This window comes from Garra rufa, chromosome 4, assembly GCF_049309525.1.
Source record: "Garra rufa chromosome 4, GarRuf1.0, whole genome shotgun sequence".
In the NCBI taxonomy this organism is placed as follows: domain Eukaryota; kingdom Metazoa; phylum Chordata; class Actinopteri; order Cypriniformes; family Cyprinidae; genus Garra; species Garra rufa.
The window spans coordinates 734,651-806,739 of NC_133364.1; the positions used below are offsets into that span (position 1 = coordinate 734,651).

Here is a 72,089-nt window from a genome sequence, read left to right on the forward strand (position 1 = left end):
TCCTCCCCATTGGGGGAGTCTATGGTTATAGACAAAAGGGCGGCGTTGGGGGCGTGATTCTGTGGGCAACCCTATTGAGTGTAATAGGGATTTATATGTTGTGGGGGAGGTGGAGGGGGAGGTGGTGGCAGAGCGGGGAAAGAATGATTTCCCTGATGCTGCGGCTGCTGTGGCTGCTGTGGCGGCTGCTGTGGCTGCTATTTACCATTTCTCTCGTCAGCTTGTCTCTTTTTGCAGGCCACTGCCCAGTGTCCCTTCCTCCCACAATAATGGCAACTACCCTTCCTAAATTGGCCATGCTGCACTACATTTCCTGCTCCACCCCCTGCATAATGCAGGAAGGCAGGGTTCGCTGTTTTAGGCAGATCAAATAACCCATCACCAGCCATTGTTCTAATCTTTTTTCCCACATCCTCCACAGTCAATCGTGATCGGTCGGTTAACTGCAATTTCAGCAAAGGCTGCACTTCGGGTGCACAATTATTAAGGAAAGTGGAGACAAAGAGGCAATCTGGCACATGGTCATCTAATTCAAACCCGCCTAAGTGAATCCAAGCATCTTTAAATCTTTTAAAGAAAACAGGCACTGGTTCTTTCTTTTCCTGTTTACAGTTAGTTACATGTGAAAGGTCCCTATTGGCATGTCTTTCACCTATCAGAAATTTAGTAAGCTGCTTCTGAAGAGTAGATATAGCGTTAGGGTTGTCTCGCCAGTAAAAATAACTTTCCCCATCTTTTTTATAAGATGCGGGTTTTGCTCTACCCTCCCACTCATCCTCGTCCTCCCCCTGGGGAGAAAAGAGGGGATTTGCCTGGAGCTCATCATTCGCTGCAGCTAAGCAGGTAACTGTATCGAGTAAACGCGTCTCGTCGTATTTATTACCCATTTTGGACATGATTATGAATTTATAATCGGCGCCGGTAAAATGGCTGTGTCGCGATAATTTTATTAACATGTCCACGAAGTGTTAAGGTTTGTCCACTTCAGGCAACATGCTCAAAATATCTTTCAAAGTTGAGACAGACGGCGGAGTTACCTCTACGTGACCCTTTCGTTTTGATATCCACAAGTGAGCTTCATTTGTTTTTTTTACGGGCGCTGGTGGGGGCGCGCAAGGCTCTGCGGAAGTAAGCGCGGGCGCGCTGCGCGCAGTTATGTTAGGCGCGGGCACATTAGGCGCGGGCGCCGGATAGTGTGGCGGCGCGCACGGCGGGAGTGAAGAAGTAGACGGTACTTCTGGATCGAGTTTAGCTGCTTTCTCTAATTTGGTTTTCTGTAATTTCGACTCAGCCTCAGCTAATAATTTTTTCTCTTTTTTTCCTGTCGGCTTTTTCGGTACCACATTCCTGACAGATTTTGGCAGTGAAATACCCTGTTTATCATTCCATACAGTTTGCATTTTTAACCAAACATCATACCCGTCTTTCATATATTTTTGGTCCCATTCAGGGTCACCTTCGCCTTTATATGTCAATCGAAAAGCTTGTGCCATATGATTTGGGTCAAAAGAACCCGTTCGTGGATATGTAGGATACATCCCATTGGCTTCGGTCCAACCCGCTAAATTATTCACCCATAAATTTGTGTAAAAACCCCAACTACATCTATTCATCCAATCATTAGGTGTTTCGCCAGGATTTGGTTTAGGATAGGTGGCTCCCATGATAGATATACAGATATTCACCTCACCACGGGACAGACCGAAACTCGTGACCCACACTTTTGCTTTTAATTTATTTCAGCGCGCTCTCTCAGTTTAGCTGAGAATATTGCGGCGGCCTTCAGATAGGCAAACTATACTTCGCCTTACCTGGTCCTCGCAATGTATTTGCGGCAGCCTTCAGATAGACAAACTATACTTCATCTTACCTGGTCTGCGCAATATCTAGATAGACAAACTATACTTCATCGTATCTACTCACAACACGAACAATAATGTAACTAATCAGGTAGACAAACTATACTTCATCTTACCTGATCAGAGACATCACGTCGCGGTCACCAAATTGTTAGAACCTCGTTTCTGGGTCACTGCAGTTTCTCAGGCCTTTCTCAGATCTGTCGAGTGGATCAGCAACAAGCGCGCTTGGGATAGACAACAACACACCAAAGTCTAATACAAGTTGGTTTATTGTTATCTACTAAAGAAGATGGGGCAGTCACATCTTTTATACAGCACCCTTACAAGCCTTCATGTAGGCGGGGGTTCACATATCATTTAAGCAAATACTTCTACATATGGGAAGGAAAATTACAGATGATCCAGGGCAACTATAAGGATGAGAGGAAGATAGTGCAGCCGCACTCAACTGGTTTCCTGACGACAGATAACCCTGAAACAGACAGACAAAACATTCCCAGAACGAACTGTTTCTCTTAACTGAAGTAAACTGCAAAGAACAAAACTACAAAATATTAACTCAAGGAAACTGCACTGAAAAACACATTAATGAAAAACACATTAATGAAAACACATTAATTCTTATAATATATATATATAGTAATTTTATAAAAATTTATGACACCGAGTCAAGGACATCCAGGGGGTCACTGTTTCCCTTCCTCCCGCACCCCACTCCACTAATTGTGCGCACATGTCACACTCGTTTCACCCACAGCTGTTCCACATTATCACCACTATTTAAGTCTTCCCTCTCCCTGCATTCTGTCTGTTGGTATTGTAGTCTGATGTCTGTTTTTCTTGTATCCAGTTATCTGTGTTCTAGCCTTTGCCGTGTCTGGTTGTGCCTTTTGTTTTGTTTGTTTGTTTATTGTTTAAATATTAAAAGCACCTCACCTGCATTTGGACCCTGACCTCATTTCTCCAAGGACATCTGTTCTGAGAAATTAATTTCAAAATTAAAAGGTGTTGTCTTTTTAAAGTTTAAACTCAAGCTTATATATTTATTATTTAATTACTATAAATGTATTAAAATTTAGGATATCAACTCTTACTCATCTACCTGTAACATTAAAAGTTCAAATGAAAAAAAAAAGTTGAATACAGATTTAATGTCCTGCACATTAAAGAAAATAAAAATAAAAAAATCAACTGATGACAAGCCAAGGTTGAGAACTCAAGTGAAGTTTATTTTAAAAACAAAACAGTAAAAACAAGTAAACAACTTGGTGAGATTTGGAGAGTCTTGGAGAGATTTGCATATTCAACATACTGATAAATCCAAAATAAGTATTAAAATAAATGATTTTAATGATTTTTTTTTATGATGAACTACGAGTAGTGACATGCTTTGTGTAAGTAGTGAATTCTGGAGAGCAGCTGGATGAGGGTCAGATTATTGATTAAAAATCCATCCAGTCTAATTCCAGTCCTTTCCCAGCAAAGGATTTTTTCTTACCGCCATAATCATAAAGTAACTCCTCATCTGCCGAAATGTCTCTTACTGCTATAAAGAGCACAACATCCCCTTGATTGTAGACATACAACCTAGGACGTATGTTTGCTCTTTTACTGGAGCGCTGAATCAATTGTCCATAGTTAACAGAGAGAGGGTGGCACTGGCAATTTTTTTCGTGTGCATCAATGCACATGGCCTTGTTCTGTTTGTTCTTATAAAAGAACAAATGTCCCGGCTTTATATCAGGGGAGGAGGCATGAATCGCCAGCCCCTCTTCTCAGCTGACCAGCTGGCCGTGGTAATAAAAAATTACCTCCCCTTTCTGAAAGTCCCTTTTAGCCAAAACAGCAGCACACCCCCTCTCAGGGACGTCCCTGACAGTCAGTCCTTTCCAGCCTTGTCCTCTGATCATTCTCCCAACAAAGTCACTGTCAGGGGCAGAGTCAAGGGAGCCGAAGGGTGTCCACTTCTGGAGGATAACAGAAGCCTGTGGGACATTAGCTGACCAGCCTTGTTTTTCTACCCAGGCCTCCATTTTTGACTGCGAGGGCCGTCGTCGTCCGAAATGTTCTATAAAAACAAGCCGTTGAAAGCATTAGACATTGTGGGTACAAATACTTTGAGATTTCACTGACCTTTCACATGTGTGGACACTCACCAAAAACATGCTGTTCACTCAGCTTGAGCTGCTCGCTACGCCAGCGGTCATAGCAGTGCCTCTAGTGTTGTCCGCAAATTTGCTGCCGGCATGTCCTTTTTGGAGGAGGCCCGTCCAGAGTCACTGGCCAGGACTGCATTAAAATGGCAACAGCCGTTTGCTCATCCAGCACAGACTCTCGGCTGGTTGATCCAGTAAGCCCTTGCCTGTAAGATCAATGAATGAATGAATAAATTAAAGAAAGAAAGGGCAAATTAGAGACTGCTGACTGAAAAAAATGATTCATTGAATTTACTAAAAATGTTTAAGGTTAGTGGTTGCAATCAATTTATTTGATCTAAATTTAAACAAGCACATTTATTTGGATTTAATACATTTTATTTAGTTAACTTTTTATTAAAAAAATGAGTAATTTCAGCCCAATTTAATTATGCTACTTCCTCTAAATTTCTTTCTTTCTTTCTGAAGAAAAAATATTAATTGAATTTACTAAAAATGTTTAAGGTAAGTGGTTGCAATCAATTTATTTTAGCTACATTTAAATAATTACATTTTGTTGACTAAATTTCAAAATTGTTTTAATCACTTACCTTATTTATTTTTTTCTGAATGAAAGGTTCTTAAATGGCTTTGCAAATAACACAACAAGTTTAATGTTTTGAATTTAGTTTTAATGTCATCAAATGTATATTCAATAACAGTTTCTTTGTATGTACAACAAGTGTTTGGAAGACAAGTGCTTACTTAAAGGGATAGTTCACCCAAAAATGAAAATTTGATCTGCTTACCCCCAATGCATCCAAGATGTAGGTGACTTTGTTTCCTCAGAAAAAATACAAACGAAGATTTTTAATGAAAACCGGTGCAGTCTGCCAGCCTTATCATAGACGTGGATGGGCACCAAACCTTTAAAAGTAAACAAAAACATGCACAGACAAATCCAAATTACACCCAGCGGCGATCGTTTTTTGTGAGAAACTAAACAGTATTTATATCATATTTTACCGTTGATACACAGCCACGTCCATCTGTCATGAGCACGAGTTTGGCATCAGTCACGTCACATGTGCACGCGCTCTAGCGTAGAATACGCAAACGCCGGAAGCCATCTGTCGCATGTATACGACACTCATTGTTTACACAGTTCACAGAGATTGTGGGTATAGTGGCTATACAAAATGGTAATTACTTGCGCGTATCCTGGTTGTTTAAACCGATTTAAAGCTAAAAGATTACGTTTGCTTGCGCAAACTCATCCGGGACTTTTCGCTGATTTCCCCTTACGGCGTTTGCGTATTCTACGCCAGAAGCGCGTGCACATGTGACGTGACTGATGCCAAACTCGTGCTCATGACAGATGGACGTGGCTGTGTATCAAAGGTAAAAAATGATATAAATACTGTTCAGTTTCTCACAAAAACCGATCGTTTCGTGTCTTAAGACATCAATGTATCATCACGAGCCGCAGGGTGTAATTTGGATTTGTCTGTGCATGTTTTTGTTTACTTTTAAAGGTTTGGTGCCCATCCACGTCCATGATAAGGCTGGCAGACTGCACCGGTTTTCATTAAAAATCTTCGTTTGTGTTTTTCTGAGGAAAACAAGTCACCTACATCTTGGATGCATTGGGGGTAAGCAGATAAACATAAAATTTTCATTTTTGGGTGAACTATCCCTTTAACATTGCACATTCACAAAATAAACATTAACAAAAATTCACAAGTGAAAGAGGCCACATTGTTGAGTGCTGACTTTAAATTGCAAAATTAATTAAAAATATGTGGAAACAGGCGACAGTATTTAGTGATTTAACAGTATATAGTATTTATTCAATAGTGAATAAAACAATAGTGCTAAAACTGTTCATATGTCAAGCAACAAACTGCAATTTGTAATGTATTATACAGGTTTGCCCATGGCGATGTTTTCTGGGTCTTTCAAGGAGTCATCTCTTTGACTGTCCTATATTTAAATAAAAAGAAACTGTTATTAGTAGGGTTGGTTATCAACTGATATTTACCAGCCAATATGCACAAAAACACATCAGTGTGTCATCATAAACAGCAGGTTTTTTTTAGGTTAAAGTAAAAGGAAGCAGATGAGAAAGAAAACTGACAAATCTATACAATCAGGGGTAATTATAGTCCTAAACTATGACATCCCCTTCCCCCATCTCTACAACATTATTGCAGTGCTTATTATGTTTTTAACATTATACTTTTTAAAACAAATGATGCCAAACATATAACATGCTAAAAAAAGTTGGTAACACTTTCTATGAAGCCCCTATTTATAACACATTATAAGGGTATTTCTAAGGCATTATAATAAATGCATAATGCATTATAAGAAACCTTATAATATGTTATACCATCTCATGAATAATCATAACAACAATTGTAATACATTATAATACTTGAGTATTTGAGGTTATAACTTTTAAGATTATGATAATTTATAACACACAATGAACGGCATATTAAATCTTTTAAATTTATAATGGACTATATCATATTACATTTATTTTTTACATTATACGTTTTATTTTGATGGTCCCCTAAGTCTACTGACTATAAGCTTAAACTTTCTAACTACATGCCAACTAACACTCCTTATAGTAGGCTTAGGCTATGGTTGGGCTAGATAGAATGTTCATGTACTTGCAGAGTTACCTAATATAACATAATAGTTTGTCTTTTGGGGAAACATCGAAATTTAGTGTTAGCATATATTCAGCATAATAATAATTACTGCTAGTTGACTTATCAAAAATAAGAGTTACTTATCAAAAGCTGTCTGAAGGGTACCATCAAAATCATCAAACTGTTCATATTACACATTTCTAAACTGATACCTGATCTTAGGGTTCTTTGGGAAATATTATTATAATTACTTATAAGTGGTCTTTGTATGCTTTAAGTAAAGTGACGTGAGAAACATGGCAAGATATGAGACTTATAATATGTTATAACTATGAGGAGGTAATCATTCTCTTAAAAGCTATAACCACAAAAAAGTACAAACTATAATACATTAAAACTGTTCTTATGAATACTCATGAGATGATATAACATATTATAATATTTTTTATAATGCATTATGCATTCATTATAATGCCTTAAGAATACCCTTATAATGTATTATAAATACGGGCTTCATAGAAAGTGTTACCAAAAAGTTTGCCCAAAAATAAATTATGTGATTAGTTAGTTAATTAATTAGATTAATTAATTCACCCTCATGTTGTTCCTAACCTGCAAATAGAACACAAATTCAGATATTTTTAATGAGATCTCTGAGCTTTATAACCCTGCATAGACTGCAACGCTACTCAACTGAAATGTTCTTAGGCCAAGAAACACATTAAAGATATTGGCAAAATAGACATGCAAGAACCATGTTTATAAGCAGAGGAAAACACACACATATGTCATTGTAGTCTTGACAATGGAGGCAGGGAGAAGAATTGTTGAATAAAGTTATTTTTGTTTTCTTTGCACATAAAACATTATTCTTGTAGCTCTGTAAAGATACAGTTGAACCACTGATGTCACATAAATGGTTTCACTTATGTCCTTAGTACGTTTTTGGGCCACTTATATTGTTGCCGATGCAAGTCCAGAAACCTCTCAGATTTCATTTGAAAAAATCTTAATTTTTTTGGTTCTGAAGATAAACTAAGGTCTTCTGGTTTTGGAAAGACATATTTTTAATTTTTAGGGCAACTATAAACCTTTTAGTATTTGAAATTTAAGTAGAATTTAAAAAAAATCCTTTAAGATTTTAAATTCAAGCAGAGACATTTTTGTCTAGACACTGTATTTGACATCACTGTGTTAAATAATAATACATATGGGAAAGGAAAAGACAATTGATAAATGAATACATATACCTCCTGTAAAATGCCGAAATATTTGACCACTTTCCTCCCAGGAAGACCTCCTTTCTGGAAAACAGCAGTGAGCTGTGGAACATAACATAATATTATATGATACATTTCATTAAAGTCAACTGTTTATTGTAAAATACTTTAATATTAAAAATACTTACTGTGCATATTGCTGGAATAATACAACTTCAGGAAAGTGGCGAACCTGGAATATTCCTTCGGCATCAAGGAAATCGTATGTGTTCACACGCACGTACAGAGAGTCCCTCAAAAGAAACAAAGCACACAATAATTAATATTGTTAGATTAAGACACATTTTACATGCTGCACCATTAAAGCTAGCAAAACGGGGGATGTATTAGTAGTAAAGACATTTACCAGTTTACATTAAAGGAGAAGTTCACTTCCAGAACAAAAATGTACAGATAATTTACTCACCCCCTTGCCATCCAAGATGTTTGTGTATTTCTTTCCTCGGTCGTTAAGAAATCATGTTTCTTGAGAAAGAAAGACACAAACATCTTGGATGACAGGTGTAAGTAAATTTTTGTTCTGGAAGTGAACTTCTCCTTTAAAGTCATCGGTAACACTTTATGCACAAATATGCATTAATTTACACTTAATTAATGCACAGATAATCACAAGTAAATGTATAATTCATGAGGAACTAAACCATTTATTAATTATTACTACATCAGCAACTAATTAATATTCTATGATTTATAGAATATATAATCAATACATTGTTATTAGTTAAATGTTTTCATAAAGTTTGTATTTACTAATAACTTAAAATTTTATTAACTCATAATATAAAATCATGTGTTAATTACCACAGTGGTCAAAGCTATACGCTTTAACTTCCAGTTGTCTGCTTTAATTACTCATAAGCTAATGGTTTGTAAATTTATCATTATGTTATGACTTTACTTGTTGGGGTACATGATGTATTAATTCTAAATCCACAATTACAAATTACTCAAAAATTATAGTTCCCCTTCAGTCGAATCACTTCGATGTTACATTGGGATCTTGCTTAAGAGACCAATCATCTCTGAGCCTTATTCCAGAAAAAAAAAAAACCTTCTACAGAGTTCTTCGGAGTTCATGCTCCCTCCCGCTGACGTGCTGCCAAAACTAAAAGTGTTTCAAAAGAGCATTGTTTGGCAGCCGCCAGCGTGGTCCTGCGGGCTGCCGTTTTCACGGCATCAAGAAGCCTTTTTGCATTCCGCGGCTCCTCCCTAGGCAAACCGGGATCACAAAAGAGCAATTTCTCATGGCTGTTAAGACGTTCTTTTCAGAATGGCTTTTCGGCCGTGCGTTTCTGGGTGTGGTACTTTCCTCTCCTCATCGGACGGACATGAATGCTGCCTCACGTGTTTGGGCTTCGAGCACGCTGAAGCGGCGTTCACGGATGGTTCATGCCCACACTGTGAGAGCATGACCATGGCCATGCTGAAGTCCCGCGGCTCGTTTGCGAGCCGGCTCCCCCCGCCTTCCTCCCGCGGTCGGTCGTTAAGCCGTCAATGCTTTTCGGCCACCGCGGCGAGGTCCGGGGGGGACATCCAAGTCACGGTAGAGAACGTACCGCCGGCCCATAAAGCCCTGCGGACTTCTCTATCTCAGCATGGCACCTCTCTAACAGACATTTGCAGAGCTGCGGGTTGGACTACACCCAACACCTTCGCTACGTTCTACAATCTCCGCGTAGAGGCCGTATCCTCCTGTGTCTTAACATAGACATCAGGTAAATGGGAGATCGGCTGGTGCCGGCTTGCTGCGCCATTCCTACGGGATCCGTACGCCATTTCCCAGCTGTTCCCTCCGGCGAACCTGGGTCCTCCATGCCCCGCAGTCAGCCTAGAGCGGAGTAGTTTCTGACTGTGCTCCTGCCGGGTCTCCTTCGCCCTGCAAGGTTGTGGCAACATGTCTCAGTATTTTTTCCCTCGTTCAGCCAGAAGGCCTTGGTTTCCCTCGTGTATCCCTAGACTTCTATTGATATATTGAATTACTCTGATTCCACATGTAAAATGATCTCATGTGCTCCGCCCCCCAACCCCTGCTTCAGTACAACTGGCATCCCTGTGGGGTACCCTACTTGGCCCCCAGGGCGTTGGGAAGGTTACGTTCATATCCGCCTGCAGACACGTCCGCCTGTCTGCACGTGGTGTTGTGCGTTACGCGGCGTCAGGGTCGTGGCCTGTTCCATGGGTCTAAGTTCCCAATGTAACGTCGAAGTGATTCGACTGAAGGGGAACGTCTAGGTTACGTAGGTAACCCTCGTTCCCTGAAGGAGGGAACGGAGACGTTACATTCCCCTGCCACGCCCCTGGCGTCGCGCTGACGCCGGCTCGATCGGCTCCTCAGCAAAAACCTGAATGAGTGGTGCGCGCCGCCATCTTATATACCCGTATGTACGGGGGTGTGGCTGGCACGCACACACCACTCGCCAATTTTATTGGCCTTTTGAATAAGGCTCAGAGATGATTGGTCTCTCAAGCAAGATCCCAATGTTACGTCTCCGTTCCCTCCTTCAGGGAACGAGGGTTACCTACGTAACATAGACGTTCTGTGCCTCATAACTATCATAATCTTTGCAGATAATTAGCTAATGATTAATTAAAGCAGACAATTGGAAGTTGAAATGCTATGGCTTCAACCCATTGTGGTAATTAACACATGAATTTACACTATTAGTTAATAAAATAAGTTATTAGGGAGTAAATACACTATGACACATTTAACTAAAAACAATTTATTGATTACTTAATCTATGAATCAGTTAAGTATTAACTCATGATTATCCCTGCATTAGTTAAGCATGAGTTAATGCATATTTGTGCACCTGTACTGTAAAGCATTACCAAGTCATCTGTATACTGTAATGAGTAGTGATTAGTAAAATAAAATTACTTACTGTGCAAATCATTAAAATAATAACATTTAAGGAAAACTACCTTAAGTCACACCATGGGAACCTGGAAACTTCCTTTGGCATCAAGAAAATGGTATGTGTCCTAGTCACAGGAACATGCAGAGAGTCCCTCAAATGAAAGTAAAAACACAATAATTATTATTGTTATTTTAAGACAGTTTACATGCTGCACCATTAAAGCTAGCAAAAAGGGGCATGTTCACATGATTACAATTGTGAACATGTGTCACCAAAACATTCAGAAATCCAATGTTATATTGTGAGATTTATCGATAGGAACTAACTGGAAATTCACCACATAACTTATATACCTTCGTCCATTTTTTAACTTTCCATTATGAGTCATATTTGGATTTCGATGTGATGGCGTCCAGTTTGAACGAAACACATCTATATACAGCATACATCTAACGTTACACCACAAATAAAGTTTGAGTCTGTGGAAACAATTCTACAGTACAAACACGCAGTTAAGGATACGATCTCCCCATCATTGCTTTAAATGCAATAGTCGCAAATTAAGTTATTTATTTTTTTCGGTATCACGCAAGCACTAAGTTACCTTACCTTCCGCCAAAACAAACTGCTCTTTAAAAAAACAAGTAAAGGACATTAAAGATTACCCGTCCAAAAGGATTTAACGTCATATCTCATGTTTAACCATATTAGAAGCCGGCAGATTCCCGAAGCACTGGCTGTGGTAAAGCTAACGTAACTTAGGCGGGAACAGCCGATAACGTTACCGGCCTGGAGCATCGCCGAAAGAGCTGAAGCATTTAAATAGAAGCTATCCTTACAAATAAACGGCACATTTTAGGCTTATAAAACTACTTTTCATCCAAAAATATCTTAAAAGTACATTCCGTCACATAAAAAAGTAATATTTGTTTTATTTGTGTAAGTTATATGCATGGGCGTAAATTTCATTTAACAGTAGGGGGGGGACAATAAATATAAAATTTCTCATGAGCAATTTTTTGAAGGGGACGCAAAATAATACAGTCAAATTGTACTTATAAAGATACACAACAATAAAAACAAGGAATTAAAAAAAGGTTTAAAATTTTATTTAAAGTGAGGTCAGCTCGGACGTAAAACAGTGCTCATTTAGTAAATGCACAGCTAAATGAAATTATTCACAGTCGTGACGAGCGGGCCTCGAACCCGGGTCTGTTTGGCTGGACCCACTAACAGTGGCCTCTGTTGATCAATATTCTATTTGTGGCCATTAATGTTGAGTTAACATTATGCCAAGTCGTCAAAAATAAAACAATGCATGGGAAACGGCTTTGGCGTGTTAGTTGCAGTGCATTATGCAACAAGCTATGGTAAACAAACTAACGTTAACTAGATAAGTAATATTTTAATCGCTAATATTGCAGATTCATGGAAAATTATATCGGTAATAAGCATTTTTGTCGCAACCAATTTATGAATGAGTCTGCATCAACTACATTAAAGAGAATCACTTTATTTAAAGTTAATAAAATACACTACTTACTAGTTTAACATTAATTGAGCCGCAGCCACACACCTGACTCGTGTGTAGAGCAGGCAGTGGGCCAAACCACTGTGAGGAAGGGGAGGGGAAACTCAACTGTTTCTAAATGCATTTTTTGCGGGGGTTTTTTTTTACTTACACGAGTATTTTAGGTATACATAAATATATTTTCACAAGAGAGAGTGCTTTTTTTTTTACAAATTTTTTTAGAGGGGGGGGGACAACCCTCGGATGGGGGGGGGGGGGGACATGTCCCCCCCGTCCCCCCCGGGATTTACGCCCATGGTTATATGTGACCGTTGGTCGCTGTGGAATTTATCCCAAAGACTCGTTCTGCAGATATTATTTATACAGCGAACAAACTTTTTACAATAATAAAACAGTGCTAAACTACATATATATTACTCACATAAATATTACTCACCTTGTAAATCGACTTAATGATGAAAACTCCGGCTCCGGAATAAAAAGTTCCCACCGTGAACCTGAGTCATGACCAACTCCTTATAGCGCCATGGAGAATGTGCATTTGTGAAAATTTACTTAATATTTAATATTTATACTTTTTTTGTGAAGTACCTTGTACTGTATAAGTTGCAAATTGGGATTTTTTGTCATGAAATAGATATTTTTGCAAATCTGTGTCCAGAAATCAGCATCAGGAGTGATAGATAGGTCTGATTCCCATTTCGTATTTGGTAGACTTATTGTGTTGTCTGATTTTATTATTATTTTATATATTTTGGAGAGAAGCTTTTTTGAGGATGAAATATTAATTAATTCTAAAATCGATGGTGAAAGGTCAAGATTGACAGTCCGAATATTGATTTTTGATTGGATAGATGATTTGAGTTGTAGATATTCCAGAAAACTATCACTCCTGATGCCATATCTCTGGACCAAGTGTGAAAAGGAAGCCAGATTATTACTTTGAAAGATGTGCTGAAGTTGTGTGATGCCCTTCTCAGCCCATGTGCGCATGTTAAGTGGCTTTTTATTAATTGTAAAATCTGGGTTATTCCAAATGGGGGTGAATTTAGATGATGCAAGTGGAGTGTTTGTTAACTGGTGAAATTTCCACCAGGCTGTCAGAGCTGTTGCTATAGTTGGTGATTTAAAACAGGAGTGTTTTTTGATTGTCTGAGTCATAAATGGTAAATCTGAAGTGCTAATGTCTTTACAAATTGTTTGCTCAATATCTAGCCATGTGCATTCTAATGTATTTGGGTGAATCCATTTATATATATATTGAAGCTGATTAGCCAGAAAGTAGTGGTAGAAGTGTGGTGCTTCCAATCCTCCTTGTGTTTTGGGTTTCTGTAGAGTAGTCAATTTAATTCTAGGGGTCTTATTTTTCCAGTAAAATTTGGTAATGATTGAGTCCAGAGATTTAAACCAGATGAGGGTGGGTTGTATTGGAATCATTGAAAATAAGTAGTTTATTTTAGGGAGTATAGTCATTTTTATTGCTGATATTCTGCCCATAATGGATAGTGGTAAATTCATCCAACGTTGAAGATCGTCATTTATTTTCTTGAGTAATGGGGTGAAATTAAGACTAACTAGGTCTAACAGCCTAGGGGAAATATTAATACCTAAATATGTGATGTGATTGGTGCAGAAAGGGATAGGTGATATTTGAGATGTCACATCCAAGCTTTTATGGTTTAAAGAGAGAATAGATGATTTACTCCAGTTGACCGAGTATTCGGAAATATGAGAGAATGAATCAATAAGCTTAATTGTTTCTTGTAATGATGATGGAGGATCTTGTAAATATAATAGTATGTCATCTGCGTAAAGGCTGATTTTGTGCTGTATGTTTAATGTTTGAATTCCTTTAATGTAACTGTTTTGACGGATGGCTGCTGCCAGTGGTTCAATAAAAATGGTAAATAATGAGGGGGAAAGTGGGCATCCTTGTCTAGTACCCCGGTGCAGTGTGAAGCTACGTGATGTTAGTCCATTGGTGATAACAGTGGCTGAAGGTGATGTATATAAAATTTTGATCCAATTAATGAATGACTCCCCGAAACCAAACCTCTCTAATGTGGAAAACAGGAATTTCCAGTTTACCCTATCAAATGCCTTCTCTGCGTCTAAAGTGACTATGATGGTTTTTTCTTTATGATTTGAAGAATAATGCATTAAGTCGAATAGTCTGCGTGTATTGGTGGATGCTAGTCTTCCTTTAATGAAACCGGTTTGATCTGGATGTATTATAGATGATATGACCTTTTCAATTCTGTAGGCTAATACTTTAGTGATGATTTTAATGTCAGCATTGATCAGAGAGATGGGACGGTAGCTTGATGGTAATTTGGGATCTTTATTTGGTTTGAGGAGAAGTGAAATTGTAGCTGTATTCATGCTTGTTGGTAGTTTTAATTTTTGTTGTGACTCAATTAACATTCTGAAAAAGAGTGGTGATAAAGTGGACCAAAAGTGTTTGTAGAATTCAGCAGGGAATCCATCAGGACCTGGTGCTTTATTATTAGGCATATGTTGCAATGCTGTATGAAGTTCATGTTGTGTTATGGGAGATTCAAGGCTATTTTTTTGGTGTTCATTCAGTTGTGGCAGAGTGATACTATTGAGAAAAGAGTTGATGTCATTCTGATTTGGGTCTTTTTCTGCTGAGTATAATTTGCTGTAGAAATTTTGAAAGATATGATTGATTTCATCTGGTGAGTTGGTAGATTTCCCTGCTGAGTCTGTAATAACTGAAATGGTTGCTTTTTCCTTGTTTTGTTTAAGTTGATTTGCCAAATATTTGCCAGATTTGTTACTATGATGAAATTCTTCTTGCCTAAGCCTATGAATCAAAAATTGAGTGTGTTTGTTAATTATTGAATTTAGTTTTAATTTGTATTCTCTTAATTTGTTTTGCGTTTCTTCTGTTGGATTGTTTATATTGATATTTTGAAGTTGTTTTATTTTTTGTTCCAATTCTGCTTCTTGTTCTTTTTCCTTTTTTTTTTGTAAACGGAATATGAAATTATTTTCCCTCTAAGTACTGCTTTTCCTGTTTCCCACAAAAGGGAGGGAGATGATTCAGAGAAGTCATTCATTTCTAGAAAGAAAGCCCACTCCCTTTTAAAATAACTGTCAAAATCTGGATCTTTCAGGAGAGATATGTTAAACCGCCATCTGGTAATAGGGTTATGAGATTCAGTTCTGTTCCATTTTAATGTTACTGGGGCATGGTCACTAATGACAATAGGATGGATTTTTGATTCTGAAATATTTGATAAGAGAGAATTACTAGTGAGAAAAAAATCAATACGGGAATATGTATGATGGACCGGTGAGAAAAACGAGTATTCTTTAACATTTGGATGTTGTAATCGCCAACTATCGCCAAGACCAAAATCACTCATGAACTGTTTTATGATTTCTGCTGACTGGCAAAGGCGTCTATTACTTGAATTATTTGATCGGTCTATTGCTGGGTTAAGAACTGTATTGAAATCCCCTGCTATTATGACTGGACAATTAGAAAGATTTGAAATGGTGGAAAAGAAGTTTTGAAAAAAAGATGGGTCGTCTGAGTTTGGGCCATATAGATTGCCAATTGTAACTGGTCTATTATTGATTGAGATGTTTATGATAATAAATCGTCCCTCTGGGTCTATAACAGTGGTATTATGAACAAATGGGATTTTTTTATTTATTAGAATGCATACTCCTCTTTGTTTTGTATTGTAGTGAGCTGAGAATAACTGATTGTATTCGGATGATTTGATTTTATCTTGATCTGAATCTGATAGATGTGTTTCCTGTAAAAGGCATATGTCAGCTTGTAGTTTATTTAAGTGATTCAAGACTTTGACCTTCTTTGATTGAGAGCCAATTCCACGGACATTCCAGGTTAGAAAATTGATAGACATGTTATGAAATTGAAATTACTGTAAAGATGTATGAGTGGTGTGTGTAGCTGAGTGTGCATATAATAGAGTGTATACATTTACCGTGTGTACATGTGTGTGCATGACATTTTGATGTTGTTGACAAGCTAATGTAACTGAAGAAACCCAAATGACAGTGTGTATGTAGCAAAATAACAATAACAACAACAACAACAACAACAACAACAGCAGCAAAACAAAGACCATAAAAAAAAAAAAAACAGTGTGAGTTAAGGTAAATAGGTTCGGGGGGGCGTGAGATCTAGGTGCAATATATATTACATTAAATGATATAAAATGAAAGGTGGAGACTGATGGAAGGAGAAGAGGGAGGAGGAGGAGGAGAAGGAAGAGAGAGGGATACTGGGGAGTGAGGTAAGGATAGATTATTTATAATCATCAGTTATTTGCTAGTTCTGAAATGGGGATGAAAAAAAAGAAAAGAAAGAGAAAAAAAAAAAAAAATAAATAAATCAGAAAAGCCAGGGAGTAATGCCTCTGTCACGATATAACTGTCCATTTATGTAAAGTTTGTCCACAGAGATGATTGCCTTTTTTCCTTCATTCATCATTTGTTTTCTGATTGGGAAGAGGTGTTTGCGACGTTCCAGTATGTCCCTTGGGTATTGATCATTGAGTCCGTAGTTTGTGCCTTTGAGTTGTTTGCCTTGCCTCTGAACCAGTTCTTTTTGTTTGTAATGTTCGAATTTTGCGATGATTGGACGTGGGCGATTGTTATTGTTTTGAGATCTGATCCGATGCACGCGGTGAAAAGTGATGTTCTGTACAGTATCGGCTGGTAACTTGAGTTGTTTAATCATGAAGTCCTTTACTGATTTTTCGGGATCATCTGGGGTTTGTTCCGGGATGCCTGTAAAAACTAAATTGTCCCTCATGCTACGTGATTGTAAGTCCAGAATGCTTTCTTTCATTGCTTTGTTTTGTGAAACCACGGAGGTGAGTTCGGCTGTAAGAGTGTGAACGGAGTCCTTTAAAAAGTTATTTTCCTTGGTGAGAGTGTCTATCTGTTCTTGACTGAATTCTAAACTGTGCCGTAGTTCTTGAAAATCCTTATGTATTACTTCTATTAGCGCGATCCTTGCATCGAGTCCGGAAAGTTTATTTTCAATGGAGAGTAAAATGTCGCTTACCTCAGTGCAGCACGGCGGTTTTGGTGATGTGGATGGTGTACCTGTGCTGGAAAGTGAGCTGGGACGGGGTCTCTTGTAGTTTGGAGTGAGGTTGCCTTTACTTTTTTTGTTGTCATCTGCGTTATCCTTGTTCATGGTGCTGTAAAGTTTGTTATAGTGCGTGTCGATGTATTCCTCAAGGTAATCCAGATTGCAAAAACGTTATGGTCCAGTTTAGAAACGGGATGTAAATACGGTATGGTCCGGTTTTCAAAACGGGAGAGAAAGGAAAAAAAAAAGAGAGATAGAGGGAGAAGAACGACCAAAAAAGAGAGAGGGGAAAAAGTTGTTTGCTGAATGTCTAGCAGCAGTGGGCCGCCATCTTAGATTATGCACCTGGTCTCGTAGATTCTCGCGTTACTCAGCCATCAACTAGCCCTCCTGTCACCCTAGAATGATTTCTGACACTGACGACCTTTTAATATTTATACTTTTAATATTTATACTTAATAAAACAATTTATACTAATTATTTAAAATCAAAAACTAAATTTTAATTATTTAAATTAGCAAAATTGAATTATGCTTAATTTAACTGGGCCATAATAATTTTTTTCAGTGTAGCAAATGTAAGAATAAGAATCATTCATTAGATGTCAGATTGCGTACCGTGGGGTTTTCTAGCAAGCTGGTCAACCCTCTTTGGGCCAGAAATGCGTCTGCCGGAGTTCTTATCCTGTTGTGTTTTTCGGCCGTTTCTGGTGTGTGGCCCAAGAGCCATGCAACTGCATTCCTCTCCACCTCCTTCAGATTTTTGGCCGCTGTCTCAACTGCTCTACGTGCATAGCCACAGGTCACACTGGGGACATTATATCTACAACACAGAGCCTCATAAGTATACAGACCAGAATAAAAAGAAAAGATATAGATATCTGTAATATCACTTACTTGTCATGCAGTCGTTTCAAGTCGTTGGAGGGGTTGTAGATTGGCCTGTCAGTGCTTGAAACAAAGAATGAGCTGACTGCTACTGTATCATCAGCAGAGCCGTTTTCTTTTAGCATTACTGGCCGCACCTCGTTGAAGCATATGTCCAACCACTGGTCACAGAAGAAAAAAAAACAAAACACAATGTCTCTGTCATCTGTTATGCCTTTCCCATAATATATTTAATTTGCTGTTATGGAGTAATTTCAACAATAAACTTTCCTGCTCGTCTGACAATGGCACTTCTGCAACTTGTGATGCTGCCCTTTTATGCTCTTTTACGGCAATTGAAACACCATTGTCCCCTCGTTTTCTCCCCAGCCATTCTTCAACCTGCAAATGGACAGTCGTGCACGTTTAATGAGGGGCATCACAAATATTCAAAAGGTAAATGACATAAAGCATACATTATTGAGGCATAGAAAAATGTTAATAAAATAAAAGGAGACTTCAGCATAATTTAAAATGTATTATTAAGAGGATAAGCCCCTTGAGATGAATCATCTCGTTTTCGAGGGGGTCCTCAATGTACACAAATATATACAAACATGGCAGATACAGCAGTGCAGTAATGAAACTGCATCAATGCAGTAAAACAACAATACAATAAAGTAAATACAAAAACAAGACAACACAACAATTCACACACACACACACACACACACACACACACACACACACTTACACAAACTCTCAAAAAGCTGTCTGACCACCCAACAATTTGCATCTTTCACATTTTTAATGTTACAGAAGTTATTTAACAATATTGCATTAATCTTATACTGAAATACAATATTTAACCATATACAAACAAAAATCAGAAACAAATACAAGTATTCTGTAAGTAATGTACAAGAGAATTTCTAAACAAATAAAAGGAAGTTAAGGATCGAATAGAAGCTGGCAAATTATTCCAATCACAAGGTGCTTTATATTTAAATGAAAATCTGCCACTTTCTTTATTAATTCTAGGAACAACAAAAAATATTTGATCATCATGGTGTAAATTATAAGAAGAGCTGACTGGAATTAAATATTGTTTCAAATAATCAGGATAACTAAAGTGAATGCACTTGTAAATAAACAATAACCAATGAAAATGACATCTAGAGGATGGAGTAAACCAGGACAATCGGTGATACATAAGACAGGGATGAGTTCTAAAAGGACAACGGAAAATAAACCTGCACAGACTGTTATAAACAGCATTAAGAGGCTGAACATTAGTAGCTGTGGTTTTTAGATTAATAATATCACTATAATCAAGAATTGGAAGTAATAATTGAGAAACATTTTTTTTTACGAACAGAAAAATTAAAACAACTAATTGATTGATAAAGTATTTTTAAACGATAAGTAATTTTTATTTATAATCGAATGTATATGAGTAGAGAATGAAAGATTAGAGTCAAGCCAAAGACCAAGATATTTAATTTGCCTAACAGGCTCAAGTGGTAACGAGTCCTTAAATTTAAGATTAAGATCATTAGGAACCCGAGATCTGCTCGTTTTGTGAAATAACATAGAATAAGATTTAGTCTTGTTGAGTACTAGTTTATTAGACAGCAACCAACACAGAACTTTGTCAAAATCAAACTGTAGTGAATTATGAATTGCAGTGATATTTGAGTTGGAATAATAAATCACAGTATCATCAGCATACAGCTGGATATTACAGTCAGTGCAGGTTAGAGGAAGATCATTAATGAAAATAGGAAACAAAAGAGGCCCAAGAGAAGAACCTTGAGGTACACCTCTCTCTAAAGTTCTAAAATCTGAGGAACTGCCTCTAAAAGAAATACATTGTTGACGATGATGAAGATAAACCAGAGAAGAGAAGTCTTGGGAGATAACCATGTTTCAGGAATTATGATAAGAATTATTATTATCAGGGCCCGAGCCCAGAATGTTTTTCTAAGAATTATTATTATTATTATTATTTTTCGTCAACGTTTTGGGGGGTTTCGGGGCCCTTAACATGCTAAAAAACTGCGGGACAGAGACTGGTACCTGGGCGTGGAATTTTGAGGGCCATATAGCACACATACTTGCACGTACACATATGAAACTCGGTACACCTATAGAACTCATCAAGCTGAACAATTTTTGCGCTGCATGTCATTAGCTCATCCCGAAAGGAAGTTGGTTATTCAGAGTTTTGTGCAAAACACATTTTTTTGAATTTGATATACTTGTTCCAGGTTTTTTACCCGATTACCACCAAACTCTGTCAACATGATCTAGAGACATTGGGAATGAAAAATTGTGAGGGGATTTTTGATATTTCGAACGGTTTGGCTGTGGCGAGGCTTTGAAATTATGGCGAGAAATTAGAAAAAGGAAGTGCCTAATAACTTTTGCATACTTTGTCTGATTGTGATCAAGCTTAAGAAGTTTCTTTGTTGTATGATGCCGATCACATAAATGTGACTATTAAGAGACAAAGTTATAGCGCCACCAACTGTCGGCAGGAAGCGTGTCTCGATTAAAAATGCTTTGAAATAACATGGTTGCTTTTACCCGATTTGCTTCAAACTTCATCAGAATAATGTCAAAACACAGCCGATGCGAATCTGTGAAGGGGTCAATGATATGTTACATACTGTTGCCATGGCAACGTGTCAAACTTTAACCTTACCTTCCCTTCCTTTGTTTTGGGGGTACTTAATTTGCTTAGAATTTCATGAAACTCAACACACACATCAGTATTAATGACAGTTAGACAGTGGCAAAAGCTCATAAATAGGCGTGGAGGAGGCACTCAATAGTGCCACCTTTTGACAAAAGTTGGGGGGTTAGTTTTATCTACAGTCACTAAACTCTGTACATATAATCTGGACAACTTTCTAATTTACACTCATTAGCTACGACCAACAGGAAGCCAGCTTATTTGAATGTGGATTGTTTGGAAAAATCAAGCTGTAAATAAAATCATACTAAACAAAACATAAACAAGTAGTTCACACCAAACTTTGTCAACATGATAAGAATATACTCAAAATGCTAAATTGAGAGAGGATTTGGGATATCTTGAACAGTGTTGATGTGGTGATTTTTTTAAAGTCACAGTAAAAAAAAGTTACATTAATTTTCATATATCTTTAAAGTGCATTATGCTAACTCTTCAAAACTTTGTATATATGAAGAACAAAACATTCTTGGGAAACACGCTTGGTATCAAAATTTTATCATGCTCAGAGGCCCAAAAACAATAAAGGAACACACAAATAATATAGTCAAATGAAGACTGTAATACGATGTTTGACCACCGGAGGTGTCTTGTATGATAAGGAATATTTTTACCTCCAATCCTGTTCTGCTCATTCTCAGTGTATAAGAATGAAAGTAATGCATTGAATCATTTGTTATGTACTGTACTGTCAGAATACTTTTACATAATGATTATATAAATGCTTAAAGAGCATTAAAATCATTTTTTAATTTTTAAAGAAAAATCAATAAATGTTTGATTTGTCTCTCACTGATAGGATAAGATTTTTTTGGAGTCCGACCATTTACTGCTCAGTACAATTAATTAGAATAAGAAACAAATACATAAAAATTGTTAATTTGTACTAATATAATTATCTTACAAATGCTTATAGATCATTAACATAATATTTAAAAATGGTTGTAAAATTGGTCATAAAAAGTGTCAGTAACAATTTAAAATATCTCTTTTGTTAACATTAGTTCATCCTTGAACTAACATGAACTAACAATAAACAATTTATTTTAACAGAATCATAGAATAGCATAGAATCAGTTGTTATGTTCTGTACTGTCAGAATACTTTTACATAGTTATATAAATGCTTAAAGAGCATTAAAATCATTTATTAATTTTTAAAGAAAAATCACGAAATGTTTTATTTGCCTCTCACTGATAGGATAAGATTTTTGTAGCTTATTTATTGAAGAAGCAGGACAACCACCTAGTAGTGAATTACAATAGTCCAGTCTAGACGTCATGAATGCATGAACTAACTTTTCTGCATCAGAAACAGGCAACATGTTCCGTAGCTTAGCAATGTTTCTAAGATGGAAGAATGCTGTTTTTGTAACATAGGAAATATGATTTTCAAAAGACAGGTTGCTGTCTAATATAACACCCAGATTTTTGACTGTAGAGGAAATAACAGTACATCCGTCTAGTTGCAAATTGCAGTTTAAGAGATTCTGTGTACTGTTTTTTGGTCCAATAAGTAATATCTCAGTCTTATCTGAATTTAATAGTAGAAAATTATTGGTCATCCAGTCTTTCACATTTTTAACACACTCTGTTAACTTTGCTAAGTTAGTTTGCTAAGTTTCATCTGGTCTTGTTAAAATATATAGTTGAGTATCATCAGCATAACAATGGAAACTAATCCCATATTTCCTAATAATATTACCGAGGGGTAACATGTAAATTGAAAATAGTAGAGGACCTAGGACAGATCCTTGTGGCACTCCATACTTTACTGGTGATAGTTGCGATGACTCCCCGTTTAAATAAACAAAGTGGTAGCGATCGGACAGGTATGATCTGAACCATCTTAAAGCCTGCCCTTGAATAGCTTTGTAATCGATCTACGAGTATGTCATGATCTATAGTGTCGAACGCAGCACTAATATCAAGTAAAACTGGCAATGAGACACAGCCTTGATCTGACGCAAGTAGCAAGTCGTTTGTGATTTTTACAAGTGCAGTTTCTGTGCTATGATGGGGACTGAAATTCTACAAAGATATTATTATTTGCAAGAAGGAGCACAATTGAGCAGACACAACTTTTTCTAGAATTTTAGACATAAACGGAAGATTAGAAATGGGTCTGTAATTTGCCAGTTCACCAGGGTCTAGCTGTGGTTTCTTAATAAGAGGTTTAATAACCGCTAGTTTGAATGGTTTTGGGACATGGCCTAAAGATAACGATGAGTTAACAATATTAAGAAGCGGTACTTCTGCTACAGGTAACAACTCTTTTAGTAATTTAGTGGGTACAGGATCTAATAGGCATGTTGTTGGTTTAGATGTGGTGATAAGTTTATTTAATTCTTCCTGTTCTAAAGTTGTAAAGCACTGCAGTTTTTCTTCGGGTGTAATGAATAATACTGAAGTATCAGTTGCTGTTGTATCTATATTAGTTATTGTATTTCTAATGTTGTCTATTTTATCAGTAAAGAAATTCATAAAGACATTACTATTAAACTGTGCAGGAATATTCAGGTCAGGAGGTGTTTGGTTATTTGTTAATCTAGCCACTGTGCTAAATAAAAACCTTGGATTGTTTTGGTTTTTTCTATGAGTTGGTGGATGTACTCGGCTCTAGCAACTTTTAAAGCCCGTCTATAGCTGGACATACTGTTTTTCCATGCAATTCTAAAAACTTCTAAGTTAGTTTTTCTCCAGTAACATCATCGCTTTGAGGTACGATATCAGTAAGATCAAGTCTGTGCGATATAATTAGATCTAGTGTATGATTAAAACGATGAGTGGGCCCAGTGACATTTTGTTTGACTCCAAAAGAGTTTATCAGGTCAGTAAATGCAAGTCCTAACGCATCATTTGTATTATCAACATGAATGTTAAAATCTCCAACAATTAATGCTTTATCAAAATTAACCAATAGGTCTGAAAGGAAATCGGCAAATTCATTTAGGAAATTTGTATACGGCCCTGGCGGTCTATACACAGTAGCCAGGGCGATGTACTGCGTACTGTCTCGATCAGGCTCCCGAAATCCCTCTTAAAGACCTCCGTCTGCCGCAGCCTGACATCCTTCACCCCCGCGTGCAGGATGATTTCACTGACGCTCACATCATCCTTCAAGATGGCAGGTATCTCTGAAGAGACATCGAGAACGCGAGCACCAGGGAAACAGTGAGTGTGCACTTTACCGTTAGCAAAGTTAGCACGAACGTACCGGACAATGGAGTCTCCGATGATCACAGCGTCGCGTTCCGTCTCGCGGAGGGGAGCGAAGCAGTTCCGGGTGGAGATCTCGAAGACCGGAGGCGGCGGAGGGGGAGAGGTCCTCGCCCGGGGTCTGGCTCGCGTCTTACGCTGCTGCTGCACCCAGGGTCCGTGGTGTCCCGGCGGAGTGAGTGACATCTGGGAGGATCGCGTCCTGGGTGCACCGGACATGTGCAGAAAATCATACGGAGTAGAGGTAATGGGAGTGTTTTTCTGTCCCGCAGCTCGATCTGCCTGGTCAGCAACCCCTGGATCTGCTTTTCCACGGCCTCCAGCTCCACTGAACGTGTCTTCACCTGCACTCAAAGGTAGACACAAATTCGCCATTAAAGCAATTCATACACATATAGACCTCATCGGGCTGAACAACTTTCGTGCTCAAAGTCTGTGCTTCGCCCAATAGGAAGTCAGCTATTCAGGGATGTCTAAAAAGTGCATGCAATGGAATTTGATATACTCCTCCTAGGCCTTTCCACCGATGGCCACCAAACTCGGGGTCAGCATGATCTCAAGACATTGGGGACGCTAAATTGCCAGGGGAATTTTGATATTTCGAATGGTTTGGCCGTGGAGGGGCGACAAAGTTATGGCGAGAATTGAGAAACTGGATGTGTCTAATAACTTTAACACACTTTGTCTGATTTTGACCAAACTTCAGCAGTTTGTTCATTGTATGATGCTGATCACAGAGATGTGACTATTATGAGTCAAAGTTATAGCACGTTTTCTAAATGCTTTTAAATCAGCCTCTTAATTTTACTCAATTTGCTTCAAACTTCATCCCAATAATGTCGAAACACGGCCGATGAGAATCTGTGAAGGGCTTTATCGATAACTTTTATCATGTTGCCATGGCAACATGTCAAATTTTAACTTTAACTTTTTGTGTTTTTGAGCCACTCTAAATACTTAGAATTTCATGAAACTCAACACACACATCTGTATTAATGATATTTAGACACTGATAACAGCCCATAAATAGGCGTGGAGGAGGCACTCTATAGCGCCACCTTTTGACAAAAGTTGGGGGTTTAGTTTTGTCTACAGTCACCAAACTCAGTACACATATTGTTCTCATCAATCCGGACAACTTTCTAATTAACACTCATTAGCTATAATAAACAGGAAGTTGGCTATTTTTATTTGAATGTGGATTTTTGGAAAAATCAGGCTGTAAATAAAATCATAATACTCGTAAAAGAATGACATTGTTCACACCAAACTTTGTCAACATGATAAGAATATACTCAAAATGCTAAATTGTGAGCGGATTTGGGATATCTTGAAGAGTGTTGATGTGGTGATCTATTAAGGTCACAGTAAAAAAAAGTTACATTATTTGACATATATCTTTAAAGTGCCTAATACCAACTCTTCAAAACTTTGTATATTTGAAGAACAAATCATTCTTAGGAAATACACTTGGTATCAAAATTTTATCATTGTCAGAGGACCCAAAAACATTAAAAGTATCCAGATGTGAGAGAGAGATAGATGAAGACTGTAATACGAGGGATGAACACCAGAGGTCCTCGTATGTTAAGGAATATTTTTACCTCTAATCCTATTCTGCTTATTCTCAATGTACAACAATAAAACGAATGCATGTAATCAGTTGAAGTTGTAAAAGTTGTATAAATACTAAAAAAAAACATTATATATATATATATATTTTTTTTTAAGAAGAATCATGAAATGTTTAGTTTGTCTCTCACTGATTTGGTAACACTTTATATGAAGCCCCTATTATAAGGGTATTTCTAAGGCATTATAATGAACGCATAATGCATTATAAAAAAAAATTAAAAAAAACGTATAATATATTATATCTAGGGATGGGACCGTTTGAGAGCAGCGTCAGCGTGTACCGGATTGAGTCCAAAGAGCAAATACCCGTGCATGTCACCCGCACCGCACCTGACAGATAAATATTATTCCACCCGTTACGTCAGTTTTAGCGGTTCACCCGTCGGGTAGGACTCTGTTTGGCACACACATACAATCTTGCATTGATAGCAGGTTTAAAGAATTTGACATCTTGACAATCTTATGTTAAATAAAAAAAAATAAAAAAAAATCAGTGACAGGCAGACCTATTCAGTTGTTAATTTTAATACAGGTTTTTATTAAACCTTAAAATGTGACCTTGTATGTAAAACTAAGAAAGCTATTGAATTTTTTTTTTTTTTATCTGTTGTTTGATTTTTAGTTTCATGTTTTAACTTTTGTTCAAAATATCGTGATACGTATCGTATCGTGAACCCAATATCGGGATACGTACCGTATCGTGACCTAGGCATATCGTTACACCCCTAATTATATCATCCAATGAATATTCATAACAACAATTATCATACATTATAATACTTAAATATTAGTGGTTATAACTTTTAATATTATGATTATTTATAACACACAATAGACACCATATTAAATCGACTTCATTTGTAATGGACTATATCATATTACATTTATTTTTTACATTATATTCATTTTAATTTGATGGTCCCCTTAGTCTATTGACTATAAGCAACTAACTCTCACCAACTAACACTCCTTACAGTGTAGACTTAGGTTAATGTTAGGCTAAGTAGAAGGTTCATGTACTTGCAAAGTTACTTATAATCAGTTTCTCTTTTTTTCATATATATATATATATATATATATATATATATATATATATATATATATATATATATATGTATAGCCTGCCACCATAGATCCCCCCACATAACAAATCCCAATTTAACCCCTGCCAGGTTGTAATATGCAAATGTCATATAAGAGGGAAAAATGAATACCTTGTCTGCACCAAAGACTTTTTTTTCATTTACAGTTGGTCAATTGTCCACACACAGCTTGCGGAGCTGACAACTGCAACTTATTTGACAGGGCCTACACAGGCTTTTTGTGGACATACATTTTATGAAGTAAATATGAATATTAATGAGATGTAATGTATATAAACTTGTCAGACGGTGTGTCCTGAGTGAAGTACTGCACTCAAAAAAAATTAAATATGTTTGTTGTTTGATTAAAATAAATAGAGTATATTGAAACAAATAAAATGAATCAATTTAAGGGACATACACAGTTATCTCAAACCTCCCAAAACCCAAAAGTCCGAAACTGTTACCGGCTATAACCAGGCTCTGGAAGGCTGGGCGGAACCAGCGGAGGCTCTGGAAGGCTGGGCGGAACCAGCGGAGGCTCTGGAAGACTGGCCGGAACCAGCGGAGGCTCTGGAAGGCTGGGCTGAACCAGCGGAGGCTCTGGAAGGCTGGGCTGAACCAGCGGAGGCTCTGGAAGGCTGGGCTGAACCAGCGGAGGCTCTGGAAGGCTGGGCTGAACCAGCGGAGGCTCTGGAAGGCTGGGCTGAACCAGCGGAGGCTCTGGAAGGCTGGGCTGAACCAGCGGAGGCTCTGGAAGGTTGGGCTGAACCAGCGGAGGCTCTGGAAGGCTGGGCTGAACCAGCGGAGGCTCTGGAAGGTTGGGCTGAACCAGCGGAGGCTCTGGAAGGTTGGGCTGAACCAGCGGAGGCTCTGGAAGGCTGGGCTGAACCAGCGGAGGCTCTGGAAGGCTGGGCTGAACCAGCGGAGGCTCTGGAAGGTTGGGCTGAACCAGCGGAGGCTCTGGAAGGCTGGGCGGAACCAGCGGAGGCTCTGGAAGGCCATCTTGTGAACAGACTCTAGAAGGGAGGCCATCCTGCGTGTAGACTCTTGAAAGGCGGCCATCTTGGCCGGGAACTCAGGAACAGAAGCCATCCTGGCAACAGGCTCAGGAAGGGCGGCCATCTTGTGAACAGGCTCAGGAGTGGCGGCCATCTTGTGAACAGGCTCTTGGTTGGCAGACATCTTATGCTGTGGCTCTGAGCTGGAACTGTGGTAAGATGGCCCTCCTCCACAATTCCCACAGTAAAAGGAGAGCCACACAACAAAAGAGCAAGATCCATATAATATTGTAAAGTCCAGCCCGGTTCAATCATGGGCATGAGGGAAGCCAATGGCTCTAAGAGTCCTCCACGGAAGAAAATCATCAGGCATTGATCATCCATAGAAGACAGATTTGCCAATTCAATGAAGTCCATCGCATAATCCTCAATAGTCCGCTCACCCTGCTTGAGACGCATGATCTGTACAGTGGGGTTCGTGCTGGAACCAGATGACACCATACTAGCTTCTGGATCCTTGTAGCGGCGAAGTCTTCTGTCACAAGGACAGACTGAGACGAGCGGATCCATTTGCAGCATTTATTTAGAACAGACAAACACAAAGGGGCAGGCAGAAATCGTAGTCAAAACACAGGCAGAAAGGTCGGGGCTGGCAGCGAGAATCAAACACGGGAGGGAGTCCAGGAATCAAAGACGAGAAAACAAACACGGGAAGAAACGCTCAGAAATGCAGCCGGGGCAATACAAGACTTCGCGAAGAAGCTAAGTGTGTGAGTGGCATATAAGCTGTCCGTGTGATGAGCTGCAGGTGTGTGTGTGTGTGTGTGTGTGTGTGTGTGTGTGTGTGAATGAGCTGCAGGTGTGTGTGTGTGTGTGTGTGTGAATGAGCTGCAGGTGAGAGCAGTGATCAGTGCAGTGAGAAACAGGGAGCAGGTGAATGCAGTGATTGGTGCAGTGGCTTGTGGGGAATGAAGTCCATGATGTGTAATGCAAGAGTTTATGATGACAGGACGACCAATACGTGACAATTATCTTATTTAAACATTTTATGTTTTTCAAATAACTTGTGTCGCTATCTGTGCTGCATTCAGGCAGAAAGTAAGATTTTGCATGCTCTGCGCGCATGCTGCTGAGTGAGCAAGAGATATGTTGAGGATCTGTCTTAATCTTCATTACAAATCTTGTTAGGTTTTATTTTGTATCATTGCATGTTAAAAATAATTCACTATGCTGGATTGCGAATAAGATTAGGCTATGGCATTTTACAACATATATTCAGCATATTTAACAACCTTTATTATTTAATGCATAAGCAATGTATTAAAACAAGTTTATGCTGCGACATCTGCGTAATCTCGATCAACAGCAACTAATGACCAACGAATTGGAGCGGCATCGGCCCGTTAGATCATTTTAAAACGTCAAATATTTTCTCCAATTTGCAGGTTATAACTGCGTTTGTCTCGGATGTAGACTTGTGATGATGTGCTATTATCGATATTCAAGTGTTTGTGATCCAAATAACTCGTCGCTATCGAGGCAGATATAAAACAACAGATTTTGTTTGGATGAATTTCGTATCATTGCATATGAAAATATTTTTTGTTATGCAGATGCAAAACGTGAATCTCATGTAAAGAACTAAGTTTCGCATCTAGCAGGACCACGGTACATAAATAAACATATATAAACAACAATAGAGGTAAGAGCTATTTTTAAACCTGTGTATAACTAACTTACCAAAGTGTTAATGCATAAGCAAGTCATTGAAACATTTTTTGAGCGGATCCGTTTAATCCTGATCAGCAATGCATCGGAGCGGCATTGTTCCGTTAGGTCATTTTAAAATGACAAAAAATAAAGCGGATGTCAAACCTTAAAACTCTTTTGTTTAGTTATATATTTTAATTTTTTATTTTTTTAGAAATACTAAAGAAAGACCAGATGCGCTTTCTGCCATCTCTGTCTGTCTCTGGCTGGAACTCAGCGTGTGTCTCACATAGGCTACAAGAGATATGTCTACAGAAAGCTTAAAATGTCTACTTTTAAACGAAACAATTAAAAAAGAAAATTAAATACTCCGCATTTATGTAAAATGAAGGCTTTATTTCTCTCTTAAGCCACATCCAGTACAGGTCTGTGGAGATGCGAGTCATCACTGTGAAATAAAACATTCGCCTAGTTTATTAATAAAAAAAAAGATAAAACATTAAAACATCTCCTTTTTGTATACATTAATTAGTTAAATAATGGCCTAAACGAATGTTTTTACTATTAGTTACAGTTAGACGTCTCTGTTCAAGGTTTTAAAGCGTTCTATACGCATTTCCAGAGTCGGATAATGGTCACGTCCGTAAGGCGGATTAATCAGCTGAGATATAAAAGGGAAAATGTAAACAAAATTTATATTTTAGGTTTTGTTAATAGCCAGCCCTTGTCAATTCGGCAGATATTGTTACTTCTGCTCTGTGCACTGTAAATCGCAGAAATTTTACAAAATATGTTGTGTCCCAAAAACTCCTGTCTTTCTTTGTCACGTCCGTAACGCATGTGTATTTCTCTCATTTAAAATATAAAACAGGGTTTTAGACTGAAACTTTTCTGATGTCTAGACTCTATTTTTAGGGGTTTCGAAAAATATAAAGAGATGGTTTAATATATTGGTAAAGAATAAAATTTATGAAAATTTATATTTCAGGTTTTGACCTTGAATGTCACCGTCTGTAATGCTGGAATCGCTCAATTTACAAAAAGCCTTTGATAACACCGAGCTAAAAACAGGTAATGATACTCACCTGTGTATTTTGGCCGTGTCATTCAGAAAGCAGAAGTCCGAAAGCTTGCCCTTCCCCTCCGACATGTAGGCGATGAAATTTTTAATCCGGTAAATTTGACCACCCACATTTTCCCTCAGCTTGCGGGTGGGATCCGGGCCCAACAGGTACCGACTGTATCCCTCCATTAATTCATCTGCACGCAAAAGGCAAAAGAGCAAAGGCACAGTTAGCCCAGTAATAAAAAAATAGTAATAACATAGTAGTTACATAGTAATGAGAAGAACAAGAGCAGCGTCAGACTCACTTAGAACCGTCACGTGGTCGGGATACTGAGGGGGGCTTTTTTCCCGCGCGGTGCTGGGCTTGCCAGCGCTGACGGAGGGCTCCTCGCATGGGGTTTCTCTGGGCTGCTCACTGGCGGAGGGCTCACAAGGACCGGAGGCCTGTTCGGGAGGCTGAGCGGCCTCTTCTTCATTATCAAAAGTAGAGAGGAGTTTCCGCACCACCTGACCGACACGGACAGCGCCCGACGGGGTCGACCTCCTCGACAGGGTGCGGAAGCGCCTGGTGACATTTCTTAAACTGTCAGTCAGAATGTCGACCAGTTTGTTCAGGTCTGCCACCTGGGATCTAAGAAACTCTTTTTGTTTCTTACACCCCATGTTTCCGCACTCCTCTTCCTCCTGATCTTCACGGTCAGGTGGCACGTCAGCCTCTTCTGTCTGCTGGCACTCCTCCAGGTCCAGGGTGGACACCATCGGAATCTCTGGGTTGGAGGCCCTCAAGGATTGCGTCCTCCTGCTCCACCACCGATATTTCGCTATGCGTTCGTATGTGGCGGTCAAGGCGGTTGGAAGACTTGCCGCATTCAGGAATCGGGCAGTTGCCCGCCCGGCCGTTGATGCGGCCTGACTCGATGGCTAGCAGAAGCTTCCTCTCCTCCTTATTGTGCACATTGTGCGTAGTTAGGAGGTGCTGGCTGAGACGGCCATACATTCTACAACAGATTGGACAAGTTTCAACGGGCATCTTGTCAATGCAAAAAACAGCACAGGAAAGTATATGTTTGTACTTCGGGGATTGGCGTTGAATGAATGGGCTCTCAGGCTTTAGAAAGCACTTTATTCCACATTTAAAGTTCAATCAGTTTCCTGGTTAAAGTAATTGACTCCACACTTAATCTGAAAATAGATTGAGTTTTAAGGCAATTAACTACACACAGAATTATTGCAAACTTAAATAATGGGCTAATAATGCATTGTCCACGGAAAACCTGCAGGTCAACCAAATTCCAACATCATAAAGTGACAGCTGTAATTTATTTGACGGGGCCTCTGCAGGCTTTCCGTGGACAGACCTTTTTCAAGGTAAATAGGATTCAAATATGCAATAAAATAACTGCTTGCATATATTTAAACATTTTATTTTTATCCATAATACACTACCAGCCAAATACATACAATATATGGCTACATTTTAGCTTTTAATCTATAGATTGGTTAGTTTGTTTTGTATGTAGAATATAATCTGTAATATTGAAAAAATAAGTGTGTGTGTGTGTGTGTGTGTGTGTGTATATATATATATATATATATATATATATATATACACACACACACACACAATTTATAATATTATTTATCATATATATCATAATTAAAGACTATTTAACTTATTCTTCATGCATGAAGCATTATATTCTTAACAGATGGATTAGTTTTTGTTTGTCTGCAGAAAATGGCTAATTATCAGCTCATCCTAACTATTGATATTGATGATTTTCAGTTCTGCAATTCGGTTAATGACTGTGATTTTTTAGTAATGGCTTCATTATTTTAATGGGAGAAACCATTTTCAGCACAAGCCAACTAAAGCACAACTATGTAAATATGTTTTTATATGTAAAGTAAATAAGCTTTTATATCAAATTAGAGCTGTGAGGCTTCCATAATTATTGTTTTTTGGTTAAATTACTGCCAACAAATAAATAATATATAAAGTTTATCTAAATCGATTCAAGAGATCATTTCTTAACCATATGCCAAAACCAATACATAGACATGTATTACTCTACACAGACAAAGAAGCATATTATTAAATACTTTTAAAAAAATATAATTGTATGTTTGAATCAGTGTTTAAAAGCACACATATAACTTCAAATTTTTTGGGTTAGTAAATAGACACACTGTAGGCACAGCACCATTCAAGCCTGTGTAGTGAAAGACTTCAACACCCAGAATTCATTGCAGCAAAACAAACATGGCGACCTACGGTTGCTTTCATTTTGAACAAACGGAATATCAGATTGAAACAGATAAAACGATCAAACATATCTTTTTCGGACTGAATTCAACAGCGTGTTCTAAACCTGCTGATGCTGCAAGAAGCGTGCAACACCGTTCAGCAAATAGCTTAGCGTGCTGCTGTGTTGACACACGTGCCCAGATGTGTAGAGGCAATAGGTGTGTTCGAGCTCATGCTGCGCTGCGCAGAGTCGGGGAGGAGCTGAAAACGGAGCCGTCAAGTCGGACAAGTTGGGGATCTCGTTGCTTCCTTAAACATGGCAGATCACGTGGCGTTTGCCTACTTTATTGCAGATGAATTGGAAGCTATATAAATACCTTTTTTGTTGGAAGAAATGCAGCACATGCAAGTGAAGCAGCAACTACAGATTTCAGCATCAATCAGTGTTGACCACATTACATTAAATGTCTGTGACATTTTAGTTATTCCATAAAAAATATTACTTAAATATGCAGCTGAATACTATAAGTGGTCTGTATGAAAAAAGTACAATAATAAACTTATGCACAAATCCAATATAAAGAATTTAAGGGAGTAAAATGTACTGCAGTCAAAAGATCGTAAACTATTTATGAAATGGCATGCAAATTGATTTGTTCTGCACGAAACACGCGTGATCATCGTCATGTGGTGAATGTGGCCAATCGTGAGAAGCTGTGACGTCATCACAGCCTGGCGCAGTCCCTTCTGAAATGCTGCGCTGGCTGAGCAAGCCGGCTGTTCTCGAAACGCTCTCGCGTTACTTTGATGCCACACGTGAACGTCACGTGGTGTCGACGCCGGTTCAAGTCGGACAAAATTTCTAACCTGCACTACTTCAAATCAGCCGCCGATCGGTCCGCGCAGCGCTGCATGAAGTCGAACGCACCTAATGTTTTGGTGCTGAGCGACCAATCACAATCGTGTTTCGGGGCTGGAGGCGGAGATGAGCCCGCCCCCTGACGTAAATACACTAAGCACTTGTGGAGATCTGTCACTAGGTGCGTTCGACTTCATGCGGCGCCGCCAGAAATCGGCTGCCGCCTTACAAAACAATGCATTCTGGTAAGATCATTTGTCCGACTTTGATCGGCGCTGCAGCCGCCTTTCGATCACGTGTGCCATCAAAGTACCGTGAGAGCAAAACGAGAGCAGCCGCAGAGGTCAGGCGCTGCAGCTGCTTAAAACCGGCTGCGAAAGCCTTGATGACGACACACTTTATTCTCATTGGTCAGATTATGTGACGACAAGCACGACGTGTGCTGTGTGTTTTTTCTTAAAAAAGTTCCTGTATGTAATCAATCTTTATATCGAATATCTGATATTCAAACAAAACATTAATGATGAAAATGAAGATTAGGCGATATGGTAAACATATATTCTTATTGTTTAAGAGTTCAAATTAAAGTATACTGCTAAGAAAAATGTTTCAGCACACTACGGAAACCTATAAGTGTCCGACCTGACGGCCGTCTCTTTACTCCTCCCCCGACTGCAAGGGGCTGCTCTCGCCAGCCGGCGGCAGGCTAGTGTAGTGCATCTCGAACGCACCTCATGTCTTTTGAATATCTCTTCAAGCGGACATATACATTCTCTTTTGCTGGAACGCGTTCTTCGATTGCTTAATTTGAAAATGGCTGAATCTCAGAAAAGGTAAGGCTTGTTTTTTTGTCCGTAGCTAATTGTGATTGTATTATGTTAAAACTGTTAAAGCTATACATTTGAATGCGCCCTGTGACATCAGTTAGTAAAATAACATAAAAACGAAACAAACTAACAAACACCTTTTCCAAAAAAAAAAAAAAAAGCTTTGTTAAAGTCTGGTAAAAGTATCAAAGTATTTTAAAAAAAATGTAACGTAGTGAAATCAGGGGTAAACCAAGATATTCCATAAAAAAAAGCTTACACCAAAATTATTAATTTATTTTTATGTAATACTTCTTGTAATTCTATTTGTTTTTTAGGTTTAACGCCCAGTATTTGTGTAAAGTTTAATTTGTGTAGCATTTCTTTTGTTTACAGTATTCTTTTTTTCAGAACAGTAGGCTATATAAGCTTGAGTGTTTTTCTTTTTGTTTTTTGTTAAAACCCTGCATGTGGGACATTTTATCCATAGTCCTCTATAATCCCCCCCCCCCCCCAAAAAAAAAAAGAAACAAAGATGTGGCCACATTTTCAGCAGGTGTGAATTGGGGGGTGGGGGTTTCACACTTACCTGTATGACAACACAGGCCTGAATCAGGTCATTTCTGAAGGGCTGAAACATTACACATAAAACACTTTTGCATATATGCAAGCTGTTATTTTATTGCTTATTTGAATCAATGTAATTTACTCCTGTGATCAAAGCTGAATCTGAATACTGAATTACATGTGCAGTAAATTGAAATTATACCCTCAAAAGCATGTCAAACAGGGCAATCCACTCTGTGTGTGTGAGTGTGTGTGTCTGTTTCTTTTCCAGGAAAGTATATATGCTTTACTAAATTTAAATGTTGTTTTGTCTGTTTCTTGAAGGTCTGCTGCTGATCGCCACCTGGTTTACTGTTTACGGTGCTTCAAGCCACAGGAAAACCTCTCTGTTCATCTGGCTAGGGTTTGTATGAAAACCAACACGCCAGATGAAAGAGCTGAGGAGCTGCATAAAGCCAAGGTATCCAATAGGGAATGGGTACGCACAAGCAGGACCTGGGATTACCAGGAGCTCTGTCAGATCCTGCCTGAAAGTACCTCGCGGCTCAACATGACCAAGGAGCTTCTCCGGCGAGGAGAATCCTCAACTGGTCTTAGACCCTGCGGTTACCACCACTTCAGTCTCTCACAGCATGCAAGACTGTCAGAAGATCCTGACCGCTGCAAAAGCAGACTTCCTCAGGATACGAGGAAACCTGCTGAAGGGCGGCGAGGTGTCCGGGGCGGAGAAGACCCTTTACCGGTATTACTGCGAGGCAGTCTTGGTTTTTCCGTCACCTTCAGGGCCCTGGAGCTGTGGAAGTCTTGACTGTGAGTTCATCTATTGTAGCAAGTTGTCCCTCATGATATGCTGTAATTTTTTGACATGAGTACGATTTGGCAATTAAAATATTTCCATGTTTTCTAGGATGCAGACTGGGTGGAGAGGTTGCAGCATGGTGGCAGGGTTGTGTTTGGCATCAGCAGCCGCGCAACAGCTAGAAAGCAGGCTCCCACGTTCGCCCTGTCCTCCACAGAGGAAGCTGTAAGGCCTTACATATCTTATTAGACTGATTCTCTGACTACAGTATGAAGCAATGCATGTGCTGTTTTATTGTAATGCACAAAGATTTTTTGGTTTCAGTACTAGTTTATAACAGTCTGTTCTATTTTCACAGTGGTTTCAGCTGTACTTCAGAGAGATACGGCCAGAAAACATTCGGCCTGATAAAACCTGCAATCGTTTTTTCATGTCACCGGCCGGCGAAGGAGTGTGCAACGTCACAAAGGATCTCAACCGCCTCCATGAAATGTATGTGGCCCCGCAGATCCGCATAGATTTCCAATATCTTACCGGTCACAGTGAATATTCATAAATAATCTTTTATTTCTTAATGCAGGTATAAGCTGCCCGCCATCAGGAGCAATGACATGCGGAAGGCAGTGGAGGCGGCTGCTGCTCAAACACTGCCAGCAGACCAACAGCAGGCAGTGAAAGAGTACCTAACCCTCAGGGTGCCGGCGGCAAAGAATGCAACAGCCACAGTTTGTGTGCTGCTGGACTCCTTGGCGGGGTAGGTCATTTCATCCAGTGGTTCAACATGATTGTGTTTTCCCAATGTTATATAATTTTTTTATTTTTTTAAACTTGTTTTTCCTTCCTTTTGCAGCTTTACATCAGACGATGGCACTCCCGGAAACAGCACCGAGAACAGAGACTTCTCTGCATTTGTCTCGCAATTTCCTGTGTAACTGGACGGCCAGTTTCTTTTCGTGGTCACATTCTTTAGATTGCAGATGGACGAATAGGCTTTTCGTGGTCACATTCTTTAGATTACAGGTGGACGAATAGGCTTTTCGTGGTCACGTACTTTAGATTACAGATGGACGAATAGGCTTTTCGTGGTCACATTCTTTAGATTACAGATGGACGAATAGGCTTTTCATGGTCACATTCTTTAGATTACAGATGGACGAATAGGCTTTTCGTGGTCACGTACTTTAGATTACAGATGGACGAATAGGCTTTTCGTGGTCACATTCTTTAGATTACAGATGGACGAATAGGCTTTTCGTGGTCACGTACTTTAGATTACAGATGGACGAATAGGCTTTTCGTGGTCACATTCTTTAGATTACAGATGGACGAATAGGCTTTTCGTGGTCACATTCTTTAGATTACAGATGGACGAATAGGCTTTTCGTGGTCACATTCTTTAGATTGCAGATGGACGAATAGGCTTTTCGTGGTCACTTTCTTTAGATTGCAGATGGACGAATAGGCTTTTCGTGGTCACATTCTTTAGATTGCAGATGGACGAATAGGCTTTTCGTGGTCACATTCTTTAGATTGCAGATGGACGAATAGGCTTTTCGTGGTCACGTACTTTAGATTACAGATGGACGAATAGGCTTTTCGTGGTCACATTCTTTAGATTACAGGTGGACGAATAGGCTTTTCGTGGTCACGTACTTTAGATTACAGATGGACGAATAGGCTTTTCGTGGTCACATTCTTTAGATTACAGATGGACGAATAGGCTTTTCGTGGTCACATTCTTTAGATTACAGATGGACGAATAGGCTTTTCGTGGTCACATTCTTTAGATTACAGATGGACGAATAGGCTTTTCGTGGTCACGTACTTTAGATTACAGATGGACGAATAGGCTTTTCGTGGTCACATTCTTTAGATTACAGATGGACGAATAGGCTTTTCGTGGTCACATTCTTTAGATTACAGATGGACGAATAGGCTTTTCGTGGTCACATTCTTTAGATTACAGATGGACGAATAGGCTTTTCGTGGTCACATTCTTTAGATTACAGATGGACGAATAGGCTTTTCGTGGTCACATTCTTTAGATTACAGATGGACGAATAGGCTTTTCGTGGTCACGTACTTTAGATTACAGATGGACGAATAGGCTTTTCATGGTCACATTCTTTAGATTACAGATGGACGAATAGGCTTTTCGTGGTCACGTACTTTAGATTACAGATGGACGAATAGGCTTTTCGTGGTCACGTACTTTAGATTGCAGATGGACGAATAGGCTTTTCGTGGTCACATTCTTTAGATTACAGATGGACGAATAGGCTTTTCGTGGTCACGTACTTTAGATTGCAGATGGACGAATAGGCTTTTCGTGGTCACGTACTTTAGATTGCAGATGGACGAATAGGCTTTTCGTGGTCACATTCTTTAGATTACAGATGGACGAATAGGCTTTTCGTGGTCACATTCTTTAGATTACAGATGGACGAATAGGCTTTTCGTGGTCACATTCTTTAGATTACAGATGGACGAATAGGCTTTTCGTGGTCACGTACTTTAGATTACAGATGGACGAATAGGCTTTTCGTGGTCACATTCTTTAGATTACAGATGGACGAATAGGCTTTTCGTGGTCACATTCTTTAGATTACAGATGGACGAATAGGCTTTTCGTGGTCACGTACTTTAGATTGCAGATGGACGAATAGGCTTTTCGTGGTCACATTCTTTAGATTACAGATGGACGAATAGGCTTTTCGTGGTCACATTCTTTAGATTACAGATGGACGAATAGGCTTTTCGTGGTCACATTCTTTAGATTACAGATGGACGAATAGGCTTTTCGTGGTCACGTACTTTAGATTGCAGGTGGACGAATAGGCTTTTCGTGGTCACGTACTTTAGATTACAGATGGACGAATAGGCTTTTCGTGGTCACGTACTTTAGATTGCAGATGGACGAATAGGCTTTTCGTGGTCACGTACTTTAGATTGCAGATGGACGAATAGGCTTTTCGTGGTCACGTACTTTAGATTGCAGATGGACGAATAGGCTTTTCGTGGTCACGTACTTTAGATTGCAGATGGACGAATAGGCTTTTCGTGGTCACGTACTTTAGATTGCAGATGGACGAATAGGCTTTTCGTGGTCACGTACTTTAGATTGCAGATGGACGAATAGGCTTTTCGTGGTCACATTCTTTAGATTGCAGATGGACGAATAGGCTTTTCGTGGTCACGTACTTTAGATTGCAGATGGACGAATAGGCTTTTCGTGGTCACATTCTTTAGATTACAGATGGACGAATAGGCTTTTCGTGGTCACGTACTTTAGATTGCAGATGGACGAATAGGCTTTTCGTGGTCACATTCTTTAGATTGCAGATGGACGAATAGGCTTTTCGTGGTCACATTCTTTAGATTGCAGATGGACGAATAGGCTTTTCGTGGTCACATTCTTTAGATTACAGATGGACGAATAGGCTTTTCGTGGTCACATACTTTAGATTGCAGATGGACGAATAGGCTTTTCGTGGTCACGTACTTTAGATTGCAGATGGACGAATAGGCTTTTCGTGGTCACATTCTTTAGATTACAGATGGACGAATAGGCTTTTCGTGGTCACATTCTTTAGATTGCAGATGGACGAATAGGCTTTTCGTGGTCACATTCTTTAGATTGCAGATGGACGAATAGGCTTTTCGTGGTCACGTACTTTAGATTGCAGATGGACGAATAGGCTTTTCGTGGTCACATTCTTTAGATTGCAGATGGACGAATAGGCTTTTCGTGGTCACTTTCTTTAGATTGCAGATGGACGAATAGGCTTTTCGTGGTCACATTCTTTAGATTGCAGATGGACGAATAGGCTTTTCGTGGTCACATTCTTTAGATTGCAGATGGACGAATAGGCTTTTCGTGGTCACATTCTTTAGATTGCAGATGGACGAATAGGCTTTTCGTGGTCACATTCTTTAGATTGCAGATGGACGAATAGGCTTTTCGTGGTCACTTTCTTTAGATTGCAGCTGGACGAATAGGCTTTTCGTGGTCACATTCTTTAGATTGCAGATGGACGAATAGGCTTTTCGTGGTCACATTCTTTAGATTGCAGATGGACGAATAGGCTTTTCGTGGTCACGTACTTTAGATTACAGATGGACGAATAGGCTTTTCGTGGTCACGTACTTTAGATTACAGATGGACGAATAGGCTTTTCGTGGTCACATTCTTTAGATTGCAGATGGACGAATAGGCTTTTCGTGGTCACTTTCTTTAGATTGCAGATGGACGAATAGGCTTTTCGTGGTCACATTCTTTAGATTGCAGATGGACGAATAGGCTTTTCGTGGTCACATTCTTTAGATTGCAGATGGACGAATAGGCTTTTCGTGGTCACATTCTTTAGATTGCAGATGGACGAATAGGCTTTTCGTGGTCACATTCTTTAGATTGCAGATGGACGAATAGGCTTTTCGTGGTCACTTTCTTTAGATTGCAGCTGGACGAATAGGCTTTTCGTGGTCACCTTCTTTAGATTGCAGATGGACGAATAGGCTTTTCGTGGTCACATACTTTAGATTGCAGATGGACGAATAGGCTTTTCGTGGTCACTTTCTTTAGATTACAGATGGACGAATAGGCTTTTCATGGTCACTTTCTTTAGATTGCAGATGGACGAATGGGCTTTTCATGGTCACTTTCTTTAGATTACAGATGGACGAATAGGCTTTTCATGGTCACTTTCTTTAGATTACAGATGGACGAATAGGCTTTTCGTGGTCACATTCTTTACATTGCAGGTGGACGAATAGGCTTTTCGTGGTCACGTACTTTAGATTACAGATGGACGAATAGGCTTTTCATGGTCACTTTCTTTAGATTACAGATGGACGAATAGGCTTTTCATGGTCACTTTCTTTAGATTGCAGATGGACGAATAGGCTTTTCATGGTCACTTTCTTTAGATTACAGATGGACGAATGGGCTTTTCATGGTCACTTTCTTTAGATTACAGATGGACGAATAGGCTTTTCATGGTCACTTTCTTTAGATTACAGATGGACGAATAGGCTTTTCATGGTCACTTTCTTTAGATTACAGATGGACGAATAGGCTTTTCATGGTCACTTTCTTTAGATTACAGATGGACGAATAGGCTTTTCATGGTCACTTTCTTTAGATTACAGATGGACGAATAGGCTTTTCGTGGTCACATTCTTTAGATTACAGATGGACGAATAGGCTTTTCGTGGTCACATTCTTTAGATTGCAGATGGACGAATAGGCTTTTCGTGGTCACGTACTTTAGATTACAGATGGACGAATAGGCTTTTCGTGGTCACGTACTTTAGATTGCAGATGGACGAATAGGCTTTTCGTGGTCACATTCTTTAGATTGCAGATGGACGAATAGGCTTTTCGTGGTCACATTCTTTAGATTGCAGATGGACGAATAGGCTTTTCGTGGTCACGTACTTTAGTTAGCAGATGGACGAATAGGCTTTTCGTGGTCACGTACTTTAGATTGCAGATGGACGAATAGGCTTTTCGTGGTCACATTCTTTAGATTACAGATGGACGAATAGGCTTTTCGTGGTCACATTCTTTAGATTACAGATGGACTAATAGGCTTTTCGTGGTCACATTCATTAGATTACAGATGGACGAATAGGCTTTTCGTGGTCACATTCTTTAGATTGCAGATGGACGAATAGGCTTTTCGTGGTCACATTCTTTAGATTGCAGATGGACTAATAGGCTTTTCGTGGTCACATTCATTAGATTACAGATGGACGAATAGGCTTTTCGTGGTCACATTCTTTAGATTGCAGATGGACGAATAGGCTTTTCGTGGTCACATTCTTTAGATTGCAGATGGACGAATAGGCTTTTCGTGGTCACGTACTTTAGATTACAGATGGACGAATAGGCTTTTCGTGGTCACATTCTTTAGATTGCAGATGGACGAATAGGCTTTTCGTGGTCACATTCTTTAGATTGCAGATGGACGAATAGGCTTTTCGTGGTCACATTCTTTAGATTGCAGATGGACGAATAGGCTTTTCGTGGTCACATTCTTTAGATTGCAGATGGACGAATAGGCTTTTCATGGTCACATTCTTTAGATTGCAGATGGACGAATAGGCTTTTCGTGGTCACATTCTTTAGATTGCAGATGGACGAATAGGCTTTTCGTGGTCACATTCTTTAGATTACAGATGGACGAATAGGCTTTTCATGGTCACATTCTTTAGATTGCAGATGGACGAATAGGCTTTTCGTGGTCACTTTCTTTAGATTACAGATGGACGAATAGGCTTTTCGTGGTCACATTCTTTAGATTGCAGATGGACTAATAGGCTTTTCATGGTCACATTCTTTAGATTGCAGATGGACGAATAGGCTTTTCGTGGTCACATTCATTAGATTACAGATGGACGAATAGGCTTTTCATGGTCACATTCTTTAGATTGCAGATGGACGAATAGGCTTTTCGTGGTCACATTCTTTAGATTACAGATGGACGAATAGGCTTTTCGTGGTCACGTACTTTAGATTACAGATGGACGAATAGGCTTTTCATGGTCACATTCTTTAGATTGCAGATGGACGAATAGGCTTTTCGTGGTCACGTACTTTAGATTACAGATGGACGAATAGGCTTTTCGTGGTCACGTACTTTAGATTGCAGATGGACGAATAGGCTTTTCGTGGTCACATTCTTTAGATTGCAGATGGACGAATAGGCTTTTCGTGGTCACATTCTTTAGATTGCAGATGGACGAATAGGCTTTTCGTGGTCACATTCTTTAGATTGCAGATGGACGAATAGGCTTTTCGTGGTCACATTCTTTAGATTACAGATGGACGAATAGGCTTTTCGTGGTCACGTACTTTAGATTACAGATGGACGAATAGGCTTTTCGTGGTCACATTCTTTAGATTACAGATGGACGAATAGGCTTTTCGTGGTCACGTACTTTAGATTACAGATGGACGAATAGGCTTTTCGTGGTCACATTCTTTAGATTACAGATGGACGAATAGGCTTTTCGTGGTCACGTACTTTAGATTACAGATGGACGAATAGGCTTTTCGTGGTCACGTACTTTAGATTACAGATGGACGAATAGGCTTTTCGTGGTCACGTACTTTAGATTACAGATGGACGAATAGGCTTTTCGTGGTCACATTCTTTAGATTACAGATGGACGAATAGGCTTTTCGTGGTCACGTACTTTAGATTACAGATGGACGAATAGGCTTTTCGTGGTCACGTACTTTAGATTACAGATGGACGAATAGGCTTTTCGTGGTCACGTACTTTAGATTACAGATGGACGAATAGGCTTTTCGTGGTCACGTACTTTAGATTACAGATGGACGAATAGGCTTTTCGTGGTCACGTACTTTAGATTACAGATGGACGAATAGGCTTTTCGTGGTCACGTACTTTAGATTACAGATGGACGAATAGGCTTTTCGTGGTCACGTACTTTAGATTACAGATGGACGAATAGGCTTTTCGTGGTCACATTCTTTAGATTACAGATGGACGAATAGGCTTTTCGTGGTCACGTACTTTAGATTACAGATGGACGAATAGGCTTTTCGTGGTCACGTACTTTAGATTACAGATGGACGAATAGGCTTTTCGTGGTCACATTCTTTAGATTGCAGATGGACTAATAGGCTTTTCGTGGTCACATTCTTTAGATTGCAGGTGGACGAATAGGCTTTTCGTGGTCACATTCTTTAGATTGCAGATGGACGAATAGGCTTTTCGTGGTCACATTCTTTAGATTGCAGATGGACGAATAGGCTTTTCGTGGTCACATTCTTTAGATTGCAGATGGACGAATAGGCTTTACGTGGTCACATTTTTTAGATTACAGATGGACGAATAGGCTTTTCGTGGTCACATTCTTTAGATTACAGATGGACGAATAGGCTTTTCGTGGTCACATTCTTTAGATTACAGATGGACGAATAGGCTTTTCGTGGTCACGTACTTTAGATTACAGATGGACGAATAGGCTTTTCGTGGTCACATTCTTTAGATTACAGATGGACGAATAGGCTTTTCGTGGTCACGTACTTTAGATTACAGATGGACGAATAGGCTTTTCGTGGTCACATTCTTTAGATTACAGATGGACGAATAGGCTTTTCGTGGTCACGTACTTTAGATTACAGATGGACGAATAGGCTTTTCGTGGTCACATTCTTTAGATTGCAGGTGGACGAATAGGCTTTTCGTGGTCACGTACTTTAGATTACAGATGGACGAATAGGCTTTTCGTGGTCACGTACTTTAGATTACAGATGGACGAATAGGCTTTTCGTGGTCACGTACTTTAGATTACAGATGGACGAATAGGCTTTTCGTGGTCACATTCTTTAGATTACAGATGGACGAATAGGCTTTTCGTGGTCACATTCTTTAGATTACAGATGGACGAATAGGCTTTTCGTGGTCACATTCTTTAGATTACAGATGGACGAATAGGCTTTTCGTGGTCACGTACTTTAGATTACAGATGGACGAATAGGCTTTTCGTGGTCACATTCTTTAGATTGCAGATGGACTAATAGGCTTTTCGTGGTCACATTCTTTAGATTGCAGGTGGACGAATAGGCTTTTCGTGGTCACATTCTTTAGATTGCAGATGGACGAATAGGCTTTTCGTGGTCACATACTTTAGATTACAGATGGACGAATAGGCTTTTCGTGGTCACATTCTTTAGATTGCAGATGGACGAATAGGCTTTACGTGGTCACATTCTTTAGATTACAGATGGACGAATAGGCTTTTCGTGGTCACATACTTTAGATTGCAGATGGACGAATAGGCTTTTCGTGGTCACATTCTTTAGATTGCAGATGGACGAATAGGCTTTTCGTGGTCACATTCTTTAGATTGCAGATGGACGAATAGGCTTTTCGTGGTCACATTCTTTAGATTGCAGATGGACGAATAGACTTTTCGTGGTCACATTCTTTAGATTGCAGATGGACGAATAGGCTTTTCGTGGTCACATTCTTTAGATTGCAGATGGACGAATAGACTTTTCGTGGTCACATTCTTTAGATTGCAGATGGACGAATAGGCTTTTCGTGGTCACATTCTTTAGATTGCAGATGGACGAATAGGCTTTTCGTGGTCACATTCTTTAGATTACACATAGACGAATAGGCTTTTCATGGTCACGTACTTTAGATTGCAGATGGACGAATAGGCTTTTCGTGGTCCCATTCTTTAGATTGCACATAGACGAATAGGCTTTTCATGGTCACATTCTTTAGATTGCAGATGGACGAATAGGCTTTTCGTGGTCACATTCTTTAGATTGCAGATGGACGAATAGGCTTTTCGTGGTCACGTACTTTAGATTACAGATGGACGAATAGGCTTTTCATGGTCACATTCTTTAGATTGCAGATGGACGAATAGGCTTTTCGTGGTCACATTCTTTAGATTGCAGATGGACGAATAGGCTTTTCGTGGTCACATTCTTTAGATTACAGATGGACGAATAGGCTTTTCATGGTCACATTCTTTAGATTGCAGATGGACGAATAGGCTTTTCGTGGTCACGTACTTTAGATTACAGATGGACGAATAGGCTTTTCGTGGTCACATTCTTTAGATTACAGATGGACGAATAGGCTTTTCGTGGTCACATTCTTTAGATTACAGATGGACGAATAGGCTTTTCGTGGTCACATTCTTTAGATTACAGATGGACGAATAGGCTTTTCGTGGTTACGTACTTTAGATTACAGATGGACGAATAGGCTTTTCGTGGTCACGTACTTTAGATTACAGATGGACGAATAGGCTTTTCGTGGTCACGTACTTTAGATTACAGATGGACGAATAGGCTTTTCGTGGTCACATTCTTTAGATTACAGATGGACGAATAGGCTTTTCGTGGTCACATTCTTTAGATTACAGATGGACGAATAGGCTTTTCGTGGTCACGTACTTTAGATTACAGATGGACGAATAGGCTTTTCGTGGTCACATTCTTTAGATTGCAGATGGACGAATAGGCTTTTCGTGGTCACATTCTTTAGATTGCAGATGGACGAATAGGCTTTTCGTGGTCACATTCTTTAGATTGCAGATGGACGAATAGGCTTTTCGTGGTCACATACTTTAGATTACAGATGGACGAATAGGCTTTTCGTGGTCACATACTTTAGATTGCAGATGGACGAATAGGCTTTTCGTGGTCACGTACTTTAGATTACAGATGGACGAATAGGCTTTTCGTGGTCACATTCTTTAGATTACAGATGGACGAATAGGCTTTTCGTGGTCACGTACTTTAGATTACAGATGGACGAATAGGCTTTTCGTGGTCACATTCTTTAGATTACAGATGGACGAATAGGCTTTTCGTGGTCACGTACTTTAGATTACAGATGGACGAATAGGCTTTTCGTGGTCACATTCTTTAGATTGCAGGTGGACGAATAGGCTTTTCGTGGTCACGTACTTTAGATTACAGATGGACGAATAGGCTTTTCGTGGTCACGTACTTTAGATTACAGATGGACGAATAGGCTTTTCGTGGTCACGTACTTTAGATTACAGATGGACGAATAGGCTTTTCGTGGTCACATTCTTTAGATTACAGATGGACGAATAGGCTTTTCGTGGTCACATTCTTTAGATTACAGATGGACGAATAGGCTTTTCGTGGTCACATTCTTTAGATTACAGATGGACGAATAGGCTTTTCGTGGTCACGTACTTTAGATTACAGATGGACGAATAGGCTTTTCGTGGTCACATTCTTTAGATTGCAGATGGACTAATAGGCTTTTCGTGGTCACATTCTTTAGATTGCAGGTGGACGAATAGGCTTTTCGTGGTCACATTCTTTAGATTGCAGATGGACGAATAGGCTTTTCGTGGTCACATACTTTAGATTACAGATGGACGAATAGGCTTTTCGTGGTCACATTCTTTAGATTGCAGATGGACGAATAGGCTTTACGTGGTCACATTCTTTAGATTACAGATGGACGAATAGGCTTTTCGTGGTCACATACTTTAGATTGCAGATGGACGAATAGGCTTTTCGTGGTCACATTCTTTAGATTGCAGATGGACGAATAGGCTTTTCGTGGTCACATTCTTTAGATTGCAGATGGACGAATAGGCTTTTCGTGGTCACATTCTTTAGATTGCAGATGGACGAATAGACTTTTCGTGGTCACATTCTTTAGATTGCAGATGGACGAATAGGCTTTTCGTGGTCACATTCTTTAGATTGCAGATGGACGAATAGACTTTTCGTGGTCACATTCTTTAGATTGCAGATGGACGAATAGGCTTTTCGTGGTCACATTCTTTAGATTGCAGATGGACGAATAGGCTTTTCGTGGTCACATTCTTTAGATTACACATAGACGAATAGGCTTTTCATGGTCACGTACTTTAGATTGCAGATGGACGAATAGGCTTTTCGTGGTCCCATTCTTTAGATTGCACATAGACGAATAGGCTTTTCATGGTCACATTCTTTAGATTGCAGATGGACGAATAGGCTTTTCGTGGTCACATTCTTTAGATTGCAGATGGACGAATAGGCTTTTCGTGGTCACGTACTTTAGATTACAGATGGACGAATAGGCTTTTCATGGTCACATTCTTTAGATTGCAGATGGACGAATAGGCTTTTCGTGGTCACATTCTTTAGATTGCAGATGGACGAATAGGCTTTTCGTGGTCACATTCTTTAGATTACAGATGGACGAATAGGCTTTTCATGGTCACATTCTTTAGATTGCAGATGGACGAATAGGCTTTTCGTGGTCACGTACTTTAGATTACAGATGGACGAATAGGCTTTTCGTGGTCACATTCTTTAGATTACAGATGGACGAATAGGCTTTTCGTGGTCACATTCTTTAGATTACAGATGGACGAATAGGCTTTTCGTGGTCACATTCTTTAGATTACAGATGGACGAATAGGCTTTTCGTGGTTACGTACTTTAGATTACAGATGGACGAATAGGCTTTTCGTGGTCACGTACTTTAGATTACAGATGGACGAATAGGCTTTTCGTGGTCACGTACTTTAGATTACAGATGGACGAATAGGCTTTTCGTGGTCACATTCTTTAGATTACAGATGGACGAATAGGCTTTTCGTGGTCACATTCTTTAGATTACAGATGGACGAATAGGCTTTTCGTGGTCACGTACTTTAGATTACAGATGGACGAATAGGCTTTTCGTGGTCACATTCTTTAGATTGCAGATGGACGAATAGGCTTTTCGTGGTCACATTCTTTAGATTGCAGATGGACGAATAGGCTTTTCGTGGTCACATACTTTAGATTACAGATGGACGAATAGGCTTTTCGTGGTCACATTCTTTAGATTACAGATGGACGAATAGGCTTTTCATGGTCACGTACTTTAGATTGCAGATGGACGAATAGGCTTTTCGTGGTCACGTACTTTAGATTACAGATGGATGAATAGGCTTTTCGTGGTCACATTCTTTAGATTACAGATGGATGAATAGGCTTTTCGTGGTCACATTCTTTAGATTACAGATGGACGAATAGGCTTTTCGTGGTCACATTCTTTAGATTACAGATGGACGAATAGGCTTTTCGTGGTCACATTCTTTAGATTGCAGATGGACGAATAGGCTTTTCGTGGTCACATTCTTTAGATTACAGATGGACGAATAGGCTTTTCGTGGTCACATTCTTTAGATTACAGATGGACGAATAGGCTTTTCGTGGTCACATTCTTTAGATTACAGATGGACGAATAGGCTTTTCGTGGTCACGTACTTTAGATTACAGGTGGACGAATAGGCTTTTCGTGGTCACATTCTTTAGATTGCAGATGGACGAATAGGCTTTTCGTGGTCACATTCTTTAGATTACAGATGGACGAATAGGCTTTTCGTGGTCACATTCTTTAGATTGCAGATGGACGAATAGGCTTTTCGTGGTCACATTCTTTAGATTACAGATGGACGAATAGGCTTTTCGTGGTCACGTACTTTAGATTGCAGATGGACGAATAGGCTTTTCGTGGTCACGTACTTTAGATTGCAGATGGACGAATAGGCTTTTCGTGGTCACGTACTTTAGATTGCAGATGGACGAATAGGCTTTTCGTGGTCACATTCTTTAGATTGCAGATGGACGAATAGGCTTTTCGTGGTCACGTACTTTAGATTGCAGATGGACGAATAGGCTTTTCGTGGTCACGTACTTTAGATTGCAGATGGACGAATAGGCTTTTCGTGGTCACATTCTTTAGATTGCAGATGGACGAATAGGCTTTTCGTGGTCACGTACTTTAGATTGCAGATGGACGAATAGGCTTTTCGTGGTCACATTCTTTAGATTACAGATGGACGAATAGGCTTTTCGTGGTCACGTACTTTAGATTGCAGATGGACGAATAGGCTTTTCGTGGTCACATTCTTTAGATTGCAGATGGACGAATAGGCTTTTCGTGGTCACGTACTTTAGATTGCAGATGGACGAATAGGCTTTTCGTGGTCACATTCTTTAGATTGCAGATGGACGAATAGGCTTTTCGTGGTCACATTCTTTAGATTGCAGATGGACGAATAGGCTTTTCGTGGTCACATTCTTTAGATTGCAGATGGACGAATAGGCTTTTCGTGGTCACATTCTTTAGATTACAGATGGACGAATAGGCTTTTCGTGGTCACGTACTTTAGATTGCAGATGGACGAATAGGCTTTTCGTGGTCACGTACTTTAGATTGCAGATGGACGAATAGGCTTTTCGTGGTCACGTACTTTAGATTGCAGATGGACGAATAGGCTTTTCGTGGTCACATTCTTTAGATTGCAGATGGACGAATAGGCTTTTCGTGGTCACGTACTTTAGATTGCAGATGGACGAATAGGCTTTTCGTGGTCACGTACTTTAGATTGCAGATGGACGAATAGGCTTTTCGTGGTCACATTCTTTAGATTGCAGATGGACGAATAGGCTTTTCGTGGTCACGTACTTTAGATTGCAGATGGACGAATAGGCTTTTCGTGGTCACATTCTTTAGATTGCAGATGGACGAATAGGCTTTTCGTGGTCACATTCTTTAGATTACAGATGGACGAATAGGCTTTTCGTGGTCACATTCTTTAGATTGCAGATGGACGAATAGGCTTTTCGTGGTCACGTACTTTAGATTGCAGATGGACGAATAGGCTTTTCGTGGTCACATTCTTTAGATTGCAGATGGACGAATAGGCTTTTCGTGGTCACATTCTTTAGATTGCAGATGGACGAATAGGCTTTTCGTGGTCACGTACTTTAGATTACAGATGGACGAATAGGCTTTTCGTGGTCACGTACTTTAGATTACAGATGGACGAATAGGCTTTTCGTGGTCACATTCTTTAGATTGCAGATGGACGAATAGGCTTTTCGTGGTCACATTCTTTAGATTACAGATGGACGAATAGGCTTTTCGTGGTCACATTCTTTAGATTGCAGATGGACGAATAGGCTTTTCGTGGTCACGTACTTTAGATTGCAGATGGACGAATAGGCTTTTCGTGGTCACATTCTTTAGATTGCAGATGGACGAATAGGCTTTTCGTGGTCACATTCTTTAGATTGCAGATGGACGAATAGGCTTTTCGTGGTCACGTACTTTAGATTACAGATGGACGAATAGGCTTTTCGTGGTCACGTACTTTAGATTACAGATGGACGAATAGGCTTTTCGTGGTCACATTCTTTAGATTGCAGATGGACGAATAGGCTTTTCGTGGTCACATTCTTTAGATTACAGATGGACGAATAGGCTTTTCGTGGTCACATTCTTTAGATTGCAGATGGACGAATAGGCTTTTCGTGGTCACATTCTTTAGATTACAGATGGACGAATAGGCTTTTCGTGGTCACATTCTTTAGATTGCAGATGGACGAATAGGCTTTTCGTGGTCACGTACTTTAGATTGCAGATGGACGAATAGGCTTTTCGTGGTCACATTCTTTAGATTGCAGATGGACGAATAGGCTTTTCGTGGTCACATTCTTTAGATTGCAGATGGACGAATAGGCTTTTCGTGGTCACGTACTTTAGATTACAGATGGACGAATAGGCTTTTCGTGGTCACGTACTTTAGATTACAGATGGACGAATAGGCTTTTCGTGGTCACATTCTTTAGATTGCAGATGGACGAATAGGCTTTTCGTGGTCACATTCTTTAGATTGCAGATGGACGAATAGGCTTTTCGTGGTCACTTTCTTTAGATTGCAGATGGACGAATAGGCTTTTCGTGGTCACATTCTTTAGATTGCAGATGGACGAATAGGCTTTTCGTGGTCACATTCTTTAGATTGCAGATGGACGAATAGGCTTTTCGTGGTCACATTCTTTAGATTGCAGATGGACGAATAGGCTTTTCGTGGTCACATTCTTTAGATTGCAGATGGACGAATAGGCTTTTCGTGGTCACTTTCTTTAGATTGCAGCTGGACGAATAGGCTTTTCGTGGTCACCTTCTTTAGATTGCAGATGGACGAATAGGCTTTTCGTGGTCACATACTTTAGATTGCAGATGGACGAATAGGCTTTTCGTGGTCACTTTCTTTAGATTACAGATGGACGAATAGGCTTTTCATGGTCACTTTCTTTAGATTGCAGATGGACGAATGGGCTTTTCATGGTCACTTTCTTTAGATTACAGATGGACGAATAGGCTTTTCATGGTCACTTTCTTTAGATTACAGATGGACGAATAGGCTTTTCGTGGTCACATTCTTTACATTGCAGGTGGACGAATAGGCTTTTCGTGGTCACGTACTTTAGATTACAGATGGACGAATAGGCTTTTCATGGTCACCTTCTTTAGATTGCAGATGGACGAATAGGCTTTTCGTGGTCACATACTTTAGATTGCAGATGGACGAATAGGCTTTTCGTGGTCACTTTCTTTAGATTACAGATGGACGAATAGGCTTTTCATGGTCACTTTCTTTAGATTGCAGATGGACGAATGGGCTTTTCATGGTCACTTTCTTTAGATTACAGATGGACGAATAGGCTTTTCATGGTCACTTTCTTTAGATTACAGATGGACGAATAGGCTTTTCGTGGTCACATTCTTTACATTGCAGGTGGACGAATAGGCTTTTCGTGGTCACGTACTTTAGATTACAGATGGACGAATAGGCTTTTCATGGTCACTTTCTTTAGATTACAGATGGACGAATGGGCTTTTCATGGTCACTTTCTTTAGATTACAGATGGACGTATAGGCTTTTCGTGGTCACATTCTTTAGATTGCAGATGGACGAATGGGCTTTTCATGGTCACTTTCTTTAGATTACAGATGGACGAATGGGCTTTTCATGGTCACTTTCTTTAGATTACAGATGGACGAATAGGCTTTTCGTGGTCACATTCTTTAGATTACAGATGGATGAATAGGCTTTTCATGGTCACTTTCTTTAGATTACAGATGGATGAATAGGCTTTTCATGGTCACTTTCTTTAGATTACAGATGGACGAATGGGCTTTTCATGGTCACTTTCTTTAGATTACAGATGGACGAATGGGCTTTTCATGGTCACTTTCTTTAGATTACAGATGGACGAATAGGCTTTTCGTGGTCACATTCTTTAGATTGCAGATGGACGAATGGGCTTTTCATGGTCACTTTCTTTAGATTACAGATGGACGAATAGGCTTTTCGTGGTCACATTCTTTAGATTGCAGATGGACGAATGGGCTTTTCATGGTCACTTTCTTTAGATTACAGATGGACGAATGGGCTTTTCATGGTCACTTTCTTTAGATTACAGATGGACGAATAGGCTTTTCGTGGTCACATTCTTTAGATTGCAGATGGACGAATGGGCTTTTCATGGTCACTTTCTTTAGATTACAGATGGACGAATAGGCTTTTCGTGGTCACATTCTTTAGATTGCAGATGGACGAATAGGCTTTTCGTGGTCACGTACTTTAGATTGCAGATGGACGAATAGGCTTTTCGTGGTCACATTCTTTAGATTGCAGATGGACGAATAGGCTTTTCGTGGTCACATTCTTTAGATTGCAGATGGACGAATGGGCTTTTCATGGTCACTTTCTTTAGATTACAGATGGACGAATGGGCTTTTCATGGTCACTTTCTTTAGATTACAGATGGACGAATAGGCTTTTCGTGGTCACATTCTTTAGATTGCAGATGGACGAATGGGCTTTTCATGGTCACTTTCTTTAGATTACAGATGGACGAATAGGCTTTTCGTGGTCACATTCTTTAGATTGCAGATGGACGAATGGGCTTTTCATGGTCACTTTCTTTAGATTACAGATGGACGAATGGGCTTTTCATGGTCACTTTCTTTAGATTACAGATGGACGAATAGGCTTTTCGTGGTCACATTCTTTAGATTGCAGATGGACGAATGGGCTTTTCATGGTCACTTTCTTTAGATTACAGATGGACGAATAGGCTTTTCGTGGTCACATTCTTTAGATTGCAGATGGACGAATAGGCTTTTCGTGGTCACGTACTTTAGATTGCAGATGGACGAATAGGCTTTTCGTGGTCACATTCTTTAGATTGCAGATGGACGAATAGGCTTTTCGTGGTCACGTACTTTAGATTGCAGATGGACGAATAGGCTTTTCGTGGTCACATTCTTTAGATTACAGATGGACGAATAGGCTTTTCGTGGTCACGTACTTTAGATTGCAGATGGACGAATAGGCTTTTCGTGGTCACATTCTTTAGATTGCAGATGGACGAATAGGCTTTTCGTGGTCACGTACTTTAGATTGCAGATGGACGAATAGGCTTTTCGTGGTCACATTCTTTAGATTACAGATGGACGAATAGGCTTTTCGTGGTCACGTACTTTAGATTGCAGATGGACGAATAGGCTTTTCGTGGTCACATTCTTTAGATTGCAGATGGACGAATAGGCTTTTCGTGGTCACATTCTTTAGATTACAGATGGACGAATAGGCTTTTCGTGGTCACATTCTTTAGATTACAGATGGACGAATAGGCTTTTCGTGGTCACGTACTTTAGATTACAGATGGACGAATAGGCTTTTCGTGGTCACATTCTTTAGATTGCAGATGGACGAATAGGCTTTTCGTGGTCACATTCTTTAGATTGCAGATGGACGAATAGGCTTTTCGTGGTCACATTCTTTAGATTGCAGATGGACGAATAGGCTTTTCGTGGTCACATTCTTTAGATTACAGATGGACGAATAGGCTTTTCGTGGTCACGTACTTTAGATTACAGATGGACGAATAGGCTTTTCGTGGTCACGTACTTTAGATTGCAGATGGACGAATAGGCTTTTCGTGGTCACATTCTTTAGATTACAGATGGACGAATAGGCTTTTCGTGGTCACGTACTTTAGATTGCAGATGGACGAATAGGCTTTTCGTGGTCACGTACTTTAGATTACAGATGGACGAATAGGCTTTTCGTGGTCACATTCTTTAGATTGCAGATGGACGAATAGGCTTTTCGTGGTCACATTCTTTAGATTACAGATGGACGAATAGGCTTTTCGTGGTCACGTACTTTAGATTGCAGATGGACGAATAGGCTTTTCGTGGTCACATTCTTTAGATTACAGATGGACGAATAGGCTTTTCGTGGTCACGTACTTTAGATTGCAGATGGACGAATAGGCTTTTCGTGGTCACATTCTTTAGATTGCAGATGGACGAATAGGCTTTTCGTGGTCACGTACTTTAGATTGCAGATGGACGAATAGGCTTTTCGTGGTCACATTCTTTAGATTGCAGATGGACGAATAGGCTTTTCGTGGTCACGTACTTTAGATTGCAGATGGACGAATAGGCTTTTCGTGGTCACATTCTTTAGATTACAGATGGACGAATAGGCTTTTCGTGGTCACGTACTTTAGATTGCAGATGGACGAATAGGCTTTTCGTGGTCACATTCTTTAGATTGCAGATGGACGAATAGGCTTTTCGTGGTCACATTCTTTAGATTACAGATGGACGAATAGGCTTTTCGTGGTCACATTCTTTAGATTACAGATGGACGAATAGGCTTTTCGTGGTCACATTCTTTAGATTGCAGATGGACGAATAGGCTTTTCGTGGTCACATTCTTTAGATTACAGATGGACGAATAGGCTTTTCGTGGTCACATTCTTTAGATTGCAGATGGACGAATAGGCTTTTCGTGGTCACATACTTTAGATTGCAGATGGACGAATAGGCTTTTCGTGGTCACATTCTTTAGATTACAGATGGACGAATAGGCTTTTCGTGGTCACATACTTTAGATTACAGATGGACGAATAGGCTTTTCGTGGTCACATTCTTTAGATTGCAGATGGACGAATAGGCTTTTCGTGGTCACATTCTTTAGATTACAGATGGACGAATAGGCTTTTCGTGGTCACATACTTTAGATTGCAGATGGACGAATAGGCTTTTCGTGGTCACGTACTTTAGATTGCAGATGGACGAATAGGCTTTTCGTGGTCACATTCTTTAGATTGCAGATGGACGAATAGGCTTTTCGTGGTCACATTCTTTAGATTGCAGATGGACGAATAGGCTTTTCGTGGTCACATTCTTTAGATTACAGATGGACGAATAGGCTTTTCGTGGTCACATACTTTAGATTGCAGATGGACGAATAGGCTTTTCGTGGTCACGTACTTTAGATTGCAGATGGACGAATAGGCTTTTCGTGGTCACATACTTTAGATTACAGATGGACGAATAGGCTTTTCGTGGTCACATTCTTTAGATTGCAGATGGACGAATAGGCTTTTCGTGGTCACATTCTTTAGATTACAGATGGACGAATAGGCTTTTCGTGGTCACATACTTTAGATTGCAGATGGACGAATAGGCTTTTCGTGGTCACATTCTTTAGATTGCAGATGGACGAATAGGCTTTTCGTGGTCACATTCTTTAGATTACAGATGGACGAATAGGCTTTTCGTGGTCACGTACTTTAGATTGCAGATGGACGAATAGGCTTTTCGTGGTCACATTCTTTAGATTGCAGATGGACGAATAGGCTTTTCGTGGTCACATTCTTTAGATTACAGATGGACGAATAGGCTTTTCGTGGTCACATACTTTAGATTACAGATGGACGAATAGGCTTTTCGTGGTCACATTCTTTAGATTGCAGATGGACGAATAGGCTTTTCGTGGTCACATTCTTTAGATTACAGATGGACGAATAGGCTTTTCATGGTCACATACTTTAGATTGCAGATGGACGAATAGGCTTTTCGTGGTCACGTACTTTAGATTGCAGATGGACGAATAGGCTTTTCGTGGTCACATTCTTTAGATTGCAGATGGACGAATAGGCTTTTCATGGTCACATACTTTAGATTGCAGATGGACGAATAGGCTTTTCGTGGTCACGTACTTTAGATTGCAGATGGACGAATAGGCTTTTCGTGGTCACATTCTTTAGATTGCAGATGGACGAATAGGCTTTTCGTGGTCACATTCTTTAGATTGCAGATGGACGAATAGGCTTTTCGTGGTCACATTCTTTAGATTGCAGATGGACGAATAGGCTTTTCGTGGTCACATTCTTTAGATTACAGATGGACGAATAGGCTTTTCGTGGTCACATACTTTAGATTGCAGATGGACGAATAGCCTTTTCGTGGTCACATTCTTTAGATTACAGATGGACGAATAGGCTTTTCGTGGTCACATTCTTTAGATTGCAGATGGACGAATAGGCTTTTCGTGGTCACATTCTTTAGATTGCAGATGGACGAATAGGCTTTTCGTGGTCACATTCTTTAGATTACAGATGGACGAATAGGCTTTTCGTGGTCACATTCTTTAGATTACAGATGGACGAATAGGCTTTTCGTGGTCACGTACTTTAGATTGCAGATGGACGAATAGGCTTTTCGTGGTCACATTCTTTAGATTACAGATGGACGAATAGGCTTTTCGTGGTCACATTCTTTAGATTGCAGATGGACGAATAGGCTTTTCGTGGTCACGTACTTTAGATTACAGGTGGACGAATAGGCTTTTCGTGGTCACATTCTTTAGATTGCAGATGGACGAATAGGCTTTTCGTGGTCACATTCTTTAGATTGCAGATGGACGAATAGGCTTTTCGTGGTCACGTACTTTAGATTACAGATGGACGAATAGGCTTTTCGTGGTCACGTACTTTAGATTGCAGTTGGACGAATAGGCTTTTCGTGGTCACATTCTTTAGATTGCAGATGGACGAATAGGCTTTTCGTGGTCACTTTCTTTAGATTGCAGCTGGACGAATAGGCTTTTCGTGGTCACCTTCTTTAGATTGCAGATGGACGAATAGGCTTTTCGTGGTCACATACTTTAGATTGCAGATGGACGAATAGGCTTTTCGTGGTCACTTTCTTTAGATTACAGATGGACGAATAGGCTTTTCATGGTCACTTTCTTTAGATTACAGATGGACGAATAGGCTTTTCATGGTCACTTTCTTTAGATTACAGATGGACGAATAGGCTTTTCGTGGTCACATTCTTTACATTGCAGGTGGACGAATAGGCTTTTCGTGGTCACGTACTTTAGATTACAGATGGACGAATAGGCTTTTCATGGTCACTTTCTTTAGATTACAGATGGACGAATAGGCTTTTCATGGTCACTTTCTTTAGATTGCAGATGGACGAATAGGCTTTTCATGGTCACTTTCTTTAGATTACAGATGGACGAATGGGCTTTTCATGGTCACTTTCTTTAGATTACAGATGGACGAATAGGCTTTTCATGGTCACTTTCTTTAGATTGCAGATGGACGAATGGGCTTTTCATGGTCACTTTCTTTAGATTACAGATGGACGAATAGGCTTTTCATGGTCACTTTCTTTAGATTACAGATGGATGAATAGGCTTTTCATGGTCACTTTCTTTAGATTACAGATGGACGAATGGGCTTTTCGTGGTCACATTCTTTAGATTGCAGATGGACGAATGGGCTTTTCATGGTCACTTTCTTTAGATTACAGATGGACGAATAGGCTTTTCATGGTCACATTCTTTAGATTACAGATGGACGAATAGGCTTTTCATGGTCACTTTCTTTAGATTGCAGATGGACGAATGGGCTTTTCATGGTCACTTTCTTTAGATTACAGATGGACGAATAGGCTTTTCATGGTCACATTCTTTAGATTGCAGATGGACGAATGGGCTTTTCATGGTCACATTCTTTAGATTACAGATGGACGAATAGGCTTTTCGTGGTCACATTCTTTAGATTACAGATGGACGAATAGGCTTTTCATGGTCACTTTCTTTAGATTGCAGATGGACGAATGGGCTTTTCATGGTCACTTTCTTTAGATTACAGATGGACGAATAGGCTTTTCATGGTCACTTTCTTTAGATTGCAGATGGACGAATGGGCTTTTCATGGTCACTTTCTTTAGATTACAGATGGACGAATAGGCTTTTCGTGGTCACATTCTTTAGATTGCAGATGGACGAATAGGCTTTTCGTGGTCACATTCTTTAGATTACAGATGGACGAATAGGCTTTTCGTGGTCACATTCTTTAGATTACAGATGGACGAATAGGCTTTTCATGGTCACTTTCTTTAGATTGCAGATGGACGAATGGGCTTTTCATGGTCACTTTCTTTAGATTACAGATGGACGAATAGGCTTTTCATGGTCACTTTCTTTAGATTGCAGATGGACGAATGGGCTTTTCATGGTCACTTTCTTTAGATTACAGATGGACGAATAGGCTTTTCGTGGTCACATTCTTTAGATTGCAGATGGACGAATAGGCTTTTCGTGGTCACATTCTTTAGATTACAGATGGACGAATAGGCTTTTCATGGTCACTTTCTTTAGATTACAGATGGACGAATAGGCTTTTCGTGGTCACATTCTTTAGATTACAGATGGACGAATAGGCTTTTCATGGTCACTTTCTTTAGATTACAGATGGACGAATAGGCTTTTCATGGTCACTTTCTTTAGATTGCAGATGGACGAATGGGCTTTTCATGGTCACTTTCTTTAGATTACAGATGGACGAATAGGCTTTTCATGGTCACTTTCTTTAGATTACAGATGGATGAATGGGCTTTTCGTGGTCACTTTCTTTAGATTACAGATGGACGAATAGGCTTTTCATGGTCACTTTCTTTAGATTACAGATGGACGAATAGGCTTTTCATGGTCACTTTCTTTAGATTACAGATGGACGAATAGGCTTTTCATGGTCACTTTCTTTAGATTACAGATGGACGAATGGGCTTTTCGTGGTCACATTCTTTAGATTGCAGATGGACGAATGGGCTTTTCATGGTCACTTTCTTTAGATTACAGATGGACGAATGGGCTTTTCATGGTCACTTTCTTTAGATTACAGATGGACGAATAGGCTTTTCGTGGTCACTTTCTTTAGATTACAGATGGACGAATAGGCTTTTCGTGGTCACTTTCTTTAGATTACAGATGGACGAATGGGCTTTTCATGGTCACTTTCTTTAGATTACAGATGGACGAATAGGCTTTTCGTGGTCACTTTCTTTAGATTACAGATGGACGAATGGGCTTTTCATGGTCACTTTCTTTAGATTACAGATGGACGAATAGGCTTTTCATGGTCACTTTCTTTAGATTACAGATGGACGAATGGGCTTTTCATGGTCACTTTCTTTAGATTACAGATGGACGAATGGGCTTTTCATGGTCACTTTCTTTAGATTACAGATGGACGAATAGGCTTTTCGTGGTCACTTTCTTTAGATTACAGATGGACGAATGGGCTTTTCATGGTCACTTTCTTTAGATTACAGATGGACGAATAGGCTTTTCATGGTCACTTTCTTTAGATTACAGATGGACGAATAGGCTTTTCATGGTCACTTTCTTTAGATTACAGATGGACGAATGGGCTTTTCATGGTCACTTTCTTTAGATTACAGATGGACGAATAGGCTTTTCGTGGTCACTTTCTTTAGATTACAGATGGACGAATAGGCTTTTCGTGGTCACTTTCTTTAGATTACAGATGGACGAATGGGCTTTTCATGGTCACTTTCTTTAGATTACAGATGGACGAATAGGCTTTTCATGGTCACTTTCTTTAGATTACAGATGGACGAATGGGCTTTTCATGGTCACTTTCTTTAGATTACAGATGGACGTATAGGCTTTTCGTGGTCACATTCTTTAGATTGCAGATGGACGAATGGGCTTTTCATGGTCACTTTCTTTAGATTACAGATGGACGAATGGGCTTTTCATGGTCACTTTCTTTAGATTACAGATGGACGAATGGGCTTTTCATGGTCACTTTCTTTAGATTACAGATGGACGTATAGGCTTTTCGTGGTCACATTCTTTAGATTGCAGATGGACGAATGGGCTTTTCATGGTCACTTTCTTTAGATTACAGATGGACGAATGGGCTTTTCATGGTCACTTTCTTTAGATTACAGATGGACGAATGGGCTTTTCATGGTCACTTTCTTTAGATTACAGATGGACGAATAGGCTTTTCGTGGTCACGTACTTTAGATTACAGATGGACGAATAGGCTTTTCGTGGTCACATTCTTTAGATTGCAGATGGACGAATGGGCTTTTCATGGTCACTTTCTTTAGATTGCAGATGGACGAATGGGCTTTTCATGGTCACTTTCTTTAGATTACAGATGGACGAATGGGCTTTTCATGGTCACTTTCTTTAGATTACAGATGGACGAATGGGCTTTTCGTGGTCACATTCTTTAGATTGCAGATGGACGAATGGGCTTTTCATGGTCACTTTCTTTAGATTACAGATGGACGAATAGGCTTTTCATGGTCACATTCTTTAGATTACAGATGGACGAATAGGCTTTTCGTGGTCACGTACTTTAGATTACAGATGGACGAATAGGCTTTTCGTGGTCACGTACTTTAGATTACAGATGGACGAATAGGCTTTTCATGGTCACTTTCTTTAGATTACAGATGGACGAATAGGCTTTTCGTGGTCACGTACTTTAGATTGCAGATGGACGAATAGGCTTTTCGTGGTCACATTCTTTAGATTGCAGATGGACGAATAGGCTTTTCATGGTCACATTCTTTAGATTGCAGATGGACGAATAGGCTTTTCGTGGTCACATTCTTTAGATTGCAGATGGACGAATAGGCTTTTCATGGTCACATACTTTAGATTGCAGATGGACGAATAGGCTTTTCATGGTCACATTCTTTAGATTGCAGATGGACGAATAGGCTTTTCGTGGTCACATTCTTTAGATTACAGATGGACGAATAGGCTTTTCGTGGTCACATTCTTTAGATTGCAGATGGACGAATAGGCTTTTCGTGGTCACGTACTTTAGATTGCAGATGGACGAATAGGCTTTTCGTGGTCACATTCTTTAGATTGCAGATGGACGAATAGGCTTTTCGTGGTCACATTCTTTAGATTGCAGATGGACGAATAGGCTTTTCGTGGTCACATTCTTTAGATTGCAGATGGACGAATAGGCTTTTCGTGGTCACATTCTTTAGATTGCAGATGGACGAATAGGCTTTTCGTGGTCACATTCTTTAGATTGCAGATGGACGAATAGGCTTTTCGTGGTCACATTCTTTAGATTGCAGATGGACGAATAGGCTTTTCATGGTCACATTCTTTAGATTGCAGATGGACGAATAGGCTTTTCATGGTCACATACTTTAGATTGCAGATGGACGAATAGGCTTTTCATGGTCACATTCTTTAGATTGCAGATGGACGAATAGGCTTTTCGTGGTCACATTCTTTAGATTACAGATGGACGAATAGGCTTTTCGTGGTCACATTCTTTAGATTGCAGATGGACGAATAGGCTTTTCGTGGTCACTTTCTTTAGATTGCAGATGGACGAATGGGCTTTTCATGGTCACTTTCTTTAGATTACAGATGGACGAATAGGCTTTTCATGGTCACTTTCTTTAGATTACAGATGGACGAATAGGCTTTTCATGGTCACTTTCTTTAGATTACAGATGGACGAATGGGCTTTTCGTGGTCACATTCTTTAGATTGCAGATGGACGAATGGGCTTTTCATGGTCACTTTCTTTAGATTACAGATGGACGAATGGGCTTTTCATGGTCACTTTCTTTAGATTACAGATGGACGAATAGGCTTTTCGTGGTCACTTTCTTTAGATTGCAGATGGACGAATAGGCTTTTCGTGGTCACATTCTTTAGATTGCAGATGGACGAATAGGCTTTTCGTGGTCACATTCTTTAGATTGCAGATGGACGAATAGGCTTTTCGTGGTCACATTCTTTAGATTGCAGATGGACGAATAGGCTTTTCGTGGTCACATTCTTTAGATTGCAGATGGACGAATAGGCTTTTCGTGGTCACGTACTTTAGATTGCAGATGGACGAATAGGCTTTTCGTGGTCACATTCTTTAGATTGCAGATGGACGAATAGGCTTTTCGTGGTCACATTCTTTAGATTACAGATGGACGAATAGGCTTTTCGTGGTCACGTACTTTAGATTACAGATGGACGAATAGGCTTTTCGTGGTCACATTCTTTAGATTGCAGATGGACGAATAGGCTTTTCGTGGTCACGTACTTTAGATTACAGATGGACGAATAGGCTTTTCGTGGTCACATTCTTTAGATTGCAGATGGACGAATAGGCTTTTCGTGGTCACATTCTTTAGATTACAGATGGACGAATAGGCTTTTCGTGGTCACGTACTTTAGATTACAGATGGACGAATAGGCTTTTCGTGGTCACATTCTTTAGATTACAGATGGACGAATAGGCTTTTCGTGGTCACATTCTTTAGATTACAGATGGACGAATAGGCTTTTCGTGGTCACATTCTTTAGATTACAGATGGACGAATAGGCTTTTCGTGGTCACATACTTTAGATTACAGATGGACGAATAGGCTTTTCGTGGTCACATTCTTTAGATTACAGATGGACGAATAGGCTTTTCGTGGTCACATTCTTTAGATTACAGATGGACGAATAGGCTTTTCGTGGTCACGTACTTTAGATTGCAGATGGACGAATAGGCTTTTCGTGGTCACATACTTTAGATTGCAGATGGACGAATAGGCTTTTCATGGTCACATTCTTTAGATTACAGATGGACGAATAGGCTTTTCGTGGTCACATTCTTTAGATTGCAGATGGACGAATAGGCTTTTCTTGGTCACATTCTTTAGATTACAGATAGACGAATAGGCTTTTCATGGTCACATTCTTTAGATTGCAGATGGACGAATAGGCTTTTCTTGGTCACATTCTTTAGATTGCAGATGGACGAATAGGCTTTTCGTGGTCACATACTTTAGATTGCAGATGGACGAATAGGCTTTTCATGGTCACATTCTTTAGATTGCAGGTGGACGAATAGGCTTTTCGTGGTCACATACTTTAGATTACAGATGGACGAATAGGCTTTTCATGGTCACATTCTTTAGATTGCAGGTGGACGAATAGGCTTTTCGTGGTCACGTACTTTAGATTACAGATGGACGAATAGGCTTTTCGTGGTCACATTCTTTAGATTGCAGGTGGACGAATAGGCTTTTCGTGGTCACGTACTTTAGATTACAGATGGACGAATAGGCTTTTCATGGTCACATTCTTTAGATTGCAGATGGACGAATAGGCTTTTCTTGGTCACATTCTTTAGATTGCAGATGGACGAATAGGCTTTTCGTGGTCACATACTTTAGATTGCAGATGGACGAATAGGCTTTTCATGGTCACATTCTTTAGATTACAGATGGACGAATAGGCTTTTCATGGTCACATTCTTTAGATTGCAGGTGGACGAATAGGCTTTTCGTGGTCACGTACTTTAGATTACAGATGGACGAATAGGCTTTTCGTGGTCACATTCTTTAGATTGCAGGTGGACGAATAGGCTTTTCGTGGTCACGTACTTTAGATTACAGATGGACGAATAGGCTTTTCATGGTCACATTCTTTAGATTGCAGGTGGACGAATAGGCTTTTCGTGGTCACGTACTTTAGATTACAGATGGACGAATAGGCTTTTCGTGGTCACATTCTTTAGATTGCAGGTGGACGAATAGGCTTTTCGTGGTCACGTACTTTAGATTACAGATGGACGAATAGGCTTTTCGTGGTCACATTCTTTAGATTGCAGGTGGACGAATAGGCTTTTCGTGGTCACGTACTTTAGATTACAGATGGACGAATAGGCTTTTCGTGGTCACATTCTTTAGATTGCAGGTGGACGAATAGGCTTTTCATGGTCACATTCTTTAGATTGCAGGTGGACGAATAGGCTTTTCGTGGTCACGTACTTTAGATTACAGATGGACGAATAGGCTTTTCGTGGTCACATTCTTTAGATTACAGATGGACGAATAGGCTTTTCATGGTCACATTCTTTAGATTGCAGGTGGACGAATAGGCTTTTCGTGGTCACGTACTTTAGATTACAGATGGACGAATAGGCTTTTCGTGGTCACATTCTTTAGATTGCAGGTGGACGAATAGGCTTTTCGTGGTCACGTACTTTAGATTACAGATGGACGAATAGGCTTTTCGTGGTCACATTCTTTAGATTGCAGGTGGACGAATAGGCTTTTCGTGGTCACGTACTTTAGATTACAGATGGACGAATAGGCTTTTCATGGTCACATTCTTTAGATTGCAGGTGGACGAATAGGCTTTTCGTGGTCACATACTTTAGATTACAGATGGACGAATAGGCTTTTCATGGTCACATTCTTTAGATTGCAGGTGGACGAATAGGCTTTTCGTGGTCACGTACTTTAGATTACAGATGGACGAATAGGCTTTTCGTGGTCACATTCTTTAGATTGCAGGTGGACGAATAGGCTTTTCGTGGTCACGTACTTTAGATTACAGATGGACGAATAGGCTTTTCATGGTCACATTCTTTAGATTGCAGATGGACGAATAGGCTTTTCGTGGTCACATTCTTTAGATTGCAGATGGACGAATAGGCTTTTCGTGGTCACATTCTTTAGATTGCAGATGGACGAATAGGCTTTTCGTGGTCACATTCTTTAGATTGCAGATGGACGAATAGGCTTTTCGTGGTCACATTCTTTAGATTGCAGATGGACGAATAGGCTTTTCGTGGTCACGTACTTTAGATTGCAGATGGACGAATAGGCTTTTCGTGGTCACGTACTTTAGATTGCAGATGGACGAATAGGCTTTTCGTGGTCACGTACTTTAGATTGCAGATGGACGAATAGGCTATTCGTGGTCACATTCTTTAGAGTGCAGATGGACGAATAGGCTTTTCGTGGTCACATTCTTTAGATTGCAGATGGACGAATAGGCTTTTCATGGTCACATTCTTTAGATTGCAAATGGACGAATAGGCTTTTCATGGTCACATACTTTAGATTACAGATGGACGAATAGGCTTTTCATGGTCACATTCTTTAGATTGCAGATGGACGAATAGGCTTTTCGTGGTCACGTACTTTAGATTACAGATGGACGAATAGGCTTTTCATGGTCACATTCTTTAGATTGCAGATGGACGAATAGGCTTTTCGTGGTCACGTACTTTAGATTACAGATGGACGAATAGGCTTTTCGTGGTCACATTCTTTAGATTACAGATGGACGAATAGGCTTTTCGTGGTCACATTCTTTAGATTACAGATGGACGAATAGGCTTTTCGTGGTCACGTACTTTAGATTGCAGATGGACGAATAGGCTTTTCGTGGTCACGTACTTTAGATTACAGATGGACGAATAGGCTTTTCGTGGTCACGTACTTTAGATTACAGATGGACGAATAGGCTTTTCGTGGTCACATTCTTTAGATTACAGATGGACGAATAGGCTTTTCGTGGTCACGTACTTTAGATTACAGATGGACGAATAGGCTTTTCGTGGTCACGTACTTTAGATTACAGATGGACGAATAGGCTTTTCGTGGTCACATTCTTTAGATTACAGATGGACGAATAGGCTTTTCGTGGTCACGTACTTTAGATTACAGATGGACGAATAGGCTTTTCGTGGTCACATTCTTTAGATTACAGATGGACGAATAGGCTTTTCGTGGTCACATTCTTTAGATTACAGATGGACGAATAGGCTTTTCGTGGTCACGTACTTTAGATTGCAGATGGACGAATAGGCTTTTCGTGGTCACATTCTTTAGATTACAGATGGACGAATAGGCTTTTCGTGGTCACATTCTTTAGATTACAGATGGACGAATAGGCTTTTCGTGGTCACGTACTTTAGATTGCAGATGGACGAATAGGCTTTTCGTGGTCACGTACTTTAGATTACAGATGGACGAATAGGCTTTTCGTGGTCACGTACTTTAGATTACAGATGGACGAATAGGCTTTTCGTGGTCACGTACTTTAGATTGCAGATGGACGAATAGGCTTTTCGTGGTCACATTCTTTAGATTACAGATGGACGAATAGGCTTTTCGTGGTCACATTCTTTAGATTGCAGATGGACGAATAGGCTTTTCATGGTCACATTCTTTAGATTGCAGATGGACGAATAGGCTTTTCGTGGTCACGTACTTTAGATTGCAGATGGACGAATAGGCTTTTCGTGGTCACGTACTTTAGATTACAGATGGACGAATAGGCTTTTCGTGGTCACGTACTTTAGATTACAGATGGACGAATAGGCTTTTCGTGGTCACATTCTTTAGATTACAGATGGACGAATAGGCTTTTCGTGGTCACATTCTTTAGATTACAGATGGACGAATAGGCTTTTCGTGGTCACATTCTTTAGATTACAGATGGACGAATAGGCTTTTCATGGTCACATTCTTTAGATTGCAGATGGACGAATAGGCTTTTCGTGGTCACGTACTTTAGATTACAGATGGACGAATAGGCTTTTCGTGGTCACGTACTTTAGATTACAGATGGACGAATAGGCTTTTCGTGGTCACATTCTTTAGATTACAGATGGACGAATAGGCTTTTCGTGGTCACATTCTTTAGATTACAGATGGACGAATAGGCTTTTCGTGGTCACGTACTTTAGATTGCAGATGGACGAATAGGCTTTTCGTGGTCACGTACTTTAGATTACAGATGGACGAATAGGCTTTTCGTGGTCACGTACTTTAGATTACAGATGGACGAATAGGCTTTTCGTGGTCACGTACTTTAGATTGCAGATGGACGAATAGGCTTTTCGTGGTCACATTCTTTAGATTACAGATGGACGAATAGGCTTTTCGTGGTCACATTCTTTAGATTACAGATGGACGAATAGGCTTTTCGTGGACACATTCTTTAGATTACAGATGGACGAATAGGCTTTTCGTGGTCACATTCTTTAGATTACAGATGGACGAATAGGCTTTTCGTGGTCACATTCTTTAGATTACAGATGGACGAATAGGCTTTTCGTGGTCACATTCTTTAGATTACAGATGGACTAATAGGCTTTTCGTGGTCACATTCTTTAGATTACAGATGGACGAATAGGCTTTTCGTGGTCACATTCTTTAGATTACAGATGGACGAATAGGCTTTTCGTGGTCACATTCTTTAGATTACAGATGGGCGAATAGGCTTTTCATGGTCACATTCTTTAGATTACAGATGGACGAATAGGCTTTTCATGGTCACATTCTTTAGATTACAGATGGACGAATAGGCTTTTCGTGGTCACGTACTTTAGATTACAGATGGACGAATAGGCTTTTCATGGTCACATTCTTTAGATTACAGATGGACGAATAGGCTTTTCGTGGTCACATTCTTTAGATTACAGATGGACGAATAGGCTTTTCGTGGTCACATTCTTTAGATTACAGATGGACGAATAGGCTTTTCATGGTCACATTCTTTAGATTGCAGATGGACGAATAGGCTTTTCATGGTCACATTCTTTAGATTGCAGATGGACGAATAGGCTTTTCATGGTCACATTCTTTAGATTGCAGATGGACGAATAGGCTTTTCGTGGTCACATTCTTTAGATTGCAGATGGACGAATAGGCTTTTCGTGGTCACATTCTTTAGATTGCAGATGGACGAATAGGCTTTTCATGGTCACATTCTTTAGATTGCAGATGGACGAATAGGCTTTTCATGGTCACATTCTTTAGATTGCAGATGGACGAATAGGCTTTTCATGGTCACATTCTTTAGATTGCAGATGGACGAATAGGCTTTTCGTGGTCACGTACTTTAGATTGCAGATGGACGAATAGGCTTTTCGTGGTCACATTCTTTAGATTGCAGATGGACGAATAGGCTTTTCGTGGTCACGTACTTTAGATTGCAGATGGACGAATAGGCTTTTCGTGGTCACGTACTTTAGATTACAGATGGACGAATAGGCTTTTCATGGTCACATTCTTTAGATTGCAGATGGACGAATAGGCTTTTCATGGTCACGTTCTTTAGATTACAGATGGACGAATAGGCTTTTCGTGGTCACATTCTTTAGATTACAGATGGACGAATAGGCTTTTCGTGGTCACATTCTTTAGATTACAGATGGACGAATAGGCTTTTCATGGTCACATTCTTTAGATTGCAGATGGACGAATAGGCTTTTCATGGTCACATTCTTTAGATTGCAGATGGACGAATAGGCTTTTCATGGTCACATTCTTTAGATTGCAGATGGACGAATAGGCTTTTCGTGGTCACATTCTTTAGATTGCAGATGGACGAATAGGCTTTTCGTGGTCACATTCTTTAGATTGCAGATGGACGAATAGGCTTTTCATGGTCACATTCTTTAGATTGCAGATGGACGAATAGGCTTTTCATGGTCACATTCTTTAGATTGCAGATGGACGAATAGGCTTTTCATGGTCACATTCTTTAGATTACAGATGGACGAATAGGCTTTTCATGGTCACTTTCTTTAGATTGCAGATGGACGAATAGGCTTTTCATGGTCACATTCTTTAGATTACAGATGGACGAATAGGCTTTTCATGGTCACATTCTTTAGATTGCATATGGACGAATAGGCTTTTCATGGTCACTTTCTTTAGATTACAGATGGACGAATAGGCTTTTCATGGTCACATTCTTTAGATTGCAGATGGACGAATAGGCTTTTCATGGTCACTTTCTTTAGATTACAGATGGACGAATAGGCTTTTCATGGTCACATTCTTTAGATTACAGATGGACGAATAGGCTTTTCATGGTCACATTCTTTAGATTACAGATGGACGAATAGGCTTTTCATGGTCACATTCTTTAGATTACAGATGGACGAATAGGCTTTTCATGGTCACTTTCTTTAGATTACAGATGGACGAATAGGCTTTTCATGGTCACTTTCTTTAGATTACAGATGGACGAATAGGCTTTTCATGGTCACTTTCTTTAGATTACAGATGGACGAATAGGCTTTTCGTGGTCACTTTCTTTAGATTACAGATGGACGAATAGGCTTTTCGTGGTCACATTCTTTAGATTACAGATGGACGAATAGGCTTTTCGTGGTCACTTTCTTTAGATTACAGATGGACGAATAGGCTTCTCATGGTCACATTCTTTAGATTACAGATGGACGAATAGGCTTTTCATGGTCACATTCTTTAGATTGCAGATGGACGAATAGGCTTTTCATGGTCACATTCTTTAGATTACAGATGGACGAATAGGCTTTTCATGGTCACATTCTTTAGATTACAGATGGACGAATAGGCTTTTCGTGGTCACATTCTTTAGATTACAGATGGACGAATAGGCTTTTCATGGTCACATTCTTTAGATTACAGATGGACGAATAGGCTTTTCATGGTCACATTCTTTAGATTACAGATGGACGAATAGGCTTTTCATGGTCACATTCTTTAGATTACAGATGGACGAATAGGCTTTTCATGGTCACATTCTTTAGATTACAGATGGACGAATAGGCTTTTCATGGTCACATACTTTAGATTACAGATGGACGAATAGGCTTTTCATGGTCACATTCTTTAGATTACAGATGGACGAATAGGCTTTTCATGGTCACATTCTTTAGATTACAGATGGACGAATAGGCTTTTCATGGTCACATACTTTAGATTACAGATGGACGAATAGGCTTTTCATGGTCACATACTTTAGATTACAGATGGACGAATAGGCTTTTCATGGTCACATTCTTTAGATTACAGATGGACGAATAGGCTTTTCATGGTCACATACTTTAGATTACAGATGGACGAATAGGCTTTTCATGGTCACATTCTTTAGATTACAGATGGACGAATAGGCTTTTCATGGTCACATACTTTAGATTACAGATGGACGAATAGGCTTTTCATGGTCACGTACTTTAGATTACAGATGGACGAATAGGCTTTTCGTGGTCACGTACTTTAGATTACAGATGGACGAATAGGCTTTTCATGGTCACATACTTTAGATTGCAGATGGACGAATAGGCTTTTCGTGGTCACATACTTTAGATTACAGATAGACGAATAGGCTTTTCATGGTCACATTCTTTAGATTGCAGATGGACGAATAGGCTTTTCTTGGTCACATTCTTTAGATTACAGATGGACGAATAGGCTTTTCGTGGTCACGTACTTTAGATTACAGATGGACGAATAGGCTTTTCGTGGTCACATTCTTTAGATTACAGATGGACGAATAGGCTTTTCGTGGTCACATTCTTTAGATTACAGATGGACGAATAGGCTTTTCGTGGTCACATTCTTTAGATTACAGATGGACGAATAGGCTTTTCGTGGTCACATACTTTAGATTACAGATGGACGAATAGGCTTTTCGTGGTCACATTCTTTAGATTACAGATGGACGAATAGGCTTTTCGTGGTCACATTCTTTAGATTACAGATGGACGAATAGGCTTTTCGTGGTCACGTACTTTAGATTGCAGATGGACGAATAGGCTTTTCGTGGTCACATACTTTAGATTGCAGATGGACGAATAGGCTTTTCATGGTCACATTCTTTAGATTACAGATGGACGAATAGGCTTTTCGTGGTCACATTCTTTAGATTGCAGATGGACGAATAGGCTTTTCGTGGTCACATTCTTTAGATTGCAGATGGACGAATAGGCTTTTCATGGTCACATTCTTTAGATTACAGATGGACGAATAGGCTTTTCGTGGTCACATTCTTTAGATTACAGATAGACGAATAGGCTTTTCATGGTCACATTCTTTAGATTGCAGATGGACGAATAGGCTTTTCGTGGTCACATTCTTTAGATTGCAGGTGGACGAATAGGCTTTTCGTGGTCACGTACTTTAGATTACAGATGGACGAATAGGCTTTTCGTGGTCACATTCTTTAGATTGCAGGTGGACGAATAGGCTTTTCGTGGTCACGTACTTTAGATTACAGATGGACGAATAGGCTTTTCATGGTCACATTCTTTAGATTGCAGATGGACGAATAGGCTTTTCTTGGTCACATTCTTTAGATTGCAGATGGACGAATAGGCTTTTCGTGGTCACATACTTTAGATTGCAGATGGACGAATAGGCTTTTCATGGTCACATTCTTTAGATTGCAGGTGGACGAATAGGCTTTTCGTGGTCACATACTTTAGATTACAGATGGACGAATAGGCTTTTCGTGGTCACATTCTTTAGATTGCAGGTGGACGAATAGGCTTTTCGTGGTCACGTACTTTAGATTACAGATGGACGAATAGGCTTTTCGTGGTCACATTCTTTAGATTGCAGATGGACGAATAGGCTTTTCGTGGTCACGTACTTTAGATTACAGATGGACGAATAGGCTTTTCGTGGTCACATTCTTTAGATTGCAGGTGGACGAATAGGCTTTTCGTGGTCACGTACTTTAGATTACAGATGGACGAATAGGCTTTTCATGGTCACATTCTTTAGATTGCAGATGGACGAATAGGCTTTTCGTGGTCACATTCTTTAGATTGCAGATGGACGAATAGGCTATTCGTGGTCACATTCTTTAGAGTGCAGATGGACGAATAGGCTTTTCGTGGTCACATTCTTTAGATTGCAGATGGACGAATAGGCTATTCGTGGTCACATTCTTTAGATTGCAGATGGACGAATAGGCTTTTC

General features: G+C 39.7%; 1 long non-coding RNA gene across 1 annotated transcript; it reads left to right on the plus strand.

The window, feature by feature from the left end:
* Positions 1-36,050: 36,050 nt before the first annotated feature.
* Positions 36,051-36,796, plus strand: LOC141333079 (uncharacterized). The gene is made up of 3 exons (XR_012355376.1): positions 36,051-36,273; positions 36,407-36,540; positions 36,629-36,796. It is a non-coding gene; the product is annotated as an uncharacterized lncRNA (long non-coding RNA).
* The last annotated feature ends 35,293 nt before the right edge of the window (positions 36,797-72,089 follow it).